The sequence below is a fragment of the Arachis ipaensis genome, chromosome B9 (genome assembly GCF_059453495.1).
Source record: "Arachis ipaensis isolate K30076 ecotype BB chromosome B9, ASM5945349v1, whole genome shotgun sequence".
Lineage (NCBI taxonomy): Eukaryota > Viridiplantae > Streptophyta > Magnoliopsida > Fabales > Fabaceae > Arachis > Arachis ipaensis.
In genome coordinates, this window is record NC_142444.1 from 30,955,878 (window position 1) to 31,027,966 (window position 72,089).

At 34.8% G+C, this 72,089-nt stretch overlaps 2 long non-coding RNA genes and 1 pseudogene across 2 annotated transcripts; 1 reads left to right on the forward strand and 2 right to left on the reverse strand.

The window, feature by feature from the left end:
• Positions 1-6,305: 6,305 nt before the first annotated feature.
• On the forward strand, positions 6,306-7,433 carry LOC107615365 (putative cinnamyl alcohol dehydrogenase 1; annotated as a pseudogene).
• A 12,335-nt stretch (positions 7,434-19,768) lies between these two features.
• Positions 19,769-21,146, reverse strand: LOC107616675 (uncharacterized). The gene is made up of 2 exons (XR_015900164.1): positions 20,819-21,146; positions 19,769-20,412 (listed from the first exon to the last, which is right to left on the reverse strand). It is a non-coding gene; the product is annotated as an uncharacterized LOC107616675 (long non-coding RNA).
• A 6,739-nt stretch (positions 21,147-27,885) lies between these two features.
• Positions 27,886-31,061, reverse strand: LOC148544176 (uncharacterized). The gene is made up of 3 exons (XR_015900163.1): positions 30,461-31,061; positions 30,189-30,369; positions 27,886-28,174 (listed from the first exon to the last, which is right to left on the reverse strand). It is a non-coding gene; the product is annotated as an uncharacterized LOC148544176 (long non-coding RNA).
• Positions 31,062-72,089: the final 41,028 nt, after the last annotated feature.

Below are 72,089 nucleotides of genomic sequence, written 5' to 3' on the forward strand. Positions count from 1 at the left end.
TTTTTCTTTTTGCCATTTTTTCTTTCTTTTTTTGCATGCATAATAATTTTTTCTTTTGAAACATGCTTTTTTCTTTTTCTGTTTACTGCTTTTTCTTGCTTCAAGAATCAATTTTTAGATTTTTCAGATTATCAATAATATTTTTCCTTTTTCCTTATTCTTTTAAGAGCCAACATTCTAAAATTTCAACTTCAAATATGCACTGTTTAATCATACATTCAGAAAACAAAAGCAAATGATACCACATCAACATAATTAAACCATTCTTATTTTAAACTTGAAATTCATGCATCTCTCAATACTTTTCAAATAAAAACTTTATTTTAAGCATGGTGAGAGATATATGGAACATTTTACAACTTTTAAGACATCAATGCAAATGATCATGCAACTAGAACAATAAAACAGACAAAACATAACAAAAAAATAGAAAAATAATAAAGGAAAGGAGATAAAAGAGAACGAATACACCTGAATAATGGTGGCTAGTGCTCCTCCTTGAGGATCCAATCTAGTGCTTGATCTCTTCAATGTCACTCCTTTGTCTTTGTTGAGGCGGCTGCACAGGCTCATGTGCATGCTTTCTAGTTTGCTCCATCCTCTTCTTCCATACTTAAGAGTGGTAGAAGTCAAAAAGCAAAGCCTTTGCAATACCAAACTTAAGAGTTTTGCTCGCCCTCGAGCAAAGTAGGGTAGAAGAAGGTGGGGTAGGTGGAGTTTCTGTGGGACCTACAGGTCCTGAGATGTTAGGAATTCCAGATTCCCTGCTCTCTTGCACTAGCATTTGAATGCCCAGGGACTGCTCCCTGGCTGGCGTTCAACTTCAACACTCCATCTAGAGTGTTCTGTTTTCACTTCTGTAAAATTCTGTCTCTGTTCTAACTGCATATGAACATGACCCTAAAAGAAAAATAAAACAAAATAAAAGGAAATAAATAATTAATTAAGGTTGGGTTGCCTTCTAACAAGCGCTCTTTTATCATCATTAGCTTGACGATTAGCTCCTTAAGGAGGTGAGTAAGGGATCAGATTTTCATCCCTTATAGTGAACTTTCTTCCTGTCCTCTCATGAGTGAGCTCCACATGCTCTAGAGACAGGACACGACTCACTGTATGTGGTAAGGCTGGCTTCTTAGTGAAGACAACTCTCATGCCAGGTGAGAAGCCTTCAGTTGGGACTTTCTTGTCCCTCCAGCCTTTAGGTACTTTCTTTTTAATACCTTTGTGCTTAGAGCTTGTTGAGGGATGCCCAACACCAAACTTATGATTGATGTCTGGGGGCTCTGTAAAGTTCTACATAGAAAAAGAGGGTTGGAACACTAGGTGTTGCACAGTTCTCTTTTTTATCAGAGAAAAAATTGGGATTGGACATCTTGAATAAGATATAGTCCTCTCCTAATTGGAAAATCATTTCTTCCTTAGCTACATTAATTATGGCTTTGCATTAGCTAAGAAAGGTCTCCCAAGGATGACACAGTCATCCTCATCCTCTCCAATATCCAAGACAATGAAGTTTGCAGGGATGTAGTGGCTTTTACCTTTAACTAAGACATCCTCCGTTAAGCCATATGGCTTCTTCATAGTCTTGTCTACCATCTCTAATGAGATGTTTGCAGATTTTACCTCAATGATGCCTAGTTTCTCCATTACAGAGTGTAGCATGAGGTTAATGCTTGACCCTAGGTCACACAGAGCTTTTTCAAAGGTCATGGTGCCTATGGTGCAAGGAATCAGAAAGCGTCCAGGATCTGGAAGCTTCTGACGTAGCTCTTGCTGAACCAAAGCATGGAGTTCTTTGGTAAGCAGTGGAGGTTCTTCCTCTAGAGGTTTTGTACCAAATAACTTGGCATTCAGCTTCACAAGAGCTCCTAAGTACCGAGCAACTTGCTCTTCCCTAGTGTCTTCATCCTCATCAGAGGATGAGTAGTCATCAGAACTCATGTACTGCAGAAGTGCATGCAAAGGAACCTCAATGATCTTTATGGATTTCTTTGGTTCTGGGCTAGAGGGTTCTTGAGTGGGATTTAGGCACTCAAAGGGTGTGCTTTGACTGGCGTTCAATGCCAGCTCTATTAGCTTATGGGGCATTGAACGCCCTTGCTGTCCACCCTGACTGATGCCAGTCCCTTTAGCATTCTGGGCATTGAACGCCCAACAGGGATGTCCTAGCTGGCGTTCAACGCCAGCTTCCCTGGGTTAGTGGGCGTTGAACGCCCAGTGAGGGGTTCTTCATTGGCGTTTAGTGCCAGAATGGCTGCATGGTTAGGAGTTGAACGCCCAGTGAGGGGTTCCTCACTAGCGTTCAACGCCAGAAAGCCTACCTGGTTGGGCGTTGAATGCCCAGTGAGGGGTTCCTCACTAGCGTTCAACGCCCAGCCAGTGCTCCCTGGCTGGCGTTCAACGCCAGCTCTGCTGCCAGGATGGGTGTTGAACACCTAGTGAGGGGTTCCTCACTGGCGTTCAGCACCAGGCATGGTGCCATTGTGGGCGTTGAATGCCCAGTAAAGGCTTCTTCACTGGTGTTCAACACCTTCCCATTCTCCTCTGATTCGGCCATGTCTTCCATGGTTATGGCCTTGCACTCTTCTCTAGGATTAACCTCAGTATTATTGGAAAGAGTTTCAGGAGGAATCTCAGGGATCCTCTTGCTTAGTTGACCAACTTGCACCTCCAAGTTTCTAATGGAGGACCTTGTTTCATTAATGAAACTATGAGTGGTCTTAGAGAGGCTGAAAACCAGAGTCACTAAGTCAGAGGGGCTCTGCTTAAAGGTCTGCATATTCCCTTGAGAAGATGGGAATGGTGGTCTGTTATTGAACCTATTCTGGTTCCTACCACCTTGATTATTGTTGAAACCTTACTGAGGTTTCTGTTGATCCTTCCATGAGAGGTTAGGATGGTTCCTCTATGAAGGATTGTAGGTATTTTCATAGGGTTCTCCCATGTAATTCACCTCCTCCATGGTGGGTTGATCAGGATCATAAGCTTCTTCTTCAAGAGAAGCTTCCTGAGCACTACCAGCTGCAGTTTGCATCCCAGTCAGATGCTGGGAAATCATATTGACTTGCTGAGTCAATATCTTATTCTGAGCCAAGATGGCTTTCAGAGTTTCAACTTCATGAACTCCTTTCTTCTGAGAGATTCCATGGTTAACAGGGTTTCTTTCAGAAGTGTACATGAACTGGTTGTTGGCAACCATCTCAATGAATTCTCTTACTTCTGCAGGTGTTTTCTTCAAGTGGAGGGATCCACCTGCAGAGCTATCAAATGAAATCTTGGATATCTCAGACAGGCCATCATAGAACACGCCTATGATAGACCATTCTGAGAGCATGTCAGGAGGACATCTCCTGATCAATTGCTTGTATCTTTTTCAAGCTTCATAGAGGGATTCACCTTCTCTTTGTTTGAAGGTTTGAACTTCCACTCTAATTTTATTCATCCTTTGAGGAGGAAAGAATTTAGCTAGAAAAGCATTAACCAGCTTTTTCCAAGAGTCAAGACTCTCTCTTGGTTGGGCATCCAACCAAAACTTAGCTTTGTCTCTTACTGCAAAGGGAAAGAGCCACTACAAGATTTATACTTATTTATGGGATTTTTTTTGTGGAAGTTTTAAAAAACCTCCACAACTTATTTTATTTATGGCAAAATATAAAACCCCCATTAATTAATACTAATTGTCTAGTTTAAATTCTTAAGCCCAATTACCCAAACAAATAGCCAGACTCAGCCAGACTCTAACCTACTCTAATTAAACTGAAACAAATTTCACTCTAAACAAAAATTTGTCCAAAAAAAAGTTAAAAGAGAAAAAAGAGGGATCTTAAACCCTATATCTATTTGCTGCCACCACCACATTCATCTCTTCGCCCATTGTCGCCGTCAAGTCGCCGTGGCGTCTAAGATCAGAGGGAGAGTCAGCTCACCGCTGTTGTCATTCATGTCCTCGTCGTTGCCGCATCAAGCTTCTAGGTCAATGTCCTCATCTTTGAGGAGCTTTGAGATCTTGTTTTTGTTAACAAGTGGTTTAGATGTGGGAATCCTTTCGATGCCGTGGGAAGCGTTGATGGTACACCATTACTGAATCAATCGGCGAAGAGTGTGGTTTGGAGTTAGATCGAAGAAATCAGAAGAAGAGAGTTGTTGCTTCGTTACGGAGAAGGTCTTGTTCTTGCCGGAGAAAAGCCATGTCTCGATGCTCTCTCTGTCGTAAGTGATGCCGGTGGAGACGGTTACGGGATCCTTCATGATTTCAAGCGAGATTGGGCAGAGAAAGAACGGAGGAACATCGATCTCATTATCCATACTCTAATGCTCTATGGTTACAGGCTTACATTATTATTATTATTATTTACCTGGTTCAAGGATCTTGTTGCCACAGTGGGCAAACTATCATTCTTGTGCAATGATGGTACTATAACAAATTTGCTTATGATATCAATTAATTTAGCCTGAAATATACTTTGTTTTACAAGTCAATATCATTGCGTTTGTAATCTTAATGGTGTTTTATTGATGTATTAGGTTTCTTATATGCTTTATTTAGTTCATCCACCACTTGTTCTGTTCTAATAATCTTTGACTAACAGAGATCCTGACCTTGCCCAAAAGATTGGAGCTGCAACCGCTCTCGAAGTCAGAGCGACGAGGAATCCTTATGTCTTTTCTCCATGTATTTCAAGAGTCTAATGATAAATTTGTGTAGGAAAAATTCTTGTTAGGCGTAATATGTTCACATTTCTTCCTTTGATAACTTAACTAATTACTTCTGGAACACTATTTATAGGTTTGTAGAGATCCAAGATGGGGTCGGTGTTATGAGAGCTACAGTGAGGATCCTAAAATTGTGGTACATATTTGATATTTCCTAAAATTTTGTCCTTGCCTGGTGGTGAATTATGGTCAATAGTTACATAATTTTCATGTTTAACGCTTATGCATCACTAATGTTGTAATGTAATAATTAACTAATGAGTTTCAAGTTTAAGAAATTAATGTGGTGGATGGAAGTGGCTACAATTGTTGGTACTCTAGTAGCGTTTCTAATAGTGCCTATGCGATCTCTCAGCTCTGATAACTGGAAAATAACTGCTGCTCTCATGGGTAGTTATATTGGTGGATGTAAGTGCTCAAACAATTTGCCTCTAAATTTAAATGCATGGAGGTATTGAGTCTCTAATCAAGCTGGTATTGCTTATCATGGAGGTATTGAGTCTCTAATTGATCTTTTTGGCTCACAGAATGCGTCTATCTAGCACCATGCAGCTTTTGCTCTATATAGCCTTGTGGATAATGAGGTGAAATTGGGTTTATTATTCTTAACTTTGTCAAAATTTTATGTTACTATATTGTTCTTTATGAACTTATCAAATATAAATTGTGTGATAGGACATTATTGGCAGACCTTATTAAGGCTGGTGGTTTTCACAAACTTTAGGATGGAAGTTTCAAAGCTCAAGTATGTCCTTCTTTCCTTTACTCCGTAGTATCATATATTGACTTGTATTTAATTTACTGGTATTGTTCTTTGATGATAATAAAATTGTTTATGTTCATAAGTATAACTTCTATAGTTCTATCTCTATAATTTCATAAGTAGAACTATCTTCATTGACAACAATGGTACAATAAGCTTTTATCTGCTCATTTTAATAATTTTTTCACCTAGTAGTGCTTTGAAGTATTTCCAATCAACTTGCAGCTATATCTTGCAGGATTAGAATTGCTGTTGGAGCTTCTTGGATCTAAAAGTACAAACCTTAAACTAATTGATCTACAGGAAAAAGATTCTATACTCATCGAGTTTGTTTAGTCAAGTCAGATGTATTTCGAGCAAAGTTTGATGGTGGTTACAAGGTAGGCCTTGAGATTTGCAATGCAGAAAAGGGAAGCCAAAGATATAGTGGTTCTAGATATCAAATGGTTTGTATGGTTCACTGAACAAGAGCATAGAAATAATTATAATTAACTATTAGTAATTGGCATTAATAAAAAAAGCTAGTGTGTATATATGTTAATCATTAGTTAATTACCTCTCTTGCCACTGCAGACCATTAGAACTATGTCTGTACATAGATATATGAGGTAGCACTTTAGTCATCATGAGGTATTTGCTTTGGTACTATTAAGCTTCTTAATCCTGTGCTATATAAACACCGTTGATGAATTTGCCTCATAAAAAATTTGTGAATGCTAAGAGAACAAAGAAAACTTATTAACCAGGTTGGTTCTTATTAACTACTTATTACTTGCCTTATAAATCCATTTGTAGGAAGCTTCATGAAAATTGAAAAGTAATTGCGTTTATGGTGAAACAGAAGAAAACAATGAGTTCAGAAGATTGCCTTGGTTGGGCTACAAGAGATGCATCTGGACATCTCTCACCATACAAATTCAATCGCAGGTAATTAATCAACTTTCTTTATAGCATATAAACATATATTAATCGCTAATATCACTTGGACAAGGAATAAACTTGGTGACTACAAGTACCCTGTTGTGCCAGGGTACGTATGTTGCCTTTAATAATTTTTCTCTAATTCTCAGAAACTTGCAAACTGAATTAAGATAATGTATGTATCTGTAATCTGCTTTTTTTTTGTTAGACATGAGATTGCAGGCATTGTGAGCAATGTTGGTTCCAATGTCAAACGCTTCAATGTGGGTGATCATGTTGGAGTGGGGACTTATGTCAACTCATGCCGCAACTGCGAGTATTGCGATGATGGACTAGAACATCAGTGCAGTAAGGGAGCAGTTTTTACCTTTAATGGGATTGATTTTGATGGTACAATCACAAAGGGAGGATACTCCAATTTCATAGTAGTCCATAAAAGGTAATTGGCTACTATAGTTTATATATTTTGAGTTAAAAAGGTTAGAGTAAACTGAATTTGATGTTACATTTTTTTGTTGTATATGTGTAGGTATTATTTCAAGATACCAAAAAGTTATCCATTGGCTTCAGCAGCACCTTTGTTGTGTTCCGGAATCACTGTTTATTCGCCAATGATTCGTTACAAGATGAATGAGCAGCCGGAAAAATCTCTAGGAGTGATTGGCCTTGGTGGATTTGGTCAGATGGCTGTTAAATTTGGAAAGGCTTTTGGTCTGAATGTAACAGTTTTCAGCACCAGCATATCAAAGAATGATGAGGCCCTCAATTTACTTGGTGCAGATAACTTTGTGATTTCATCTGATCGAAAACCAAATGAAAGTAAGCATAGCAAATTAAAAAAGCATCCTCTGTTTCTTATTTATTTCTTTTGTCAAAATTGAATGTTTACAAATATTGCTACATGCAGGGATTAACAAAGACATTAGACTTTATAATTGACACAATAACTAGTGATCATCCTTATGATCCTTACATGGCACTTCTGAAAACATTTGGTATCTTAGTCACAGTTGGGGTTGGTGAGATTTTTATGTAATTAGAATTTAGATGATATTGAAATATTGAAGTTGTTTTATTTTACTTTTTAAAGAAAAATAGTAATAGTTATGTAGAATAATACCATATACAATTATGTTTTATACAATTATGGTTGGAACTATTGACGTTGAGAATTTTTTTATATTTAGAATTGTCTTATATTGAGGAATTTTATTATAAAGATTTAGTTTTTTAATTTTGATAGTAAAAAATAAATTTTTAATTAAGAATATATAAATGAGATGAGATTAATGAATGATTTGAAATTAAAAAGAAATAACTACAAGATTTGTGGAGGTTTGAAAATCTCACAAAATAGTTAATTTGTGTTAAAATGAAAAGTCAATTTGTGGAGGTTTTAAACTGCCACAAAAGTTATTTAAAACTGTCACAAAAGTTCAATATAAAACTCCCACTGAATAGATTGTGGAGGTTTTTAAAAATCCCCACAAAAGACCTCGTGGCACTTCAAATTTTGGGGGTTTTAAACCCCCCCCCCCCACAAACCATGTGGTAGAGGTTATAAACCTCCACAAATAAAAAAAACTGCCACAAATAAACAAAAACCTTGTAGTGAGCATCAGGTTGTAGACTTCAGGATTAACTCCATCAGTCTTTATAGTATCAGAGATCTGTAAGAACTCAGCTAAAAACTGATGTGGATTTTTCATTGGAAGTCCATGGAATTTACAGTTCTGTTGCAGAAGAGAGACTAACTGAGGGTTAAGGTCAAAATTATTAGCTCTAATGGCAGGTATAGAGATGCTTCTGTCATAAAAGTCAGAGGTAGGCATGGTGAAGTCACCAAGGACCTTTATTGGCTCCTCTTGAGGTTCGGCCATGTCCTCTGTTTCTTGTTCAAAATATTTTGAAATGTCTCTTCCAGAGTATTGTGCTCTAGCTTGTTGTAAATGCTTCCTTAGAGTCTTCTCAGGTTCAGGATCAGGAGTCAAGAGGAGTTCTTTATTCCTGTTTCTGGTCATAAACAAGAAAGAAAAAAAAAGAAAAGAAGAAAGCTCTTTGTGCCAATTGGTAAGAAGCTCCTCTTTAAAGTCAGATGTGAAGAAAGAAGAGGGAAAATAGAATAAAAGAAATAAAAGAAGTAGAAGAAGGATACTTTGAAAATAGGGGATAGAAGTAATTAAGAGATAGAAGATGAGAAGGAAGAATAGAGAGAGGGAAGAAGAATGATATGAGTAGAGACGAGAAGAGAAGTATAAATGGAAAAAGTAAATAAGAATTAAAATATTTTTGATTTTATTTTATTTATTTATTATTTTCAAAAATAAGTTAATTAATTTTAAAAAATTTAAAATTTAAATGTTAAATTTTCGAAAATAGAAGAGAGAAGAGGAAGAAGTTTTCGAAAATTAAGAAGAGGTTAGAGTTAGTTAGGAAGTTTTGAAAAAGAGGAGAGAGAAGAAGGAGGTAGTTTTCAAAAATTAAGAAGAAATGAGAGTTAGTTTGGTAGTTTTGAAAAAGAAGAGAGAGAAGATAAGATATTAATTAAGAAAAGATTTGAATTTTAAAATAAGATAGAAGATAAGATAAGAAAAGATTTGAAATTGAAATTTGAAATTAGAAAAAGATAAGATAAGAAATTTAATTTTGAAAAAGATTTGATTTTTAAAATTTGAAATTTGAAAAAGATAAGATAAGAGTTTTAATTTTTGAAATTTGAAATTTGAAATTTGAATTTTTAAAACTTGAAAATTGAAAAAGATAAGATTTTTGAAAAAGATATGATTTTTATTTTTGAAAAGATTTGATATTTGAAATTTTGAAAACTAAGATATGATAAGATAAAAATTTGAAATTGAAATATGAATTTTTATTTAAAAAATTCAAAAATTATGTTAAAAATTAAGTTAGAAAAGATATTTTTTTACTTTTGAATTTAATGATGAAAGAGAAAAACACACAAAAGATACAAGACTTAAAATTTTTAGATCTAGTACCCCTAATTTTCGAAAATTTTGGAGGAAAACACAAGGGGACACCAAACTTAAAAATTTTAAGATCAAACACAAAAGAGACTCAAGAACACTTTGAAGACTAACAAGAACACAAAGAACAAAATTCAAAGACTCAAAGAACACAAGAACATAAAAAGAACACCAAACTTAAAATTTTTAGAAAATCACAAAGAAATTTTCGAAAAACAAAAAGAAAAACACAAGAAAACACCAAACTTAAAGATTTGAAACAAGAGTTAACCAAAGAAACTATTTTTAAAAATTTTTTTGAAAGAAAAACTCAAAGAACACGAAAATTCACCAAAAACAAAAACAAAAAGACTCAAACTTAATTACTTAAGAACAAAGATTAAATAAGGAAAATAAAAATATTTTTGAAAAATTTTTTTATTTTTTTTTGAAAATTGAAGAAGAAAATAAAAGACTTAATAAAAAACACAAAGAAAGACTTAAACAAAGAAAAGACAAATATTTCTTGAAAAAGGTTTAGGAAGAAGTTTTAAAATTTTTGGAATTGAAAAACAGAAAACAAGAACATGCAAGACTCAATACCAAGAACAAAAATTGAACAAAGAAAAGAAAAATAATTTTTGAAAAAGATTTTTAATTTTTCGAAATTTTGAGAAAGAAGAAAATAAAAATAAAAGACTCAATAAAATAAAATAAATTACTTGATCTAGGGAGTAAGACAATCTGTCAGTTTGTCCAAACTCAACAATCCCCGGCAATGGCGCCAAAACTTGGTGCATACGAATCCCCACACTTCCTTACAGCAGTACCAGCAAGTGCATTGGGTTGTCCAAGTAATACCTGAGCGAGTCAAGGTCGATCCCATGAGGATTGTGGCTTGAAGTAAGCTATGGTTATCTTGCAGGTCTTAGTCAGGCAGATCAGAAGGTTGTTGGATTGATGCAAGGGCAACTCGTGAAAGGAATATATTGTATATATTAAAATCAATAATAGGGATAGAGTTGAGGATTAGAGTTGCTTTGTCTTTCTGAATTAACTCTGGTATTACTGCTCTCTTTGCTTGTGAGTGATTTCTTCAATGGCAGGCTGTATGTGATTGACACTGGTTTGAGCAGCTGCCAATACTCCTCCATATCTGAACCCTAGGTTTAGTGCGGATCCATTCTGATTGAGGATGAAGCTCGTATAGTTCATTCTCCTTAATGATCCTACTCAAAACGCCATAAATAAGGTCAGATCTTCCGGATCAGAGAATGCTGCACCTTGGGTTCTAGCCTTTACCACAGAGACCCTAATCTCTCCGAAAATTGGCTAAACTGATGTCTCAAAAAGTCCCCAACGAAGTCGTGTATTAGCCGTCTGAGAGATTTATAAACATAGCTGTTGGTTCGTCCTTGTCCGTTGAAAGACGCATTCTGAACCCAAGTAGACGTGGGTGTTTGTCAGGCACGTTCGTCTTAATGTGATGAACAGAGCTAATTTGTTAGATCATCCTATTCACCACGATGAAGATCGGATATACATCTTAGAATTAATCAAACACAGATCGAAGAGAAAATAGTAATACTTTTATTAATTCATAGGACTCAGCAGGGATCCTCCCCTCAACCTAGGAGATTTAGAAACTCATACTGAAAGTAAAATACAATTAAAATGTGTATGCTGAATGAGATATGAAAAGTGTCTCCAAAAAAAGGTGTGAATTACATAAACATAATCCCTTAAATACTAAATGACTAGTAAGGGTAAAACAGTCTTTTTAGTGCTAAAATTCACTTCTGGGGCCCATTTGGTGAGTGTTTGAGCTGACCTTTGATGAGATCCACGTGCTATGAGGTCTCTTGGGCATGGAATGCCAGCTATGGGGTTCTCTTTGGGCAACCATTTCTTCCACACCCATATTCCTACTTGGTTCTAACCTTTCAACCCTTTTAAGCATGTTACACAATGCATGAAACGCACATCTATCCATTCTTGTATTTTCTATACATGCTAGATCACTAAAATAAATAATTCTATCGATACTAACATCCCTTATTACTTGCCTACTGTAACTATCATTCCATTTTCTTTTCTTTTTTTTTTTTCAATTGCAATCTAATCAAAACATAGCAAATAATCAACAACTTAACTATAAGGTCATTCATTAATTCAAAATGTAAAATCAAACAGGCAATAACTCTTATCTTTTGTTTGGGATCCATTCTGTCAAAAAAAAAATATTTTAGCTAGAAGACTTTACTATTTAGCTATAAAAACATTAAAACATGTATATATCCATGCACCAATTAACAACATTCAAATAGATAGAGATATATATAGCATCACCACCTAATGGCTCGAGTGAGAATTAATAATACATAGACTTATATAATTGCATTCATTCAGTTCAATTATTATGTTTTATTAGATCACCTCCGATCCGATTCTGGGCTATGCAAGGAAAACAGAGATACTGCCAAATAGATGAAGGATGAATCATAATATTAGTCAAACAGCATAGAAATTTAACACAAGGGTTTAAAGCAAATAAAGAAAGCTTACTTACTTCTTCACAGGTAAATCCACTACACCTGAAATACAGTAAGTAGCAACAGTAAATAGATAAGTATTCTTTCACAGCCTTGAATTGTCAAATTTATGCTCCAATATTACAAACCCTTCATTTTAATTATTGCAACGAACAATAAATAAGAGACTAATAACTTTTACTCTTGTCTCTCTTTCTCTCTAAAATGTATTTTGATATCTCTATATAAAACCTTTCATATCTTGTGAGTTGTGGGACAACAACATACAAATTTGGAACTAGGTACCCAATGGAAGGAAGCGCAAGCACAGCAGAGGAAAGCGTTGTGGAAGGAGACTTTTTTTTTAGGGAAAGAAGTGAAGTGATTAGGATTTTATATGATTTTTGGTTTTTACTTTGTAGTAAAATTTGATTTTTTTAGAGTGAATTACATGTTATTTTTATTATTTTCTAGGCTTTTTTGCAACTTAACTAGTAGTTGACTGGTATCCTAGTTGATTACCTAACAAAATTGTTAAAAAATATTAGCATTGTTTTTCAAGCTACATTATTCTTGTCTTGTCCAACAAAAGCTTAAATAACAACACCAAAACATAATCATATTATTCTGTTTTGCGGTAACCAGAGTGCATTAGATATCGTTGCTAACCCGATTTTTCATAAATGGATCAAACATCTGAAGGTTGATTGTCATTTTGTGATGGTGATTGATGATTAAGATGTCAATGAAGTGATTGTAATGTATATGAATAAAAATGGTAATAATTATGATCGGTATTTTAATGGGTAAAAATTTTACAAGATTTTTTTGGGTATTTTTTAAAGTGGTTCATAATGGTATTAATGTGTGTTATTGAGTGGGTAAAAAAGCTGCAGGTTAAATAAGCTGAGGTTTATATTTTTTATTTTTTTAATATAAAAAATATAAAAATTCTAAAAAATGAAAATAAACAAAACAAACACATTTTTAAAATTTAAAAATAAAAAAACGAAAACAAATTTTAAAACTTGAAAATGGAAAATAAAAATTAAAGATATTTTCTTATACCATACCTTAAATATAATTTTTGGTTCTTGTCTATTTGTTTTTTACAAAATAACCTTCTATAATTTAAAAATCTCTAATTGTTCCCAACCATTCAAGTAATTGGTCTAATCGGTGTTCAACCATTTAAGTAATGGTGTAAGTGATTCCAGTAAATGATGATATATAGATGTGTCAAAAATCATTTACACTAATTACTTGAATGGTTGGAGATCGAGTAGAAATTTTTTAATTGCGAAGGACTATTTTGTCTTTCGGATAAATGGTCAAGGATCAGAAACAATATTTAGTCATAAATAAATACCCAAATTAGTCCACAAAGAATTTTACATTGAAAACTACTTTGATTCCTAATAAATTTATATCCTCTATAAGTCCGCGAGAGTTATCTTTATTGGACAAATTGGTCCCTCTGTTCTATTGTTTTTAAGAGAGACTGATTTGTCTTATAGTGATATGTTTTAGGACCTAATTGTTTTATAACCAAAATTTTTAGCGATTTATTTGTCTAATACGTATGTTAAAAATTTGATTAAAAGCGACCAAAGAACCAATTTGTTCGACAGGAATCATTTTTAAAAATTTTTTATAGAATAAAAATTTATAGTAGGTTAAAGTATCCAATATAAAATTTCTTGGGAATTAATTTAAGAGAAGTTGACATTAAATATCCACACTTATGGATATTATGTGGACATTGTAGTTGATGAACATGTTTGGAGTTGCCTATGTTTACAGGTTCAGTTGATGGGACAGCATATCAGACAATACCAGTGCTTTTACAGATCTACTGTACAATGTTTGGGAAATTAATAAGACTAATGAGATGCTAATTATTTTTGGCAAGTTAAGACTAATAAGCAAGTTGTATTATTTTTTTTGTCTACGTGGCTGTGACTGATTTTTGGGCCTAGATCATCATATTTGGTGCAGCTGTGAAGAAACAACTTTCTTTGTGGATAAAAACAAGTCAAAAGTAGCATTAAAAAGAAAATAAACTGATATGTTTTTGGATTTATTTAGGGTAATTGGATTTTTTTTTTATTTTTTAGGGAATGTGACTATGTTTCTCTGATTTTTTTTGTCATGGTGTTGTCGTAAAATGGAAGAGATTTTATATTGTTAAATAGATAAAGAAAACAAGAGGATGCGGTGCATGATTTTGATATTTGACCAAAAAATAAATAAATAAATAAATATGTGATGTATGTTAATAATAATAATGTATAATGTATATCTAGTATTGCTACAGTCAAATTAATAATCCATAAAACTATTTATGAATTATTAATTTGACTGTAGCAATACTAGATATACATTATACATTATTATTATCAACATTATTAAGAGAGTAAAAGCTTTATATTCTTCTTGCTTTCTATGTTCACTGGGTCTCTACCTTTATCTTGAATTATATGTATATTGAATTCGGTGTTCATGTTATAAACACCAAAAAAATATACCAAGTAGTTTGACTCACGTTAAATTGAAAAATCCTCACTTATAATTCATTTCCAAACAACAAAATGGTCAAGAAAACTTAGTTGTCCCCTGAAAACATGAATTAAATATACTGCATTCAAATTTTGTAGAAGAAATTTCGTGATAATTCAATTTTGTTTTGTCACATCCGTGGTTAAAGCTTATTTGCAAATTTTTTAAACTCTAAAATCACCACGACTCAAATTCAGAATAAACCTGAAAAAATGATAATACAATAGAAAGATCACTAGCACAGCCTTCGAAAGTCAAGATTACCTAATATTCGTGTCATGAAAATTTCATTAAAATACAAGGAAATCAATTAGAGAAACTCTTAAAATAATTTCTAGTGTTACCTGTTTCCATTGGAATAAGGCGGATGAAGAATATTGATCACTGAAATTGGTATTTCAAGAACAGAATCAGTAAGTAAAAGGTGAGAGAAGTGGGAAAAATCACCCGGGAGTGGCAAAAACACATCATTTAAAGAGCTTATTAAGAAATAAGAAGTGACATTGTTGATGATGATATGATGAAGATCAAATAATCATTCAATAACCCAACAATTACACCACAGAGCAACAAACATTACAAGAACATTTGAACAAAAATTTTAGAAATTAAAAGGAAGAAGAAAAACCGAGCATTCAACAACCAGATCAAAATTAAAAGGAAGAAGCGGAGGCAAAGAACTGAAAGCAAGGACACTAACCTTCGACGGAGACACGACGGCAACCGGCGAAACGACGGTGAGAGCAGAGACGACGGCAAGCGGTGACCCGACGACGAGCTGCTCCAAGCCACGGACAAAGAAGCCAGCGAGGATGGGGACGACGTGCCGAGATACCTGGGTTCCGGACAGGGGAAAGAGGAAGAAGCAGAAGCGCTGAGGACCTGGGGACGGCGGCAGCAAAGAACCTACGGCTAGGGTTTTGCCGTTTTGGTTTGGGTCTGAGGGCACGAATGATTAGGGGAGATTGAATGAAATTAAGAGCAACTTGAGAAGATGAAGAAAAGAACAATTTTGATTTTTTATTTTTTTGATATATTTTTATTTTGTTGTTTAAATTATTTGAAACCATGAAAGTAGGATTAATTGAATTTCAAAATTTAATTAATTTAAAGGGGTATTTTTGTCTAATCAAATAAAGTAAAGATGTTTAAGACTTTTTATAAAATTAAATAAAAAATATTTTTTTTATTTTTATTTAATTAAAGGGGTATATTAGTAAAAGTGGTGATATAATATATATTTTAAAAAAAATAAATACTGATGTGAAAAATAAATTCCACGTGACTTATTATTACTTGTCCATATTTTAAATGTATCGGTACGTATGAATTTATTATCGTACCGTAGCAAACACATGTACTATTGTCTATTTTTTTTAGGCATTTATACGTATCGATATAATAAAAATGTAGACAAATAATAAAATGACACGTAGATTATATTATCCATGTCAGTATTTAATTTTTTTTTAAAAATATATACAATATCAATACTTTTACTAAAATATCCTTATATTTTAGTAAAAATAAAAAAATATATTTTTATTTAATTTTATAAAAAGATATAAATATTTTTTTTTTATTATTAGACCAAACTATCCATTTAAATTAATCAAAGTTTAAAATTCAACTAATTTTAATTTTAAATTTTAAACAATTTAAAAAATAAAACAAAAACACATTTAATTATTCATACACACAAAAACAATTGCTTCAATCTTATTAATGTTCCCGTAAACCCTAATCTCTCATAATCATTTATACAAAATAAAAATCTAAAAAACTAAAAAAATTTAAAGAACTTTTTCATCTTCTGGTATTCTCACCAACCGTTCACCCTCTCAAGGAATGTCTTTCGCTCTCAATTCTAAGACTCAAACTCTCTTCTTTTTCACTGCCAGTAGCCCACTATAGTCTCACTCGACTCTCGTCTCCTTCACACTCGCCAGCGTCTCGTCGTTTGTCTCGTCTCGTCGCTGGCGTTTCAACGTCTCCCGGCCTTCCTAGGGATCCTTGTCGCCAATGACAAAAGCAACTCGTCGAGTAATACTCTTGTACTTTGTAGTTTGGAGTTGAAAAAAAAGGAGTCTAAGTACTTTGGAGTTGATAAATTTTTCCATCAATCTTTGACTTTGTACTTGCGGTAATACTCTTGTAGATTGAAAAGATCTTTGGCCCTGAAATATTTCACAGTTGCAAAAACGATACTTCAAGTAAGCATTAAAGAAACCATTAAATCTCTGAATCTGCATCTGCTATTGTGTTTCATACTTTCAATCATGGAGCTTTTTTCTTCTCTCGTTTAATTTCAAAATCTTCTACAAAATACTGAAGCCATGGTTTCAATTGACATGTTAGCTGGTCCATCTGAAGTTTTAGTCATTGCAGATAAGCATGCAATTCCTTCTCATGTTGCTGCTGATTTGCTTTTCCAGATTCAATGAGTTTTTAATATGCTCTTATTTTCAGATCTCTTGCGCTTTCTTTCTACATTACTCATATCATATGCACATAATTTATGATTTCCAAGCTGAGCATGGACCTGATAGTCAAGTTGTTCTTGTAACAGCTGACCACATAATTTTTAGTTTTTGTTTCTTTCCCTTTCTCTAAACATTTTAGTTCATGATGAACCTTATTTTCAAATCCTGGATCACAATTCAGAAATTATAGGTGTAACTAATGACTCTGATTTGCCTCTGTAGATTCCGTGTTTTTAGGGGCCATGGATGCCTGAGAATGTTGGTGATTATGCAAGCGGGAGTGCGGGACAAACCATGTCCTTTCGACTTATGGATATGCTCGGATGTATGGTGGCGTGTCACTGGACTCCTTCCTTAAATACATAACAGTGCAGTCTCTCACAGAGAAAGGTTGTAGAGACTTGGACCATATGTGGCAACCATGGCTGAAGTTGAAGGTCTTGAAGCTCACAAGATAGCAGTTCCTGATGAGCGGATAATTTATACCCTTTTTGGCATTGTTTTTACATAGTCTTTAGTATGTTTTAGTTACTTTTTATTATATTTTTATTAGTTTTCATGAAAAAATCACATTTTTGGACTTTATTATGAGTTCGTGTGTTTTTCTGTAATTTCAGGTATTTTCTGGCTGAAATTGAGGGACCTGAGCAAAAATCTGATTCAGAGGCTGAGAAAGGACTGCAGATGCTGTTGGATTCTGACCCTCCTGCACTCGAAGTAGATTTTCTGGAGCTAAAGAAGCCCCATTGGCGTGCTCTCAATTGTGTTGGAAAGTAGACATCTTGGGCTTTCCAGAAATATATAATAGTCTATACTTTGTCCGAGATTTGATGGCCCAAACTAGCGTTCAAACGCCCACCTAAGACCCTTTTCTGGAGTAAAACACCAGAACTAGCACCAGAACTGGAGTTAAACGCCCAAACTGGCACCCAAGCTGGCATTTAACTCCAAGAATGGCCTATGCACGTGAAAGCTTCAATGCTCAGCCCAATCACACAATAAGTGGGCCCCGGAAGTGGATTTTTGCACTATCTGCACTTAGTTACTTATTTTCTGTAATCCCTAGTAACTAGTTTAGTATAAATAGCACTTTTTACTATTGTAATTACGATAATATTTTTGGATTGGGAGGCTGGCCATTCGGCCATGCCTAGACCTTTTTCTCTTATGTATTTTCTACGGTGGAGTTTCTACACCTCATAGATTAAGGTGCGGAGCTCTACTGTTCTTCATGAATTAATGCAAGTACTATTGTTTCTCTTTCAATTCACGCTTACTTCTTCTCCAAGATATACTCTCGTACTTAATTTAGTTAAGTCAGAATGAAGGAGTGACCCGTGATAATCACCCACTATCTTCGTTACTCGCTTAGCCAAGATCCGCGTGCCTGACAACCACAAGCGGTCTACATGATGTTCAACGTAGTCATTGGATGACAGCCGGAGTATATTCTCTTGGGTCTCTAATCCACGGACCGAGTCTAAGAGATTAGAACCTTTGTGGTATAGGCTAGAACTAATTGGCAGCATTCCTGAGATTCGAAAAGTCTAAACCTTGTCTGTGGTATTCCGAGTAGGATCTAGGAAGGGATGACTGTGACGAGCTTCAAACTCGCGAATGTTGGACACAGTAACAGTGTGCAAAAGGATAAAGAGATCTTGTTCCGACGCTAGTGAGAACCGACAGATGATTAGCCGTGCGGTAGCTGTACCTAGTATTTTTCATCCGAGACGAGAAATCTGACAGTTGATTAGCCGTGCAGAAACCGTACTTGGTATGTTTCATTCGAGAGGATCATACAGCTTGCCATGGAAAGGAGCACGCTTGGTTGGAAGAAGACAATAGGAAAGCAGAGGTTCAGAAGCAATAAAGTATCTCCAAACGCTTATCTGAAATTCCCACCAATAAATTACATAAGTATCTTTATTTTATTTTATATTTTATTTATCTTTTAATTATCAAAACTCATAACCAATTGAATCCACCTGACTAATATTTATTAGATGACCATAGTTTGCTTCAAGCCGACAATTTCCATGGGATCAATCCTTACTCACGTAAAGTATTATTTGGACGACCCAGTGCACTTGCTGGTTAGTTGTGCGGAGTTGTGAAAAGTGTGATCACAATTCCGTGCACCATTACCCTAAGACTTCAGGACATAGAAACCATATGTACATTGCAATTTTTTTTTTTCACTCTTCATTGAAAATCAATCTTCAACTAGTAGAATGGTCCCAATTTCCCAAAGAGTCAGGCTTGACTATCTATACATTTTCATCCTAAACATTAATAGTTTAGAATGCGTGAACTCTAAAGAAGGATTTTGTTAATAAATATCCTGAAAATTTTGATTTTCAATATAAAAAGGGTGTTCTAAATACGCTTATTAATCCATAAATAAAATATAAGTTGATATTATGTTGTATATCTTAAATTTATAAGTAATACAACACTTTGTGTAATGAGAACAAACCCTTTCTTCATATCAGGCAGACAAAAGTATAAGTAGTTGTGAGCTATATTCACCTCAACCAATTCATGCCAGAAGCTAGCTAGCTGGTTTATGCATGGCTGTCAAAGATAAATAAAAAAGTGAAAGGAAAATTTGCAAAAATTATTACTAGTTTATCTAGCAAAAAGAGCAATGGATCATCACTAATGTATAAGACTCCACTTAAAAACTAATATTCACTTGAAATATAATATTTGGGGATACGCAATCTTTTGGCAAAATAATTTAGTATAGTCATAAAATTAAACATGAGAACAAAAACATCTATATCAAGACTCGATGAATATCTTAATGGAAACCTAATAATTCAGGCCGTCTTTAGCAAAAGGTAACAATAGCTTCAATTATGAATATTTCACATCCAAGATCCACCTTCTCATTACTATCAATGTTAAAACAGTGGTCAACCTCATTATAATTATGAATTAGTCAAATAACCACAAAAAAGATGGCAGTACTTGACAGTTAAATTCATCTTTTAAAATGCTAAATTACAAATTCAAATTTAATCTTTAAGGAACACAAGTGACTATAAAAGTGCTTTTATACACAAAACAACACCCGAAGTCAGTGAAGCAAGTATGATCGAGGCTCCATTCTTCGACAGTGAAAACTGAGTCCATGTCAAGGGTTTTGACACTTCAACTAGAACCTTCTGAAATTGTTCATTCAAGTGATCCAATGTTATCTGTCACCATATCTGCTTTATTCCTCTTCAAATCAAGTGTCATTTGAGCATTGATCCTATTCCTAGCATTCTCCTCATTTGATTTGTCTCTCCCCATGAGTCTCTTTTTCTGTGTTTCAGGATCAATCCACACAACTATAATCGGCTTTGTGAACTTGTCCATCTTGGCCTCAAACAACAAGAGGACATCTATCAAGAACAATAACCTTGTATCCCTTTAGCCACAGCTTCACAACTTCTCAAAAGATTCCAGAGGATATATGGGGAGCCAATAATCTAAAACATGATCACAACCGAAATTCAACACAAATTCAACAAACTAATCCCAAAAATGATGCATTTTAGGAATGATTGAATTGAAAATACTAGCTATGGGTTAAGAATTATAAAGTCTTCAACCTTAGCCTACTCTAACCTTAGACAGCGAAATGACCAAAAATCTAGAATCAGGGCACGTAAAATAAATAATACTAAAAGAAGTAGCTTTGAGCAATCCACATATGCAAAATTGTTAAGAAATTTCATGTAAATTGATAATCCTACTTTATTCATGATTTACAACAACATTTAGATCAGCAACTAGACAAATTAATTGATTAGCAATTTAACATCATCTCAAAATACAGGGAGAAGGGAAATCTGGAAAAGACAGAACAGAGAAAGCGATGATGCAGGGACTCACTAACAATCCACTGCGACTAGGTGAATGTGAGGATCCAACACCAGAAGACGACGAGCGACGACCCCACGATGGTCCACAATCCTCGATGACGGCGGGGACCCAAAAACAGAAGATGACGAGCGCCGACGAGGAGCCCTGGGAAGGCCGGGAGACGTTTAAATGCCGGCGACAAGACGAGACGCCGACAAGTGTGAAGGAGACGAGAGTCGAGTGAGAATCTAGAGTGAAAGACATTCCTTGAGAAGGTGAACGGTTGGTGAGAAAATCCAGAAGATGAAGAAGTTTTTTAATTTTTTTTTTAGTTTTTTAGATTTTTATTTTGTATAAATGACTATGAGAGATTAGGGTTTGTTGAGAGCATTAATAAGATTCAAACAATTGTTTTTAGTGGGAATAATTAAATGTATTTTTGTTTTATTTTTTAAATTGTTTTAAATTTAAAATTATAAGATTAAAATTAGTTGAATTTTAAATTTTGATTAATTTAAATAGATAGTTTGGTCTAATATAAAAAAAGATATTTATGTTTTTTTATAAAATTAAATAAAAATATATTTTTATTTTTATTAAATTATAATGGTATTTTAGTAAAAGTATTGATATTGTATATATTTTAAAAAAAAAATTAAATACTGACGTGAATAATATAATTCACGTGTCATTTTGTTATTTATCTATAATTTTATTATATCGATACGTATAAATTTATCATTATATCAAAACAAATACTATTTTTTATAAGGATTTTCTTTGGTTTATAAATATCATTTAATTATTACTTCTCAGTTTGATTTAATGGAAAAAATATTTATTTTATTGCACAATCTCCCTTTTTTTTTGTTTCAAATGGGGAGGTTTTCTTTTTATATGGGAGTCACTCAGATAAAAACGTTTAAAACGTCTTTTTTTAAAGATGTTTTTTAGTAATTAAAATTTAATATATATAATCAATTAAATCATGTTATTTTTGTCAAAATTAGACCAAACAAATTAATTTGACAAAAAAATAGTGAATCAAATCTTGAACCGAATTAAATTAAGATTATTTTTTATAAAAAATTATTACAATATCCTTATTATAAAAAATAACTAAAATACTCCTTATTATAAAAAATAATCATTTTCTATAATAAGGATATTATAGTCATTGCCAATGAGTTATAGCTCAAATGACATAGTCTTCCATACTCAATTAAGAGGTTGCGGGTTCGAGTCTCCTATCTTTGGTAATAAAAAAAAGGATATTATAGTCATTTTTTATAAAAAAAAATAATATTAATTTAGATTAATTCAAGATTTGATTCATTATTTTTCGATCAAATTAATTTGTTTGACCTAATTTTAACAAAAATAACACAATTTAATTAATTATATGTATTAAATTTTAATTATTAAAAACATCTTATAAAAAAGACGCTTTTGACGTCTTTATCTGAGTGACTCCCTCTTTACATTTATGAACTGTGATCACATATTTTTTTCAAATATGATATCTTCCCGGATTTTTTTGTACAGTAAATATATTGATTTTGGATTAAGTACGATTTTGGTTCTTAAGGTAGGGGCTAAAAATTTTTTTCGTTCTCGACCTTTTTTTGCTACAAAATGATTCTAAAGATTTTTTCGCTACAAAATTTTTTTCGTTCTCGACCTTTTAATTTAAAATTAATATTAATTTTATTTTGGCATACATACTCATTAATTAACTTTTTCACATAGAAAAGCAGTGTATGTTTTACTTGCCTTTTCTATATTAATTTTAATAATATATATAATCTAATAATTCCATTGTTTATTGATTTAATTAAGATAACTTTAAAATATGGTATCTAAAAAAAATAGTTTCACCATATCTAAATACTAATATATTTTCCTCTCTAAATAATTATCTGCATAATGAAAGTAATATATTCTTAAAATAAATGTATTTTAATATAATTATGTCCAAATATATTGACTTAATTAATAACAAATCAAATTTATCAAGTGAAAGCTTATTTATTAATATTTGATTAATTTGAGTTGAGAAATTTGTGACTATCAGTTTAGAATCTAGTTTTTACAAAACTCGAAATTCAATATCATTAAAAAATGAATAAATTTGTCTGTCACTTGATTAAATGATTTGTTATCTATTCATTTTTTAAAATCATACTAAAAGCATACATTTTTATAGTACAAATTATAAACTTAATTCTAAAGTACTATCAGTATAAACAGTTTTAAATATTTATTTAATTAAATAATAATATGTCAACAAAAACAATTACTTTTTTTATTTTAATTGATGATTAACGCATTAAAATTAAATTCAAAAATTAAATATTAAATTTTAAGTAATATAAAATTATTTAGTATTATATTTTTTTTTTCGCCATAACAAATACTTCTTGTACCCTTAGAAGCTTTAATAATAAACAATTTATAGTAGCCTTTAACTCATACGATAATGTATAGCCAAATTTTTTTTTTCAAACAACAAAAGTAAACTAAAATATTGAATGACCACACAAGTTATCCGATAAAATATATTTTCTCGATCAAATTTGCTACATAGATCATTTTCTATTAGCAATAGATATGGACTTAATTATAATTAGTTTATTATTTTAGTATATGTCAATTAGAATAAAAATTAGTTTAATTTATTAGTTATTTAATGTATTCCTTTACAATTAATTGTAGTCATGTATTAAATAACTGACAACCTAAACTAATTTTTATTTTAATTGACATATGCTAATGTGACTAATTAATTATAATTGAATCTATATTTATTATTAATAAAAAAATTTAGATAACAACTATTGATAAGTCCATAAGAATTTACTAATATTTTTTTAATAGAAAATACATAAATTGTTCATTGACGAATTACATGTTATTAACATATCTATAGAGAGAGGAGATGAGGAGGAATTATTGACTCCAAGAGTGATCAATAGCAACTACATTCAGTAGAATGATGGGTGAAGATTAGGAATATATTTATTTTTAAAGTCACCGTCAATAAATTTTTTCACGTATATATATTTATAATTTACTAACGATAATAATATAATAAAAGAATACGAAATAATATATATGAAATAGTAGAAATAACAATAATTTTAAGAAAAAACTGCTTCTATGATAGTAGAAATAATGATAACTGCATGGATTATTTTGGGCTGCTCTAATAAAAAAAATAATTGGACACCAAATTTTTATATTTCTTTTAATTTTTCAGGTAACTAATAAAATAAAATATTATAATTTATAGTATAAATTAAATTAAAAAGTATTTAATCTGTGACATTATAGTAGGGGAAATTAGTTATTATGACAAAAATTAAAATTATCAACCGTATAATAGTACTATTTCAATTTAATTATGTAAAAAAAAATTCGAATATAAATTTATTAGGTATTAAATAAAATAAAATAAAATATCATTTGCACTATAAATTAAATAAAAAAATATCAATACTTTTAAAATTAAAAAAATAGATTTTTAAAAATAAATAAATAAATATTTTATAAAATAGCTACTGTTGTAAGTGAGAGTAATTGCACATAGTTTATAGAGTATGACTTTTTCAAAATTTTGGTATCTAAATTACATCCATTAGTTATCCTGCGAGTAAATACCCATAGTCATCCCTGAGATTCACGCAAATACCCATAATAATCCCTAAGATCTCGATTTTCCTATTGTAGTCTTTTAGATAGAGCTTCGAGCACTCAAACTGGTCCCTGGCCATATTTCAGGTGATGACTCATCACCGGAGCGCTGACGTGGACTCGAATTGCCACGTGGGAGGAGTCCAAAACGTCGTCGTTTTGGGTTTGGCGCCCTAGAAAGCCAAAAACGACGCCGTACACAAATACTTCACTTCACTCGTCTCTTCTTCTTCCACCATCTGACTTCTTCTTCATCTCCCCATCAATGGCGTAGCCATAGGGTTGTATTCGCTGGGTTTAGGAAAATTTGAGAGAAGAAGTAATCTGACCAGAAGTTGTTATCGTTCTTCCCCTCCTTCACCATAAGCACAAGGTTCTGACTTTGTGATCGGACTCAAGGTAACCTTCCTTTTTTTTTACTTTACATTTTTAATACAGTGTTGGTTGATGATATGCAAGTTGTTAGTATAGTTGAGGTTCTGGAGTTTTGGTGCCATTGTAGTGCCTAGGGTTTGAAGACTGGCTGGGGTTTGTGGGGTTACTCTATTTAACCCGAATGAAATAGGGATGAAACAGGAGTTCTATGCAGGATTGGAAAAAATGTTTTGTTTTCTTGTGGTGATTTTTTTAATGCATTAGTAGGCTTTCAAATTCTGCCCGTATTATGTGAAAATTTAAAATTTCTTGCAGATGGAAGGGAAGTTGGACATCATGTTTCATCATGGGGTGATTTCAAAAAAAATGAAGAAAGGATTATGGTATATCCTCCGACAACAAAGCTTGTTTAGGTGATCTAGACCCATCGGCATAACACTGAAAAGAAACTAAAATCATAATCCAATCCCCAAGAGATTTCAGTGCAGGGAGGCACTTAAAGGTGCAAGCATTCTGTTGCAGCCAAGGGCACTAAAGAGTAGCACAAAATGCACGTTATCTCAGGATTTTGCTCCTTCATTTTACCAAAACCTCTATGCACACTCAATGAAAACTGCTTTAGGTTCACCTAGTGCTTTTCAAATACACCATAAAGTTGTTCCATAGAGAAGTATATGTCTTGTCATGCAGGCAATTGCCACTGTGATTTCTGGTGGATCTGGCTGCATTCTTGTATGCCAGCTTAACTGAATTGTAGTTTTATGTTTTATTTTTATTTTTTGGTGGAAAGTGCTAAGAGGATGACATTTTTGCCACACATGCAGATAGCCTTGTTTGTCTCTTCCTTTGATGTTGTGAGGTCAGGTTGGCTTCTAAATTTTTTGAAAGACATTAGTGCTACTCGTATAAAAAAAATGCAACAAAATCTTTCCAAGGTTTGTGTTCTGGGTTATGTACAGTCTTTTGCTGCTGAAACCTTGCAAAAAATTTCTAATGAAACCAATGCCAATGGCAAGTTTAAGCATAATTTATGCCCTGTGCAATATAACCACTAATCACCCTACATATTTGTTATTTTTCTAAAATTGATATTTAGTTCATTGTCTAGCTTTCCTATTTGGCATTAATTGCTTTTATTTTGTTTTCCAGTACTCAAGGCATTTCTTGTATTCTAGTCCAGCTCAACCATTAGGTCCTGAAGACTTGGTTTGGAGAATGGTTTGTACTTTCTGTTTTGTCATTTTTCGATATGCTTGACCTTTAGTATTCTTAGACTGCTTTTTTTTAGGAATTGAATGGCATTTTTCTCCTTTAACTATGGCATTGTTCTGTTTATGATGATGCTACAGATGGCTGGGAAGGTGGTGAACATCAAACTTCATTCCCGAATATCACAACGTGTAGTTCAAGGGTCTAGAAATGTTTGCACTTGTGAATGTAGACCTGGCAACGTCACTAATACCATTCCAATTGTCTCCTAATTCATTTTCTTTTCTCTTTACATGTGTAACACCTAAGCTTTTGCTTAATTTTTTTTTCGTGATTTTTTTCTACAATTTTTTAGGCTATTTGTACTTACAACTTTTACTGCAAAAGAAGAATTTTTAATTGACTGAAACACTGAAACAAGATGTATTACGGCTAACTTTGGTTTGAACTAAAACAGCTTATAAAGATTGTAATTGCCCATCATCAACCAAGTTCATCGTGGTGGAAACATTAGTGGTAAAGATTTGAACAGAGCTTCCACCTGCAGCGCTACCACCACCCATCATCGGCATGAGTAGCGGCCCAAACGAAAGAGTATGAACAGCAAGTAGTATATGAAAAAGAAGAAGAAGAGATGAAGACGAAGAAGAGATGAACGGTATGAAAATTTGGGAATTTAGGGTTACATATAATACTAGGGACCAACATGGGTACAAATTAGAAATTAGCCAGCTCAGCTAGCCATTGGACCCCTCCAGTGTGGCAATCCGAGGCCACGTCAGCGCTCCGATGATGAGTCATCACCTGAAATATGACCAGGGACCAGTTTGAGTGCTCGGAGCTCTATCTGGAGGAATACAATGGAAAAATCAGGATCTTAGGGATTATTATAGGTATTTGCGTGAATCTCAGGGACAACTATAAGTATTTACTCGTTATCCTGCATAAAGAAACCACACCCACGGTGAAGGACAACTCATATTCTCTATTTTATTTTCACTTGTATTTCAGTAACAGTTATAAAAAAAAATCATGTTTAACCTCTTCTTTAATTCTTTATTCTATTAGTTTACCTTTTAATTTGTTTTTTTTTTCAATTTTTTATTCTATTTCTAATTCAGGATACACTTTTCTGTATGAAACAATTATTATTAGAATAAAAAAATAGTTATTATAACAGAAATAAAAAGATAGTAAATAAAGTAAAAAAAAATAGTTATTATGATAGAAGTTAAAGTTGTCTATCATATAATGGGACTATTTCAATTCAATCATGTCGAAAAGAATAAAAGAAAATCCGAATATAAATGTATTAGATATTAAATAAAATAAAATTACATAAATTGTTATTTTTTACCGTATAAATTAAATAAAAAATTATCAATATTTTTAAATAAATATTTTATAAAACAACTGCTATACAAAACCCACTGAATAGTAAAAAAGAGTTGAACATCAAACTCCTATATCCCTTTGTATATTGTTATTTTGTTATAGTATAAATAATAGTTTTGAAATTATCTAAATATTTTATATAAATTATTTAATATTGTCCGAGCTAAAAAATGAAGAAATAAAATTAATATTTTTTCTAAGAATAATTATTTTTACAATTATAAATACACAATAAAAAATTAGTGTACATTAAAATAGTACCATAATAAAAGATAAAATTAACAAACTAATGGAATATATATACACAACTAACTAATGTTATCATCATTCAGTATATTATTTATGTAACCCCCTAACTATCAAAATGTCACGTTTCCAATTGCGCCACTCTTGATAGATCGGGTGGTACGACGACTTTTAAAACATTTAATACTAAAATATGAGTCTGTTTAAAATTTAAAACCGAATATTCAAAACTTCTATCCATACGTTACAGTACTGATTACAATACTTACAAATAATACATAAATATATATACATCATACCAATATACAAACTTCACATATCAAAACAACTATCCCTCTTGCAAAAATTGCTAGAAATAAAGGCGAGGAAAAAATAAAAACTAAGATAATACAAAATAACATCGAATAAACAGAAAATGAATATAATTCTTTTGAAGCTCTGTCGCCCATATCCTGAAAAGGGAAAAATCTGTAGGAAAGTGAGAACATCGTCCTCGAAAGGGTTCTCATTATAGGGTTACAGAATTGCTATAATAAGATACGAGAATAAAACCGGTTTTAAAGTACAGTGATTAATAACCGCCTTATGCTTCTTTTCACAACCAAAGATTTAATATTCAAAATCCGAAATCCTTTCTAAAAGGGAAAGCTGTTAATTTCTCAGAAATCTAAAAGCTTTTTTAAAAGTTTTTCCTAGACAGCATGAATGACCAAACTGTTCCAAGCATAGGTTCATTAAGTCTATGCTGAACCAGTTTAGTTTTTCATACTTTTCTAAACCTAAAGCACAAACCAAACACAGCTTTCAGTCCATCTCATAATCAACCACGGCCCTAGGCCCAAGCAACTCAATCAACAACCAATTCATCACAATCCAACCAATTTTCAGTCACAAACACAATTAAGAAGGTTCAAACACAATCAAGCAGTTATATCAAGTAGAACAATTAGCAATTAAACATAACTATTCACATAGGCAAACCAATTACAATATGCACACCCGATGCATGCCTGTCCTACTGGCCATGAACTCACGCGTCGGTTATGTTGCCAGACCCGACTCGGATAAGCGGGATTAAACCACCATCCTTATCCGTAGGTTCCACAAGCAAGTGGGACTAAACCATCATCCTTGCCCGGAACACGCAAGGGGGATTAAATCACCGTCCTTGCCAAATAATTTATCAATGTATGAGCGGGACAAAACCACCATCCTCACTGCAGGCGGGACAAAACCACCATCCCTGTATAACGGTTTACGCACTAAGCAAGCAGGACTATACCACCATCCTTGCCAGGCCAGAAACCCTCATCATATTCTCAGTAACACCCACAGTCAATCAGACTCAAAATCTTATTTCAAAATTCATTCTTGGCCCACTTTCAAATCACAAACGTATTCAGTTCACATCTTGCCAAGAACCACTTTTCTTAAGTAAATTTTCTTTTCAAAACTTTCAAACAACTTCATAACCAAGCCAAATTCAAAATCTCTTCTAAAAGACTCAAATCACTCATTTTCAAATCATTCGCTCCACCACTTTGAAATCAAAAGTTATTAATTAACAACCTTGGCAAAGACTCAAGATTTTAGAGAAGAATAACCTGCCTCATTTCTTAAATTCCTTAGAAATCCTCGGAATCATAGTTACTTAAGTTGAAATCAATTAAAATGAAGCTTTAAAATCAAAATCAAAGCATGTAAGTCAAAAGTTCCGAACCAGTTTCAAAACCAAAATTATTTAAGCCCAAAGACCAATTTCTTTTCGTTCTTAAATCGGAAACTTTCCCAAAGGCTCGGATTTGTTTAGTTAAAATTTAAAGAATACTTCAAAAGCAATGCGAAATTAAGTAATCAAAGTTCAATTTCCTTCAAAATCCGCTAAAACTCCTCCAAAGGTACTTCTTTGTCCAAACTTTAAAACATAAGTCCCTCATGTTTAAATCAAACTTAAAACATAAACTTTCCTTAAAAGATTAAACTTGAATCACCTATTTCTTAATAAATCAAGAACCAAACAATAGAACCTCTTGAATCCAATCCTTTTCTAAATCGTATTTTAAAAAAAATCTGGAATTTCATAAAAAAATTGGCAGCATCTCTCCTAAAACTTGGACTTTGCCACCCGTTTCGGGTCCCAACCAAACCATTACGCAACCCCCTCCACGGGTTCAAAACCAAATTAATTTAAAATCAGACTAATTTCGAAAATTCATATCCTTTTCATAATTCAAGAAATCAGATCCAAACTCAATTCATTTTCAATGAACCAAACTCGTTTCCGAAATTGTAAGGAAATATTTCAGCAACCAACCATATAACCAAATCAAACCACAATCCAATCAAACCACAAACACGTTCATTCCAAAATAGCTCAGCAAAACATAAGGCTTATACAACCACTAAAAGTACATTTATCACATTAATATCCATTTATAACAACTCCAAATCATAAAATTAAGTTCTTTGAAAAAGCCCCTACCTCACTAAACGTAGCTTCTCCGTTAGTAGTTTCCAGCACCTGTTTCCATGGCAGCAACAGTGACGAGGTTAAACGGCCTCCTCTCCTTTCCGATTTGGGATTCCAGTAGCAGCAGCAATCTCCAAACAGAGCCAGCAATTACCTCCGGTAACGGCATCGGCAACGTAACTTACTATAACCACTTTATTCAATACGAATAGTTTCAGCAACAAGTTTCAAGATAGAAACGAATTGGTAGAACAAGGAAGAATCAGAAACAAGGTAAGGCTTACCAAAACAGTAGCGGTTCTAACGGTTCAAAACGGAGCCAGAGCAACAGCAACAGCAACTCCAGCAGCGGCAGTGGAGTTCTTGTCAGATTTTAGAAACCAGAAGCAGAACTGGCTAGCCTCTCTTCCTCACCAGCAACGGCGGCTCCGACTAAACCAGCGACGGGGGCTCCGACCACACCAGCGACGATGGTGGCGGCGACGCATGAAACTCCTCCAGCAGCGGCAACGTGGGGATTGACGACGACAAACCTTAGTAGCAGCGGCGGCAGAAGTGGCTTCGACAGCAGCACCAAGGCGCGGCAACGGCGCGGTGGCGACGCAGTAGAGGCTCCCTCCTCCACTGACTCTCGGGCGGCTCTTACTTCTTCCCTGAGCGGCGTCGACGAACAGAGGTGGCGGCTCCTTGGACGACAGCTGCGGCGCGACCCTCTCCCTATCTTGTCTGTGCGACATGACGGCACGGCGGCAGTGACGCCCGCTGGCGCCGCCCTCACTCTCCCCTCCCCTTCCTCCGCGGATCCCTCTCTTCTCTTCCCTTTCTATTTCGGCTGAAGCTGCATGTGTTGGTGTGTGTATGTGTTGTTTCTTTTTCTTTGTTTACTGGTGGGGGGAAAGGCGGCTTAGGGTTTCATTAGGGATAGGGGGAAAATGTGGTTTAATTAGGGTTAGGGTTTGTGTATGGAATTGAGAATTTTAGATTTAATTTGAATCATATAATTTTAATAAAATTGGAGCATAGAGTATTAATTTAAAAAATTAATTTAATCTCTAAAGTTATTTTAAAATATTATTTGTGGTATAAAAATACTAATTGATTCTCAATAAATTACTTTAATTAAAAATACATAGTAATATAATTAATTTTTTTTATTTTTAAACTTAAAGTATTAAATGATATAAATATAAATTATCTAAAATCAAATCATATAAAATTTTTATTATTTCATAACTACCAACTTTATAATTTATATATAGGAAATAATTCAATAATTATAAAATTAGACAAAGTTCTAATTTAAATAACCAAACCTCATTATTTTCAAATTTCTAAAACTTTAAATCATAAATAGAAAAATAATCTATAGGTATAGAGTTTGGATAAAAATCTTAATTTATTTTAAATCCAATTAATTGTCTTTAATTATTTTTAAATAAAATAATTTCTAAAATTAAAACTATAAATAAATATATGATTTGAGATTGATTCAAAATAGTACTTTTCAAAAGTCTTGGATTTTACAATTTAGACCAATTTTAATATTTGAATATCTAAAAAACAGATTATTAACCTATAAATAATATTTTTTTAATTATCTAAATCTTTTAATATAAATGATTTAATATTGTCTGGACCAAAAAAATTAAGAAATAAGATTAGTATTTCTTCTAAGAATAACTTTCATCAAAATTATAAATACATAATAAAAATCTAGAGTACATTAAAATAGAACCAAAATAAAAAAAATTTAAATATTAAATTAATAGTATAAATTTTTTAAAGGGGTAAGTACGATTTTGGTCCCTAAAGTTTTGTGCCAGAATCGAAATCGTCCCTCTTGTAATTTTGGATTTAAAATCGTCCTTTACGTTTTTTTCGTATTAAAATCGTCCTTTTTATTTTTTTTGGACAAAAATACCCTCACCACTACCAACATAATTACTTCCTCCTCCACCACCACCACCACCACCAATACCAACACCAACACCACTGCCACAACCTCCACCAACACCACCACCAGCACCACCACCAACGCCGCCGCCGTCCCCCTCCCCCTCCCTCTCCCTGCCTCCCCTCCCCCCACCCCCCACGCCCACCCCGCGTCCCATCCCCCTCCCCCTCCTCGTTTTCCCTTCCCCGCGTCACCCCACCCCCACCCCGCGTCACCCCTCCTCCCCTTCCCGTTTTTCCTTCCCCGCACCCCCCACCCCCACTCCCACCCCGCGTCACCCCCCCTCCCCGTCTTCCCTTTCCAGCACCCCCACAAGCAAAAACAGAAAGAAGTAGAAACAGAAAGCACAAAGAAGCAACAAATCAACAAAGCCAACAAATCAACAAATCCAACACAAAGTCAAATCAACAAATTCAAGCACAAAGAAGCAGATGCAGAAGGTGAATGGCGGCGGCAGCTGGATGGTTCCTTTCCCCCACCCTAACGCAGTGGCAGGAGCATGCATGAACGGCGACGTCTTCCTCTGGTCGTGGTTTTGGCGGCGGCGTTTCCTTTCTCCCCCCACTCCCAACGCGTTTCCTTTCTCCCCCCACCCCCAACGCGTTTCCTTTGCCCCCTCCCCCAAAACGTGTTTTTTTTATTTTGTTTTCAATTTTATTTTTTATTAAAATAGGGGTAGTTTAGGAATTAAATTAAAAATTTTATTAAAAAGGACGATTTTAATACAAAAAAAATGTTAATGACGATTTTAATTCGAAAATTACAAGAGAAACGATTTCGATTCTGGACCAAAACGTTAGGGACCAAAATCGTACTTACCCCTTTTTTTAAATGAACAATTATCAATCATAATACACTATATGTATTATAGATATATGTAACATATTATATATTAGAAATAATTGAAAGTTTACTAATTATAAATTAAAACTTAAAAAAAAAGAATAATTTATAAGCACTAATTTTGACCGTTCCATCTATTACTTAGATTTAGTCCAATTCTACTGTTATTTTGAATATCTGAATGTTTAAAAAGTAAATATAATATTGATATGAGATTAATGTATTTTTAAATTCTACCAAAAATGAAGTAATTTCTTATATAAATCATAGCTACTAAGAGTAAAAAAAATATATAATAGTAATAATCAAAACATAGATCTAAACGAAAAAATTATTTATAATTTATAATAATTAATTTAGATAGAGTATCTCAAGTAAAATATTGACTGTCAATAATTCTGGACAAGTGTCTATTTTTGTTTGTGATATCTTTTAAAAAAAATAAATTGGATTAAAAGCAAATAAAATAAAAAAATTTCTATCTGTATTCAATAATACAGATAGAATTGAAAGGATAATATTAAAATGAGAAGAGAGAAACAGATAAGAGGTAAAAGATAATAGAAAGAATAATATTGAAAAAAATCTTAGACACCAAACTCATGTATTACCGTTATATATTGTTATAGATTTTATATTTTTATCTATAAACTTATTTATTTATTATTTTATTAATAACAAACTTAAAAATTAATTATATTTATAAATTTTATTTTAATATAAATATTATTATTAAACTTTTATATTAAATTTTGTGTCTCTCCAAAATTTTGTTTCAAGCATTCAAACTATTATGTATTAAAATCTACTTTCCTTTCTTTCTTTTTATTTTATATTTTTTTGTCTGGGGAATGGTTTTCTAGGTTGGATTGTACATTGATATAAATTATAAGTAATGAAGAATGCGACAAAAATAAATTTATGTGTTGGCTTTCCTAATAAGCTAATATCTTTGCCTTTCTTAGATAGTATTTGGTGGAAAGATAGAGACGTAAAGACTGAGATTGAAAGATAAAGATTGAAATAAATTTTAATATTCTGTTTGGTGCAAAATAGAAGATAAAAATTAAAATAAGAACGAAATACTATTTTAATTTACACAAAGGGTAAAATTAAAATTAATTAATTGAAATGAGGGTATTTTAGGTATAAAATGTTATTAAAGTTTCAGTCTCCATCTCTAAAAATTTTAGTCCTCTGTGTCCTCACTTTTTGGAGGTACTAAAATATTGAAATTTTGGAGACAGAGACAGAAATTTTAATACCAGTATTTGAACCAACAAACATGATACTGAGTCTCAATCTCTTCGACTCTGTTTCAGTATCTCAAATCAAACGCTAGCTTAAAATTCTTTTAATATTTCTAAATGGAAGTTAAAAATAAAAATCAAAGATAGAATACCATGATAGAAAAATTAGATCTCCAAAGTGCAAACCCCAAAACATAATTAAATAGAAATCCAAGTAAAAATCAAATCTAAGTTTCAAATTATTAAGTATTCATATTTAACAAAACCATGTTAAATTACAGCTCAAACTAGAGCAAAAAAATGTTCAAATTTGCTTTTTTTTTTTTAATATTTACAATTAATAAATATTAAATAAAATAAATTTAGATTGTTTTTACTATTTTTTTTGTGTGTCTCAAACATTATTGCTCGTTCAAATTAATATTAAATTTTCAACTAGCATAAATGAGAAACAAAAGAAATCTATATTTTGGTTAAAGATTTTTCTTTTAACACTAAATTTTAAAATATCCAAAATCCAATCCATATTATTATTCAGTTCTCAACGAATTTCACATTAATAGAAAAATGAAAATAAACAACAATACACATTAATCTGTAAAAATAATTAGCTTTAAAATAAATAAAGCAATGGTTGAGAATTGATTGGTTTAAGCTTTCAAACACCAACATCTTGCTAAGCAAATCATACAGTTTTGATAATTTTTTTTTATCAAACAGAAACTGTATCATGTAAAGATATTCTGATAATAGCTTTTTTTTTTCTCAAATGAAAAGAGTAAGATAAATAAGAAAAATTAAAAAGTTTGCAGAATAAGAGAATGTACTTTTATAGTTTTATGTCAATGTATCTAAATATTTTACTATAAATATTCCAAACGTCGCAGAAAAATCAGAATCCAAACCCATATTTAATTCCAAGTTCCAACTAACAAGAATAAATTAAACTAAACTACCTCCAATACTAACTATAAAGAATTATCAGAATTAATTACTCTCTTCATGTTTCATTCCTTGCTCTTTCACTATCACGCTATTAAGACCTCTTCTAGTCAACGCAGTCAACAAAACTTAAAAGAAAGAGGAAAGATGAGAGTGAGTTCTAAATAATATATTCCATCAACTTATTCATTTGTATATTTTTTGACATGTAGTTGAACTAAAATTAATCGAATAATCTAATTCAATTTTAAAAACTAACTTAATAAAGAATATCAAAATTATATTTAACAAATATATCATATTTTCTAAAACATCTAGAACTGAATATTTAAAATTGAAATATGCGATATACATGTGACCCAACAAATATAAAATAGAATATGATACCATATTATAATTGAACAATTTAAAAGATAGCTTAAAGAATAGTAAAGATTGAACATAATTTGCATATCAATACACCTCAACGGGTATAACTATTATAAAAATACATACATATTCTAAAAACCCATAAACAACTAGTACGAGAAACTAACATATACCTTTAATCTAAAGATAGGGTGATATGTATTTGATTGTAACATTAATTTGAATGTATAAACAATAACTGTGATTTGTGAAGCTAGTTTGTAAAATTGGATTGTGAAACCAATAAATAAAGCTAACGTTGTTCATTCATCAAATTGTTATATATATAAAAAAAAAACAAAACGAAAAAAATCAGTCTTTTATCATACCTTATGGATTATTAGGTTTATTCGAATCAGATTAATTAGATCCCGATAGATAATAACAATGACTCCCAAAATACTCTGGATATTGATAATAATCATTAATAAAATAAAAAAGGTTAATGATTGCACTAATAATAAAGCATTATAAAAGAGAAAAAAAGAGAACTGGTTTGAATTGAATTGAATTAAGAGTTTTACCTCTCTAACGAAAAACGACGACCCAGGTTGAAATTGATGGTAGCTTTTTCTTCCTTGTTGGTTTGAAGAACTTGAATAAGAATTGGAATTCGAACTCCAAGGAGTAAGAAAAGATGTCAGACGAGGAGCAATGTCCACTGCCTTTGCCATCGCAGTTGCACCACCACGACCAACAGTTGTTCTTTCTTCCACAGAGTAACCACCTTGTTGTTCTTGGTTCTTCTTGTTCTTAGTTTCTTGCTCTTGCTCCTCTATTATTTTCTTTATCAATAGTTGATGCTCGTAATTCTTCATCTGTTTCTCTTCATTATAACATATGCCAATTAGAATAAAAATTAGTTTAGTTTGCTAGTTATTTAATGTATTCCTCTAGAATTAATTATAATTTTGCATTAAATAACTAACGACTTAAACTAATTTTTATTTTAAACTAATGCTGAAGTTAAATTTTGGAATTGAAGGAACAACGTGAAGAACCCTAGCCCCCAATCCCGCAGCCCGTAGCACCGCGTCGTCGCCTAGCTCTCCTCTGTTCGCTGATATCACCATCTCCTCTGTTGTCGCGATCATTCTCCTTCCTCCTCCCCGCCGGTAAGCACTGTGCTTGGATTTTGATAATACTTAGATTTTGAAACTGAAACTGAAGCCCAGTCCACTCCCACCCCTCTCATCTCTGAAACCGAAGAAAATTTGAAATTCAAAGAACAAAGAACCCTAGCCACCCATAGAGAATTTAAAATTTGAAATTGATTAGCTGGGTTGTGAGTATTATAATGATCATCCCGTCTGTCTTTCTGCTTGAAAGCTTTGAACTAGGTCTTGGAACGAACATAGGGCGCGCAAACGCTTTCAAAACTATAATAGCGACTAGCTCACTAGCCGATAGAGATGCTACCTAAGAAGAGAAGCAGCCTAATACTAAAGTAAAGGATGAAAAGCAAGAATCGATTTTTCCAAGTTCTAACTACATGAAAGAGGAAAGCCTCGTAGGAGAGAGTGATTCAGCTAGGGGTGTCCATGGATCGGATCGGATCGGATCCGATCTGCACCCTTTGCGGATCGGATCGCGGATATCTGCTCTACATCGCGGATCCGTAGATCCGCACTATAATAATTAAAAAATAAATAAATATATATATGTTTGGTATTATATTTACTTGTTTGTATGTTTTAGTTAGTAATTATTATTCATATATTGTATTATTTTATTTTTGTTATTTAGAGAGAGTTTGATTAAAAATATTTTAGGAATAAATAAGTTTAAAATTATGAAAGAAATATTTTTATTGAATTTTTTTACATAGAAATATGATTAAAAAGAGAAGGTTTAATTATGCGGATATATCCGATCCGCAAATGTACAGATCGGATTGGATCGGATACGGCACTAAAGAGTGCGGATATCATATCCGATCCGATCCGATAGAAATTGTGCGGATCGGATCGAATTTTCGGCCATATCCGATCCAATCCGATCCGCGGACACCCCTAGATTCAGCGGTATTCCATTCATAACAAGGCAGATACAATAGTTTAGTAAAGGACAAAAAAAACTTATATCAATATGTAAACAATAATTGTTCAAAAGTTATAGCATATAAAGGAATATTATTTAAATATTTAAGACATCTAATAATAGGTACATGCCATGATGAAGAGAAAAAACTAGATTTTTTGATGGATTACTGGATAATTATTTTCGCTGTTGTTTGAAATTATTTTTGCTATTTAGAAGTATTCTATTTAATATTTAATTAAATTGATTAAACTACAATTTAACCAATAAACTATTGAACCAGTAATTTTATCGATTTATTGACTGGTTCGAATCTCTCGTAACCTTAAAAGAGTGGGGAGAATTATTGACTTAAAGAGTAATAAATACTAAATAGTAACTAAATTCAGTAAAATAATTGGTGAAGATTAGAAATACATTTATTTTTCGAGTCACCATCAATACTTAATAAATTTTTTCACGTATATATATTTATAATTTACATATAAATACTTAAAAGAGCTTTAGTTACCTTCTTGAAAAAACTCCTTCAATTCAACAAAGTTGCTATGTATATCCAAGAGTCGCACACACCAGTTCTTTACTATCAACTGTTGAAGCGTTAATGCTGTGTTGTTGTAATCATATATATAGGCATAAATTTTTTTTTAATTTGTTACTATCTTATCAAATAAAAAAGATTATTTGGATGAATTTTTAAAAAAATATCTTTTTAAGTTATCTTTTTTAAAAGATTTTACAAAAAATTAAAAATAATTTTATGTTAGAATATTTTATATAAAATTTTTTTATTTATTAGTTATGTTTAGATATAGCTATATAAAAATATTTATTTATTTATTTATTACTTAAAAATATATTTTTTAAAAATTAAAAAAAAATGTAAATTATAACTTTAAAAAAAGATTTTTTTTTCTACCTCTATACAGTTGTGAATTTTTTTAGAAATAAAATAAAAAAATTCATATTTTTTCAAGCACAATTTTTGAACTTTAATTCTCCAAATACAATTTTTTTTACTATATACAAATTATAGAGTCCGCCTTACCCCGGCGAACTCCCTTTAAGTTTTTTGAAATTTGCATTTTTAATCCATTTTAATCCATTATTATCATCTCCAAATAGTATATAGATCTATAAACAGTATATAGGAATACACAAAAATACACAACAAGCATAGCTTCTTCAAGAATTTTTTTAATTATAAATTAAAAAAAATAAGCCATATTTAACAATGACAACTGTTCCGAGGGTTACCTGAAACTGTAGGTCGATCTCGGACGAGATCTTCTGTGTTGATCGGAGATGACGTGTCCGGCTTTGGGTGGAGGCCGGAGCTATCGTATCCGACTTGTTGAGCTTGGCTGCACTGCTGATCCTTCGTCACCGGAGGGTGGGGGGTACTTGCAAGGGACTCCGATGCTTAAGTTAGCAAGGGTATTAAGCAGGTTTTTAGTAGAATCAAAGTATGAGTTATAACTGGGTGCTCCAGTGTATTTATAGTAGTGTGGAGTGACCTTTTTAGATAAGATAAGTTAGTTATCTTATCTTATCTTATGGGTGAGGTCATCTTATCTTCAAGGGAACCGCCCTTATCTCTGTAGGCTTAGGCTGCCTTTGGATTTGGGTCGTGTTCCTCTATCTGCGCCCTTTATTGGGCTTTTCTGGCGATTTGGCCGAACTCTTTGAGAAGAGGTCGGATAGTCTGACTTGAAGAGGTCGGTCGCCTTGTCACTAAACATCCCGGGTCGGATAGCTCGACTCAGGGTATGAACAACAACTATTCCAGAAATACACAGGTACACCAGAATAAGCCATATTTAATAAGGATTTTTTTAATTATAAGTCGTATTTTATTTTGAAAAAAATTATTTATATTTTTAAAAAAATTTTTCAAAATAAAATACGATTTATAATTAAAAAAATTCTTGTTAAATATGGCTTATTCCGATGTACCTGCGTATTTTTGGAGAAGATGATAATGGTTGCCATGGTTAAATATGGCTTATTTTTTTAATTTATAATTAAAAAAATGTGTTTGCTACGGTACGATGATAAATTCATACATACTGATATAATAAAAATGTAGACAAATTAAAACATGACATGTGGATTATATTTTCCGTGTCAATAATTAATTTTTCTTTTTGTAAATATAAATTATATCAATGCTTTTACTAAATCACCCTTATACTTTAATAAAATAAAAAATAAATTTTATTTAATTTTAATAAAAAGACTTAAATATCTTTTTCTTTTCTATTGGACAAAAATCACCCCAATCCTTTTAATTTAATCAAAATTCAATTAACTTTAGTTTATAATTTTATATCTGAATCAATTTAAAAATCAAAACTAAAATACATTTTATTATTCATATACACTGCAAAATTACTTTGTTTGTGATGAACCCTAATCTAATTTCTCCTTCCCTATTCATACCCAGAAAAAAAAATCTAAAGAGTAACCTCACCCCTAATTCTCTACCGGACAGCCGCATTCTATCACCATCCTCTCCCTTTCTCGTAGCCGCGCCTCCTCTCCGTCGGTCTTCACGCATAGTAGCACACACCAGTAGCCGCTAGCCGTTCTCCGTCTTTCTTCTCTCCTTATGGACAAAGAAGAAGAAGAACCCAATTCCTCCAACAAAGACTTTTTCTGACGGCACCGTCGGTTCCGTCACCGCTGCAGCTCACGGCACCGCTCTCGTTGTGTACTTGCATTTCTTTGCTAACATCATCCAGGATCCTCAGCAAAGACTTTTTCCCTGTTAATTTATCAAATAATTTCTCACATTATTCATGCAGCCTCTGCAAAATATTGAATTGCAAGATAATTTCTCATTCTCATGTTAACAACGACATTATTAATACTAATATCAGTATATGGTGCCAGCTCAAACACCCCCTATTATGTTTTCTATGCACCACTTGTGTTTGTAAAAATGGGATAGTAAAAATCATTCCCATTTGAAGCTTGTGTTTTGGGGGCATGTTTGGTTTGGTGGGGTGAAGCTTATGTGAAGTTTTTTTTTAAGGTTGTTTATGAAGGAGTAGAAAAAGAGGTTCTTTTTTTGGGTGATTTATGTTTAAAAACGTAGAGAGTGGTGTAGCATTAATGGCTTCCTTAGAAGAAAAGGTTAAAACTTGTGGTGTTGGTGTTGTTGCGGGGTCAAACTCTAGTTGCTGAGATGAAGCACCTCAAGGAAATGCAAGAGCACTCTGTTTTGTAATCTTTGTTTTATCTTTCCACTTAATCTTTTCGTATTAATTAATCATGGATGGTTAATTATATGTTTTCATCGTTCATCAAGCTCAATATTTCACCCTTAATCTTTTTTGCCTTCTTTTTATGATGATGGTAATTTCAGGGGTGAGAAAGACTTTGAATTCAGAACTGTGGCATGTGTAACACCCTACCACACAGAGTCTTATGCTTAAGTCATAAAATAGAGGTGGTGAGGTATTACGACCTCTAAAAGAAAAAATTAGTACGTATAGTAGTGTAAAAAGATTTATAACTAGGAGCCTTCGAAGAAAAATGGGTAAATCAAAACCGTTTAAATCAAAACGCGCAACACTCCGATCGATAGCGTAAACGAACAGATAAAGAGTAAACTGACGCTAAGAGATATACAAAAGAGTGCCAAAATACATATATCAAGACCCGGGACTCAGCTTATGAAGATAACCGGTCCGAGCATATAAGTATATATACGTATATATAAGAAAATTACCCGAACAACCCTAAAGACAAAATACAAAACCTGCTTCTCCAAAATGACCTCTAAGAGGAGTAAATACAAAGTACATATACAGTGGAGAATATAGTATCTAAACAGGTATATAATAACCAAAATAAAATCCCCAAAAGTTAAGGATCTCTGCCAAAAGGAAGTCTCCAGCATGCCTCAGCGAGGAGCCTCACGTCCTGCATCTGAAAACTACAAAATCCGCATGGGTGAGAACCAGAGGTTCTCAGCATGGTAAAAGTGCCCAAATATTTAACATGTAATGTCCTAGGAAAGCTGAAAAGATGAACTTTTGCGTGGTCTAGAATTCAGAATAAATTCCCGTTGCAAGTATAGTTTCTAAACCAAGCAAGCATCCTTTCTTACAAACATTTTGGTTGTCACAAGTAACAAACCCCTTTGAAATTGATAACCGAAGTATTTAACCTCGGGTCGTCTTCTCAAGGAATTGCAGGGAGGTGTTCTTATTATTGGTTATGAGTCTTGTAAATTGGGGGTTTTGAAAGTAAGGAACATGTAATTTAAATGACAAGTAAAATAAATTAACAATAATAAAATCTCTTGGCAAGGTATGAAAATTCGGAAGTCCTATCCTAGTTACTCTTATGAGAATAGAGTTTAACCCCACTTAGTTAACCTTTACAAAAGCAAGGGAAAGTCAAGTGGACTAATTAGTTAGATTCTCAAGTCCTAGCCAACTCCTAAGGAAAGACTAGAGTTAGTGGAATTTCAGTCAATTAGAGGAATTAATTAACAATCATGATAAGTTTGATAACTCAAGAGCCTCCAGTTAATCAATTAAAGCCAAGAATATAAAAAAGCTAAATAGGAATCATAAACTCAAATACCTCAAATTATTAATTAAGAAAATCCTAACATGAAGGGTTCATAAGTCAGTTGGGCAACATAAGTCAAATACAAATAAAAAGTATTAGAGTATATAAAAGTAAAAGAGAAACATAAATTAAAGGAACATTGAACCTGTGATGAAGAAGAAATAATCCTAAATCCTAAAACTAAATCCTAAGAGAGAGGAGAGAGCCTCTCTCTCTCTAAAACTACATCTAAATTATGAAAAGTGAATTATGAGCTGATTATCATGAATGAATAGATTCTCCCACTTTATAGCCTCTGATCTGTGTTTTCTGGGCCGAAAACTGGGTCGAAAACAGCCCAAAAATCGCTAGAGAAGAAATCTGCCACGCGGATTTTTGTCACTGCGATGCGTCTGCGTGGAGCGCGTGTTCGCGTTGCCTAGCGTCAGGGCAACTATGGCATATTATATATCAAATCAAAGCTCCGAACGTTAGTTTTCCAACGCAACTAGTACCGCATCGTTTGGACCTCTGTAGCTCAAGTTATGACCGTTTTAGTGCGAGAGGGTCAGGCTGACAGCTTTGCAGTTCCTTCAACTTCTTGTATTCCTTCCACTTTTGCATGCTTCCTTTCCATCCTCCAAGCTATTCCTGCCCTGTAAATCCTGAAATCACTTAACGCACATATCAAGGCATCTAATGGTAATGAGAGAGGATTAATATTAGCAAATATAATGCCAAAGAAGCATGTTTTCAATCATAGCACAAAATCAGGAAGAAAAAAGTAAAACCATGCAAATAGTATGAATAAGTGGGTAAAGAGTTGATAAAAACCACTCAATTGAGCATAAGATAAACCATGAAATAGGGGTTTATCAACCTCCCCACACTTAAACATTAGCATGTCCTCATGCTAAGCTCAAGAGAAACTATAAAGGGGTGAACAGGAATAGTAAAATGTATGAAATGCAACCTATGTATATGAATGCAACTACATGCAAAATGTTTCTACCTACTTGGTTAAAAGTAAATAAGTCCTCCAAGACAAAAATAATTCAGATTTCACTAATTCAAATTATACAATAAAAGACAAGTAAACTTGTAAGAAGATAGCTCATGAAAGCAGGGAACATAGAATCAAGCATTGAACCCTTACTGGAAGTGTATGCACTCTAATCTCTCAAGTGTATAGGGTAATCACTCTACTCTTCTCTAATAATGCTTTCTAAACTTTGTTCTTCATCCAACCAATCAACAAATATTTAGCATACCAATGCAAACATCATGAGGTCTTTTCAGGGTTGTAATGGGGCTAAGGTAAGGGTGAGGGTATATGTATGGCTAAGTGAGCTATAAATTGAATCTTTGACTAACCTAAGCTCTCACCTATACACACACTCTATAAACTTTTAAATTCATCCCTAGCTACCCAAAATTCCCACTTTTGCATTACATACTCATGCATCAACTTTTCTTTTAATTTGTGTCACATATGCATTGATCTTTTATTAACTTAACATTGGGGTAATTTTGTCCCCTTATTTATTTATTTATATTATATATTTTTTTCTCTTTTTCTTCTTTTTTTTATAGAGACATAAAAACTAAAATAACATATCAATGCATATGAAATTTTTAATTTTCTGTTTTGCATGAGTAGGTACCCAAATTTCCCAATATTCAAAATTAGAAACATGATGCATTCTCTTATTAACCCATGTTCCCACAGTTTCCCCACACTTAGTTGATGCACAACCTCTATCTTAAGCTAACCAAAGATTCAATTGGGATATTTAATTTGTTTTTCTGCTTAAGGCTAGTGATGTGGTTAAATATTAAACAAATGGGATAAAAAGGCTCAAAATGGCTAACAAAGGTAATTTAAAGGGTAGGCTTATTTGGGATAAGTGAGCTAAAATCACATAATGGCCTCAATCATATGCATGCATGTAAATACACTAAATAATGGACATATAGACTGGAACAAAATAAAGATCACAGTTATAGAGAAGTAAACACACAAGAATGAAATATTTATGGTTAAATAATGTAACCATGCAATTAGGCTCAAAGTCTCACAGGTTGTGTGTTCTTTAGCTCAAAAACCATGTTCCAATTTACAATCTTCAAACAAATTTATCATAAATTTTTTTCAATTTAAATTAGTGAAATACTATAAAAATTTCTTGAAAAAAAAATATTACTTCAACCAAGTAGTAACTAAATGCATAAAATCAAACAAATATGCAATCAAATATGCAAATGCAACAATGAACAAACAAAGAAAATAGAGTATTGGTGTTGAAAAGAAGGTAACTAACCCCTGAAAGTCGGTATCGACCTCCCACACTTAAAGATTGCACCGTCCTCGGTGCATGCTGAGATGTGCAGGTGGACGGGTTGCTCCAACTGATGCTTTTCTTCAAGGATTGTGCAGATGGACTTGTTTGTCTCCCCTTTTAGAAGTGTCTCCCTTTTTCCGTCTTCGGTGGCCAGCCTGAAAGAAGAGAAAAAGAAGAACAGTAACCCAGAAATAAAGATAAAAAAACAAATAAAATATGGTTGGATTAATGCCAAATAATGAGGGTCTCAATTACATGGTATCTACAACATGCAAGTGAGAAAATAGTAAAAGTACATGGCAAATCAAGAGTGCAAAAATTTACAACAATAGGGAAGAGAGTGTGGGTAAGGAGAGATAATATAAATTCATGTCAATGCAAAAGTAATACAGGTATAAAAGATGGGCATTGATTTAAATAATATTACCTAACCAGCATAAAACAAGTCACTAAGCACCCAAAATAATTCAAGAGAAGACAGTTAAAATAAGAAAATTTTAACACCAAAGGAAAAATAATTAATTTAAAAAAGAAAATAAAAATATGCACAAAATTAAGATGCAATGAATGAAATATGCAAATGAATTAAGTAAAATAAAATGAAAGATAAGAAGAATGAGAAGGGAAAGAAGAGAAGAAGAAGTAAGTAAGAAAGGAGGGAGGAAAAATTAGGATTGGAGAAGAAAAGATAAGATAATTGGCACTGATCTGGATAGGTTGTGCAACGCTAGCGACGCGGACGCGCGGGGTATGCGTTCGCGCGAATTGCGCTTATAGGAATCGACGCGGACGCGTGACTCGTTCTGTGCTACTGGCGCGAGGGCAGCCTCGCACCCGCACAACTCTCTGTTCAAAGCTCGTTGCTGCCAATTTTCGAGGTCACGCGTTTGCATGGTGGACGCGATCGCGTGAATGGCCAAGATTGGAGGATGACGCGGATGCGTGGGGCACGCGTTTGCGTGGTAAGGCTTGTGCGTCTAGCGCCAGTCTAACCTTACTCCAGCACAACTTTCGGCCATGCACCCCTTTTACGTCGATTTGTTGGAGCACGCATTCGCGTGGGAGGCTATTTTTCCAAATGACGCGGCCGCGTGGGTCACGCGGACGCGTGGGCATGTTTGTGCCTAAATCACGCCTCCAGCCACGCTTTCACGTGACTCTCTATTTACCTTCTTTTCTTCACAACGCACTGGTGACGCGGACGCGTCAGTGACGCTGCCGCATCGCGTGCGTGTTTTTTTTTTTAATAATGCAGTATGCAGAATGCAATGCTAATATGAATGTTATGCAAAACTCCAGGTTCAATACAATAAAATAAAATAAAACTCGAAAACAAATAAAACTAAATAAAAAATGAAAAAAGAACGATCATACCATGGTGGGTTGTCTCCCACCTAGCACTTTTAGTTATTGTCCTTAAGTTAGACATTTGGAGAGTTCTTTGTTATGGTGGCTTGTGCTTGAACTCATCTAGGAATCTCCACCAATGTTTGTGATTCCAATGGCCTCCGGGGTCCCAAACTAGGCGCAGAAAGCCTTCAAGTAAGTTAAAGCAAGTGACAAGGCCCCAAGAGTGTTGATTGTCAGAATGAATTCCGGGGTCCCAAATCTTGCTTTTGCACCCGCCTTCTTGTTGATCATTATGATTCCATCCGGGTAGCAAGCAATCTGAATTCTCACTAAAGCGGCCAAACAACTTCCTAGACCCATTCAGTTGAGCTTTACACCAACCTTTGCATTTAAACTTAAAGATTCCAACCATAATGAACCTTGCAGGACAATTCTTACCACTGACCATCTTCCTCTTACTCTTAATGCCACAAAGAGCTCTAAGCTGACCATCTGTCTCAAGCAAAGCATATTCAAGTGAGCTAATTAAGCTTAGAGATGAGAGATTTACCCACTTGAATGAAGGAATGGATGGTGATGGCTTTGGAAGAGAGGTTTCCAACAGCTTTGGCAATGTGATTTCCAGCTCCATTCCCTTGGGCTCTTCTTTGACAACTTCCACCTCTTTGTAAGCGTCTTCAATATCAACCTCTTCCTTTTGGTAGCTTTCTTCCAATTCGATCTCTTCTTCATTGTTCACCAAGGGCATGGGAGGTTGTGCTTTTTCTTCTTTAATATCCATGTTAAGTCCAATGGGAGAGGATTCAAATATAGATAAGAATTCATCAATGATTGAATCCATCTCTTGATCATCCCCTTCAAAGTCTTCAACCATGATATGCATTGGAGGTTGTACACCCTCCTCAACATCAATTTCAAACATCTTTGAAGGAGGCTTTATAACTTGACTTTCCCATGGGGTTCAGCATCTCCTAAGTCTTCAACCACTTCTTTTTCTTCAATAATTTCAGCTTCCTCCACTTGTTCCAGTACAAAATCATGTTCCTTACTGTTCGGTGGGGTTTCTAGTATCTCCTTCATGCTGCGTTCTTCATTAGATTGCCCACATGAAGCCATGGGGTTCCTTGAGTGTCCGAATGTCGGGAAGGTAGTCTATTTATCGCTTGATTCAATTGGTGAAGTGTGGCATGAAATTTTTCAAATGTTTCCTCGAGTTGCTCCCTTGATTCTTGTTGCGCTTGTAAAATGGAAAATTGTGGTGGTTTTATGTATGGTTCATATGGCTCATAAGGTGGTTGGTATGGTGGATAAGGGTCAGAATCATGTGATGATGTTTGGTAGTAGGGGGCTTGTGAGTATGGTGGTCCAGAGTTGTGTTGAGGAGGTGGTTCATAAGCATATGGCGGGTCTTGTCAGTAACTACAAGGGGGTCCACCATAGTCATCATCTTGGTACGCATCACAGAATGGTTGTTGGTTATAGTGCATTGGAGGGGGGTTATTGCCAAGAGGGTTGATCAAATCCATGTGGCTCCTCCCATCTTTGATTGTTCCAACCTTGATGCCTGTTCTCATTGTATTCTCCTCTTTCTGCAACATAATTGTAACCAGACTCATAGCCAAAGGGGTGAGAGTTCATAGTGACAAATAAAAATTAAAAACAAAAATAAAAACAATTTTAAATTAAAAGGTTATTGAAATTTAAATTTTGAAATTTGAATTTTGTAAAAGTCAACAATGTAAGATAAAGTTTTGAAAAAGATTTAAATTTTGAAAAGGTTTGATTTTTAAAATTTTAAATTTGAATTTTGAAATTTGATTTTGAAATAAGATAAGATAAGATTTTGAAAAAGATATGAATTTTGAAAAAGATTTGAATTTTGAAATTTAAAACTAAGATAAGATAAGATAAAAAAAATTTTAAAATAAAAATATGAATTTTTAAAAGGAAAATTCGAAAATCCAATTAAAATAAAGAGAAAAGATATTTTTGAATTTAATGTGGAAAGAGAAAAACAATAAAATGATACCAAACTTAAAATTTTTAGATCAAAACGAACAAAACAACTAAGAACAACTTGAGGGTCAAGATGAACACGAAGAACAGATTTTTGAAAAAAAAATTTTTAATAACTAAATAAAAACCAATAACCTCTTAATTTACGAAAAAGCAAAAATAAAAACAAAAATAAAAAACAAATAAACAAGCAAAAAGCAAATATTTACAATAACCAATAATAAGACACACATTTGCAATTCCCCGGCAACGGCGCCATTTTTGAAGAGATGAACTTTTGTGTGGTCTAGAATTCAGAATAAATTTCCGTTGCAAGTATAGTTTCTAAACCAAGCAATCATCCTTTCTTACAAATATTTTGGTTGTCACAAGTAACAAACCCCTTTGAAATTGATAACCGAAGTATTTAACCTCGGGTCGTCTTCTCAAGGAATTGCAGGGAGGTGTTCTTATTATTGGTTATGAGTCTTGTAAATTGGGGATTTTGAAAGTAAGGAACATGTAATTTAAATGACAAGTAAAATAAATTAACAATAATAAAATCTCTTGGCAAGGTATGAAAATTCGGAAGTCCTATCCTAGTTACTCTTATGAGAATAGAGTTTAACCCCACTTAGTTAACCTCTACAAAAGCAAGGGAAAGTCAAGCGGACTAATTAGTTAGATTCCCAAGTCCTAGCCAACTCCTAAGGAAAGACTAGAGTTAGTGGAATTTCAGTCAATTAGAGGAATTAATTAACAATCATGATAAGTTTGATAACTCAAGAGCCTCCAGTTAATCAATTAAAGCCAAGAATATAAAAAAGCTAAATAGGAATCATAAACTCAAATACCTCAAATTATTAATTAAGAAAATCCTAACATGAAGGGTTCATAAGCCAGTTGGGCAACATAAGTCAAATACAAATAAAAAGCATTAGAGTATATAAAATTAAAAGAGAAACATAAATTAAAGGAACATTGAACCTGTGATGAAGAAGAAATAATCATAAATCCTAAAACTAAATCCTAAGAGAGAGGAGAGAGCCTCTCTCTCTCTAAAACTACATCTAAATTATGAAAAGTGAATTATGAGCTGATTATCATGAATGAATGGATTCCTCCACTTTATAGCCTCTGATTTGTATTTTCTGGGCCGAAAACTGGGTCAAAAACAGCCCATAAATCGCTGGAGAAGAAATCTGCCACGCGGATTTCCGTCACTGCGACGCGTCCACGTGGAGCGCGCGTTCGCATCGCCTAGCTTCAGGGAAACTATGGCATATTATATATCAAATCGAAGCCCTAGACGTTAGCTTTTCAACACAACTGGAATCTCATTGTTTAGACCTCTGTAGCTCAAGTTATGACCGTTTTAGTGCGAGAGGGTCAGGCTGACAGCTTTGCAGTTCCTTCAACTTCTTGTATTCCTTCCACTTTTGCATGCTTCCTTTCCATCCTCCAAGCTATTCTTGCCCTGTAAATCCTGAAATAACTTAACACACATATCAAGGTATCTAATGGTAATGAGAGATGATTAATATTAGCAAATATAAGGCCAAAGAAGCATGTTTTCAATCATAGCACAAAATCAGGAAGGAAAAAGTAAAATCATGCAAATAGTATGAATAAGTGGGTAAAGAGTTGATAAAAACCACTCAATTGAGCATAAGATAAACCATGAAATAGGGGTTTATCAAAAGTCGAAGGCAATCCTAGAACTTCCAGATTATAATCAAAGCGCATAAACATGCTAAACCATAAGAGATGTAAATAGGCGGTTAACTTAAGGGTCTTCAGACTAACTAAACATCCCCTTTCCGATTCTTGCAAACCTCCCAACTGTCAACAGTAACAGATGCAAACACAAGTATATCAAACAAAGAAATGCACAAGTAGGAAACAGATAAGACAATTAAGCAATTAGCAAGTAATGATGCAATCAATTAGGCAATCCAGACAATTCACATATAATGCATATGATGCATGCCTGTCCTAGTGGCTGATGAGTCTCATCTATCGGTTATAAAGCCAACCCGACAAGTCCTGGTAGCTAACCCTTGGACTGTCCCTCTGTCGTGCATTCCCAACTCGAGTTATACTCAACAATAAATCATAATTTCATATATATCCAACACCCTCACTGGTGTATATTTACGGGGTCGAGCTCATCCGGGACTTTCACAATGCCCGGCCACACTTACGACATAGGATCAGCAGAGTATCGAGTCTCCACCTGGAGCACGTGGTGGCTAGCCACTGCTTTCATCCAGAAAAACTCGTATCTTAGATAGGTGGAGTGCATTCAATCATAATGCCGAAAATTCAATTCAGTATATATATGCATTCATATCACAACCATACATTAATATTCATCTCAGCTATCCGGCTTTAAACTCATAATTCATAATCAGCTTTAATCACCATCACATACAGCCATTCGGCCCATGTCATACTCAGCCATTCGACTATCATCATATACAGTACTCCACCATTCTCTTCAACAACTCTTATCATCATCTTTCATCATAATTCATCATAACATCCTCTTTCTTCACCCACAAGTTACCCTCTCCCCTATCTTACTCTCATTCTCTAGGCATTCTATATCAATTCAATATTTAAAGAATGAAATTGGGGGTTTATAAGTGTGAAATTACATCTAGGAAGGTTACGAGCTTGTTGGGAATGTGAAGAGCTTGAAAGCAAAACTTTAGAAAAGAACTGGGTTGCGTGCGTATGCACAGGGGTGTGCGTGCGCATGCCCAGGAGTATTTTTAAACGTGTGCGCACGCACAGAAAGCAAAATCTTCAGGGTGAGGCATGCGCACAATGTGTGCTAGCGCCGCGACCAGTGTGCCATTCCCAACGTGTGCGTGCGCACAGGCCTGTGCGTACGCACAGCTCGAAATCCTTCGTTAGTTGTGTGTGCGCACAAGGCATGCTACTGCTGCAACCAGCAGCCCTGTCTCCACGTGTGCGTACGCACAAGGCTGTGCGTGCGCACAGGACCGAATTCTCGCGGAGTGTGCGTGCACACACAAACCAGAAATCACAAATTCTGCAGAAGTTACAGAATTCATAATTTTAACCCAAAATTCCAACGATCTTATCTCTTTCCACAAAATTTAGATTTTATCCAAATTTAAATAATTTTAAAGCTTATGAAATTATCTTTCAATTGAGACAAAAATCATCAAATTTCGAAAATAATTGCTCAAGATATGATCCGTTGAAGTTCACCAAAATTTCACTTTTACCAAAACTCATAAACTCCCCATTTTCAAAACATACATTTACCAATCCATACAAAATCAACCAAAACTCAACCATTCCAACATCCACCATTTCCAAACCCCTTTTTAATCATCAACCCACCAATTCCACCATATTTAGCTAAGTCTCACATCATAATCAACATCCCATAACTCAATTCGATATTCACTCTTTTCTCTTCCAATTTCCAAAACAACAATCAAGTTCATCAATCACCATATATTTTCACATATCAATATCATATTCCAAAAACATGCTCATCAACAAGAGCTTTAACCTTTTCATCAATTAAACACATCAATCCATATATCCATACAACATCACATGCTTTACCAACCATTATCACCATTTACTCATATATTACACTTAATTCAAATCATCCAAACAATTACATCAACATTTCATAATCCACCAAAATACATACATAATAATACAACTCACAACATTCATTAATCATATCAATATTTCCAAATCTTATCCTAGGGTCACTAGCCTACGTTTTCACACCACATTACATTTTAGATACAGGAAACCGAAACCATACCTTGGCCGATTTCCGTTCCACCCGGAACACACTTAAATTCAACTTCCAAGGTTTCCAACTCCACCAATCAGATTTTCAAGCTTAGTGCTCCACCCCAAAGCTTTCCAAAATTATCAATCAAGCTCCAAAACACGCATATATAAGGCATAAGCCACAATATCACACCAAAACACAATAACTCAAATCCAATACCATAAATTTCAGAATTTTCCACTAGGGTTTGAGGTACTTACAAATCCAAGGATTAAGGGAGCAAGAACAAGCCTTCCCCTCAAGCTAATTTGATCCTATAACACAAGGAGCTCATAAATTTCAACATTTTTGCCCAATAAACTCGAAATCAAGGGCTGGGAATTCGAAGGTAAATCTGTGACTTACCTCAAGATTGCTTGTATGGATTTTTTAGAGCTCGACGCCATGGTCGTGTGGCCACAAACAGTGCGTCAATCGGAGCTCGGAGCGAAAAGTTATGTCACCTTGAATCAAACCAAGGGTTTGCTTTTCCTTTCTCCTTCCATGGCTGTGTTTCAGCGTGTGTGCTTGTTTTTGGGAGGGAGAGAGCTGAGCTCTCATTAATTAATGACGCTTGGCTGGGCCCTTGGTCCCATTTGGGTCCGGTTGGCCTGGTTTGGCTTATTCGGACCAATCTTGGGCCGATTTCTTTAAAATTGGTGTCGAAATTCTCGTTTAAAATTTCTCTACCACATTAAATCATGAAAACTTTATTTCTCACTTTCTAGAATATATTTTAATTTATGAGTTAATTAATCATTAATTAACTAGATTTTACAGTATGCTTGTGCTGGCCCTCTTGTCTCTTTGCCTCAAGTGAAAATTCTTGTTCATTACTTACCCCAGGGACATAGTGAGGAGGTACATCTCTTCTTTTGATAGCAAATGTGTGAATATTTTTTTCTATAGCAAATGCGTATCCATTTTAAACATGGGCTAGGGTTGAGTATAATGAGTCTAGTACTATGATTAAGTCATTAACATAATAGAGTTTAGAATGGTAAATCACATTAAGCTTTTGCTTTTAAGTAATTTACACAATTTACACGTGTGTTCATATTAAAATGACTTGATATTATCTCCTCCTGTTATAGTGTTAGGCTGTATTTTTCTATAACTTGAAGTAATTTATGGATGAGACCTTTCTATGGAGATTTTGTTTTAGCACATAGCTGAATTTTTCTCAAGTATATCACTATTTTAATCCTCGAAAGATTAGTCTGCTAAGAAAAATAATCCTACAAATATTAATAATTATCCTATGATACAAAAATTGATTAATAAAAAAAGTAATAAGTTCTCATCCATGATTAACAATGATGTAAACAAATTGTTTTTACAGTTTCTCATCCATGTTTTTTCTTAAAATTACTTTTTTATTAATCACCCATGTACAGATTATATATATATATTTGATATGATGTATAGCTTATATACTGACCATAGATACGCTTTTGTAATTTATATTGTTTTGGTCGTTTACTAGAGTATGCTTCATCAACTTATCATTTTGTTTCTGCAGTTCTCATCCATGTTTTTTCTTGGTAAATTCCTAGCTTCATCCATGCACATATTGTTAATGATGTAAACTTGTTCCTAGTTTAGAATACATTTTGTGACTATATAGCATGCACTACTATATTATTTTAAGAAGATATACGTGCTTTTTCTAAAAAAACAAAAAAAAAAGAGGGTGTTATGTACATATACCCAGCCATGACATGATGCTTCCCTTTTAGTAGTAGTTTTAATTTTGTGCTATGCGTGTGGATGTGAGAGTTGTAGAATTAAATCTGAATCGGAATAGCTTGATTCTTTAACCTTCACTTTATTTTTATTTATTTATTTATTTTCCTTGTCATCAATTGCTTGTCTCTTGTACCAAAATTAAAGGCAACCAATTAACACTTTTTGCCTCATTTTCTTTTTAAGTCACATTCTCACTTAATTCCCACATATCATTTCTCATTGCAATTTGCAACCACCACTGCATAGATTGAAATAATAATAAGACCAAGGAGTTTATTTGACTTTTGAAGATGTAGTAAAACATGTCTTAACCTGTTGATGTCACGCATTAAGCTGCTGCAAAACAAGAGAGATGTGCAACTGAAGCAAATGCTTCCCAATTTTTGTAGGCTGACCAAGAGGCAATTGCTAGAATTCGGGTAATTGTTCAGTGTTTCATAACGCTTGTTAATTTTATTTCTATCTTAGCTCACTCTGCATTTTCTTTGCTGTTTGTTTGATTGCATTGATTTAAATAAGTGGAGCATATCATTCGAGATCAAAATATATGGGAGGCATATGAAATTTTAGAGTTATTCTGTGAATTTATTCTTGCTTGTGTACGTATAATTGAGAGCCAGAAGTAAGTCTATACAAATATAAGTATTTGTACTTATTGGATGGTATGTTTTCTTTTTAATTAGCTTACATGAAGTTAGTTTAAACTATAATTATACATGAAGATAAGTGATCGTGGATATTTTTTCTTTGTTGTCCGTTTTTTTGCAGGTGCTAGAGCAACTTGAAGGCAACCACCTCTCCTCCGCAGCAATCCTCAGCCAAGATGGCAGTGTTTGGGTTCAGCTCTAATTTCCCTCAGGTTATCTTCAATACTTCTCACTTTCTCTCTCCAAAACTCTCCTTCTTTCTTAGTGCTTTGTTTTCCATAATCATCTCGTTCTTTTTTTTTTCTGTTAATTTTTCTCCGATTTATCAGATTTGATTTGCATGTGATATATCCTATGGTTTTGGTGTTAATTCGATACATTCGTACTTTAACCATAGCTATTTAGTTTTATCAACTGTAGCTAATTGATTAATTTTTTAGATTCTTAATGTTTTACTTGTTAAGTGTAATTTATGCTGTAAATTAAGGCTTGGAGAGAGTAATTAGGAATGACCTGGAGTTTGGACTGTGTGATTATCTGATATGAGATGCATTGCATTCCTTTTTATTAGTATGTAAGAACATAAGATCAATCATACACTCGTTATTGTTATATATGAAATTGTGTATTCACATCACTTGTGCAAGTAACATGTGGCTGGGAATTTCAAGTGTTTGGTTCATAGAACAAGTCAAGTGATCTTTGCAGATCTGAAATGGTTTTAGTTGTTCTGTTCTTGGTTGGTTTTATGTAGTGCAGTTCAAGCATGAGGAAATTACTGCTATATACAACTATTCATGTAATTCCAGTATTATATAATTCACATTCTACTATTCACTATTTACTATTATATAATTTAACTATTTAAATTAGAAAATTACTACTATCATGAAATTACCTTGTTTTCAATTTGGCTCATTTTCTTTTGAATTTGTGCACTTTTGCAATTCTGAATTTGTGCGCTATGTATAAGAAATGCTTGATTACAAGTAAAGCAAGTTGATTCTGTCTAGTTGGTGAAAAACATGCATCTTTTTTACCCCCATCAAGAGCTTCTTTTGGGTATTTCATTAGGGGAAGGGGAGCAGTGACAAATCTGGAGTGAGTGCTATCTAAAGAGACTGTGACATCACTGGGTAAAGGAAAAGATTACCCGTTCAATGCCTCAAACTAATGTTTTTTTCACAGTGATCAACAAATAAAACCCACTCTCTAGTTTTATTATGATCTTGTGCTATTCTCATTTTCATTGCATCATGTTGTTGTCTTCAACTTGCGAAATTCCATTGTATAATAGGTATATCTTTCACTCTATATTTCCTTATGTTAGTGTGGCTTTGTATCTTTTTCTTTTATAGAGATCACAAGCCTCAATTTTCCAGCATTCCAAACTTACTTTTGCTCTCCAGGTATATATATAGATAATATCTGCTCAAGTCCTTATCTAAAGCTGCTGAAACTTTTTGTATCTGTTCTTAGATTGTGTATTTGTTTTTGGTCATGATTATTGTTATATTATATGTCTTAAGATAGAAAATACAGAGGCATGAAACTGAGACCAGAGAAAATATTTATGTCACTGTCTCAATTCCCTGGTCCCCAACCTTTGGATGGATACCAAATTGGGCGTATTTTGTCTTAGGACAGTGACATTATGCCTGTTCTATTGTGAATGTTATTGAAAGCTTGGATAATGCAAATGCGATTTAAGAAGGGTTTAACGTTCATGCCATTTTGGTTAAGAACAATTATTTTGATGCTAATTTATATATTAAGGTCTGTTTGATAGAATGTATTTTAGGTGTGGGAAAATTGAGCTTGCGTGGAGGGTGTTTGATGAAAGTTCTAAGAGAGACCATGTAGGTTCAGTTCATTTTGACTCTGCTGCTCAAGGAACCTACTCATGAGTTCTAGCAATTGTGCTGCCTTCTTTTTTCCTCTGTTTGTGCCATTTTGAGCCAAATCCAACAAATGATCCATCATGCCAAGCTCTCAGGCCTGAGCCAGATATTGTTGATCTCAAGAAGAAAGATGAATCAAGACAGCAGCCTGATAAACCACTATTTTATGGTTTATCTTGTGCTAATTTGAGTGGTTTCTATCAAGCCTTTGCACACTTATTCATACAATTTGCATGATTTTACAATTCCTTTCCAATTTTGTTTTATGGTTGAAAACTTGCTTCCTAAGCCTTTAAATTATGTATTTTAATTACCCTTTATACCCATTCGATACAGTGATCTGTGTGTTAAGTGTTATCAGGATATATAGGGCAGGAATGGCTTAGAGGATGGAGAAGAAGCTTGCAAAAAAATAGAAGGGGCACAAGAAATAAAGGAGATAACCAGCAAGGAGTGACGCGCACGCATGGCTCACGCATGCGCGTGATTTGAAGATCTGCATAGCGACGCATGCGCGTACCTGACACGTACGCGTGACATGCGCCATGTGCAGAAAATGCAGAAGACGCTGGGGGCGATTTTGGGCTGAGTTTGGACCTAGTTTTCAGCCCAGAAACACAGACTAGAGCCAGAGGACAAGCAGAGACTCAACACACATTCTCATTCGCATAGTTTTTAGTTTTAGTTTTGAATCTTAGAGAGAAATAAGTACTTCCTCTAGGTTTCCCTCATATTCATAGTTTTAGAGTTTATGCTTTGGATTTGGATATTGAGAAGAGTCACTACCTCCGTTGAAGTTGCCATTATTCTAGTTTGTTTCCTTATTCTCTTACTCTTTTAATCACTCATTAACCCTGTTCAGATATGGATATTTATGGTTTTGGAATTTATTAATGCAAAGAACTATTTTTACCTTCAATGATTTTCAGTTATTATTTTATTTAGTTTATCATGTCTTTTTTTCTTCCCCTTTTATCGTTTATAAAAATTGTATTCATGTCAATGGAGTAGACTCCCAACTTGACTTGGGAGTTGATTAAAAGGAGACCCTTGAGTTGGAATACTAAAGAATAATTGGAAACTGGAAGTTGTTGGCTGGCTCTCTAGTCACTAACGCTAATTCTTCTATAGGAGAGGATTAGGACTTGTGAATTGGAGCTGGTTCAGTTGCTTGACTTTTCTTCATTCGGTAAGGGATGACTAAGTAGAAACAACAACCTATTACCATTACACTTGGAGAATTCAACAAGGATAGAACTTCCAATTAATTTTCTCCCAGTCAAGTCTTTTTATTTTAAACACATAAAACCCCTTGTTAATTTCTAGTGCTTTAATTTACAATTATTTGAATTTCCCGTTCTCCAACAAAAAAAATTTCTCAAAAAAATTCCTAATCAATGAAATAGCACTCTTTTGTCAACTCGTTGGGAGACGACCTGGGACTTCTACTCCCAGTATTTTTATTCTAAATTTGTGACAACCCTTTTAAATTGATAAGCGGAATTTTCGTCGGTTAAGAACTGTACTTGCAACACTGTTCTTATTATAATTTCTTAATCGGCATATTTCTGCACGTCAATTTTTGGCGCCGTTGCCGGGAAGTTGCAATAGTGTGCTAAATTATTGGTTGGTGTAAATATTTTTTATTTTTCATATTTGCATATTTTATTTTATTTTATTACCATGAGCTATATGTTTCTTTCATTGAATGACGCGTTCACTACCTGACTCGAGCTTAGCCGCGTTTGATCTTGAAATTGAAAGAACTATTTCACGTATTAGGCGAGCTCGGCGTCGGTTAGCCTCTAAGGGGGGTGAAGTGGTTACTACCAATTCACCAGTCTTATCTGAGAGCAAAACTGAAGCGCCATTTGAGGAAGAAACAAGCTCCTCTTCTATCGATTCTGTTGATTTATGTGCAGGTAATATGGCGGAGCCCAGAATGATTACTCTCCAGGAAGCAGGAGCTCCAGACTTTACACTGCAATTGTACCAAGCACGTCACCCAAATCTGGCTGCAGATTTTGAACTGAAGACTCCGCTAATCAACTTACTACCCAAGTTTCATGGCTTACCTGGTTAAGAGCCTATCAAGCACCTCAGAGATTTTCAGACAGCCTGCTCAACTACTAGGCGTCATGGTACAGATGAGACTACCATTTGGCTATATGCCTTCCCGTTCTCTCTTGAGGGAAAGGTAAGGGAGTGGTTCTACACTCAACCTGAAGCAGTTGTTACTAATTGGAATCTGCTCAGAAGGGAATTCCTGGAAAAATACTTCCCAGCTGAAGTTACAGACAGACTGAGGAAAGAAATTTCCTGCATTATCGAAGGCAAATCAGAGACTCTTTATGAGAATTGGGAACGCTTCAGGAATCTCCTAGACTCATGTCCCCACCACAAGATTGACCAGTTGGTGTTGATTAGCTACTTCACACAAGGCATGAAGCCTCAGGATAAGACTACATTAGATGCTGCGAGTAATGGCTCTCTGAAGAAGTACAAGATGGCGACAGAAGCTTGGCAACTGATCACCGATCTAGTTGAGTCTACCCAGAATGTCAGGCATAGGAACAACCATCCCAAGGCTATTGCGGAGGTTTCCTCTAGTAGTGAGACTGCTGCTCTCACTCAGACTCTAGGAGAGATGACTAACATAGTGAAGCAGCTACAGCTGAATCAACAACCTCAGCCTCCCCTACAACAACAGTGTCAACAATTGGTTCCTCAGAGAGTGTGCAGAATATGTGCCTGTTATACTCATTACACTGATGAGTGTCTGCAGCTCCAATAGGAAGACAACACCTTGGTAGCTACTCATAATTTCTATGACCGCCCGAATCAAGGATACTATCAACAAGGTGGCAATTATAACCAAGGTGGAAGCTACAATTAAGGTTGGCAAGATAACTCCAACCAAGGCTGGAGAGACAATTCCAACCAGGGGTGGAGAGATAATTCCAACCAAGGATGGAGGGACAACTACAACCGAGAAGGCAGAGACAACAGTGGGAATCAGAGGTGGAACAACAACAACAACAGACAGCAGAATCCTCCTTACCAGCATTAGAACCAAAACCAGTCTTATAGAGCACCTCACCAAAGGCAGTCCCAAGCGCCTTAGAACAACCAACAGCAGGTCCCTCAAATCACTTACCCCCCTTCTTCTTCTAATGACGAGATGCTTCGCTATCTTGCGCAAGGACAACAAGACATTCAGAATACACTTACCTCTACCATAAACGGTCTGAACGCTACCTTGCAAGCGCTCATCTCTTGGATGGAATCATTATCTACCCCCAACAATCAACCTTCAAGTTCCAGTGCAATTCCTTTTCAATCTTTATCCAACCCCAAGGGTGGAATCAATGCCATCACTTTGAGGTCTGGAACCACACTGCAAGAGAGGAGTCATGAGGAGCCAAGCTCAAAGGAAGACATTCAAGTTGAGGACATTGTTGAGGTAGAGGATGTTGAGGAAGAGGAGGAAGTACAGGACATGGTTGAAGAAGAAGCAGCTCAACCAGGGAATGGAGCACCAAAGGAAGATGAAGTTACAAGAGAAGCCATTCGCATTCTATTTCCACACCTTGCTAGGAAATCCAGGAAACAGATGGAGCTAGACCCCAAGATGGTGGAGATCTTCAAAAAGGTTGAGGTAACCATTCCCCTTTTTGATGCCATTCGCCAGGTACCTAAGTATGCTAAGTTTCTAAAATATTTTTGCATGAATAAAGATAAAATACAGGATTTAGAAACTATTCCTCTAGGTAGCTATATTTATGCTTTAATGGGTGATATACCGGAAAATTGTAGTGATCCAGGTCCATGCATGGTTACTATTACTATAGAGGGTATAAAATTTTCTGACTGCATGTGTGATTTAGGTGTGTGTGTGTGTGAGTATTATGCCATTATCTGTATATGATGCTTTGAGGCTCCCTCCCTTAAAAAGGTCAGCAGCACATTTTGTTTTGGCAGATAAAAGTATAATCTCAGTGGTAGGAATTGCTAAGGACGTGCTAGTGAGCATTAAGGGGCTCACATTCCCAATTGACTTCTACATCTTGGAGATGCCCCCTAATGACTCAGGAAGACCATTATCCATCCTACTTGGAAGACCATTTTTGAAGACCTCAAAGTTCAAATTGGATGCTTTCTCAGTAACTTACTCTTTCGAGATAGATGGCAGAGCAGTGAGCTTCAACTTGGATGAAGCTATGAAGCACCCTTTGGAAGATCATTCCGTCTTCCAGTGCGACATCATTGATGAAACTATAGCTGCAGACTAAGAAGAAATAGAAGAGATGCACATGGACTAAGGTGCAAGTGTGGGAAAACCCTCTAAACAAGATGAAGACACCTTGCCACCATCACTAGCTCCAGATGATCAAGTTTCCATCCATGAGCAGAAAATGGAATTGAAGCCCCTTCCACCCCACCTCAAGTATGCTTACCTTGAGGATAATTAGAAGCTCCCAATTATTTTTTCAAGGGAACTCACTTCCCAACAGGAGGAGCAACTGCTTAGTATGCTGAGAAGACACAAGAAAGCAATTGGATGGAGCTTGGCGGATATAGTAGGCATCAGCTCTCAAGTTTGTGAGCACCGAATATTTTTAGAAGATGGAGCAAGGCCTGTTCGTCAACCTTAAAGGCGGCTGAACCCCACCATCTTAGAAGTTGTCAAGAAGGAAGTGACCAGGTTGCTTGAAGCTGACATCATCTATCCAATCTCGGATAGTGAATGGGTCAGCCCAGTACAAGTGGTGCCCAAGAAGTCTGGAGTCACAACAGTGAAGAATGAGCATGGAGAGCTCCTGACAACTAGAGTGCAGAACTCCTGGAGGGTGTGCATTGATTACAGGCGCCTCAACCAAGCTACTCGCAAGGATCACTATCCCCTGCCATTCATTGATCAGATGCTTGATCGCTTGTCAGGTAAATCACACTACTACTTTTTAGATGGTTACACTGGCTATTTTCAAATTCATATAGCTTCTGAAGATCAGGAGAAAACTACTTTTACATGTCCCTTTGGAACGTATGCATACAAGAGGATGCCTTTTGGCTTATGTAATGCACCTGCTACTTTTCAAAGATGCATGATGAGTATTTTCTTAGATCTTATTGAGAACTGTATGGAAGTTTTCATGGATGACTTTAGTGTGTATGGTGATTCATTTAACCTTTGCTTGGATAGTTTAGCTAGAGTATTAGACAGGTGTGTTAGTTCAAACTTTGTATTAAATTTTGAAAAATGTCATTTTATGGTAAAACAAGGTATTATTCTAGGACATGTTGTTTCTAATACTGGTATTTCTGTAGATCCAGCAAAGGTAGATGTGATTTCTAGTTTACCTTACCCCTCCTCCATGAGGGAAGTCCGTTCGTTCCTTGGTCATGCAGGTTTCTACTGGAGATTTATCAAGGACTTCAGTAAGGTAGCATTGCCTTTATCCAGACTGCTGCAGAAAGATGTTGAATTCGAGCTGAGTGAGGACTACATGGACGCGTTTGATAAGCTGAAGATCGCCTTGACTCAAGTTCCAATTGTGAGAGAATCAGACTGGAGCCAGCCTGTTGAGATTATATGTGATGCCTCCAACCATGCAGTAGGAGCGGCGCTGGCTCAGCGTGAAGGTAAGGACCCTTTCATAATTGCTTATGCTTCTAAGACCTTAGACGCTTCTTAGTCTAATTATACTACCACTGAGAAAGAGCTTCTGGCTATTGTTTTTGCTCTGGATAAATTTCGAGCCTATTTACTTGGTACTAAAGTGGTAGTGTACTCAGACCATGTAGCTCTAAAATATTTGTTAGCTAAAAAAGAGTCCAAACCAAGGTTAATACGTTAGATATTGTTGCTACAAGAATTTGATTTAGAAATTAAAGATAGGAGTGGTTCCCAGAATTTAGTGGTGGACCACTTGAGTCGCCTAGAGCACATTAAGAATGACTCCGCTCCTATCAATGATGCTTTTCTATTTGATAGCTTGCACGCAATACTGAAGTAGTTCCTTGGTATGCACCTATAGCTAATTATCTAGTTAGTCATACCTTCCCTCCCAATTTTACTAAGCACCAAAGGGACAAGTTGAAAGCGAGTCCAAATATTATATATGAGATGACCCATATTTATGGAGGTATGGTGCTGACCAGATAATTAGAAGGTGTGTGCCTAAATCAGAATTTCAGTCAATTTTAGAGGCCTGCCACTCCTCTGAGAGTGGTGGACATTTTGGCCCTCAAAGAACAGCTAGAAAAATTTTAGACTGTGGATTCTGGTGGCCTACTCTTTTTAAGGATGCTACTGCCTTCTATGAATCTTGTTCCCCATGCCAAAGGTTTGGAAATATATCCAAGAGGGATGAGATGCCCCAACAGCTTATGCTATTCTGTGAAATTTTTTATGTTTGGGGCATTGACTTCATGGGACCATTTCTAAACTCTAGTAGTTTCTTATACATATTGTTAGCTGTAGATTATGTTTCTAAATAGGTGGAAGTAATTCCTACCCGTACTAATGATGCTAACGTTGTTGTCTCTTTTGTTAGAAATCATATTATATGTCACTTTAGACCACCACGAGCAATCGTGAGTGATCAAGGCACTCACTTTTGTAACAGGAGATTAACAGGTCTACTGAAGAAATATGGCATTGTGCACAAGATCGCAACAGCTTATCATCCTCAGACTAATGGACAAGCAAATGTGTCTAACAGAGAGATAAAGTGCATCCTGGAGAAGATTGTCTAGCCTCATAGGAAGGATTGGAGCACCAGACTTGTAGATGCGCTCTGGGCTTATCGGACAGCATACAAGACACCCATAGGAATGAGTCCCTTTTGCCTAGTATACGAAAAGGCTTGTCACCTCCCAGTGGAGGTAGAACACAAGGCTTTCTGGGCTGTAAGGGAATGCAACATGGGATTTGAGAAGGCTGGTGCTGAAAGAAAGCTGCAACTAGCAGAACTGGAGACCCTTCGACTCGAAGCATATGACAACTCCAGACTATACAAAGAGAAGGTGAAGGCTATGCATGACAGGCATATCAAGAGAAGAGAGTTCAGACCTGGGAAGTTAGTTCTCCTTTACAACTCAAGGCTGAGGCTCATGCTAGGCAAGCTGCGTTGCAGATGGGAAGGCCCCTATAGAGTAGAGAAGGCAGAGCTATACGGAGTCTTCCACCTGAGTCATCCCACAAACTCCAATTTCATCAAGGTCAATGGACATCGCTTGAAGCTGTATTTTGATGAGAAGATGAAGCACAACAAGGAGCTGGAGATCTTCCTTTTGGAGGATCCACTAACAGCAGAAGATTAAGCTTATGGACCGTCCAGCTTAAGGACGTAAAAGCAAAGTGCTAGGTAGGAGACAACCCACCATGGTATGATCGTCCCTTTTTTATTCCTAGTTTTATTTTATTTTATTTTTCACAGTACTCTTCATAATTTCTGCATAATCATCTCTATTCTGCATTCTGCATTCTGCATAAAAAAGGGGGTTCGACGCGCAAGCGTCTATGACGCATACGCGTCAAGCGGGATTTCCCAACACCAGGGACTTGGCCCAAGAGTTGGGCAGGCGTGGCGCTGGAAGCGTGCCTTGCACATAAACAAGCCCATGCGTACACGACCCTGACGCGTGCACACCGCTTGCAATTTCAACAGCCCACGCGTAAGCGTCCTTGACGCGTACGCGTGACCCTGAAAATCGGCGTAAATGGGTTTTGGCCAGAGAGTTGTGTTGGTGTGGGGCTGGAACTATGCTGGAAATACAAACCCCACCATGCGTACGCATCCCTGACGCGTGCGCGTGCTTAACGCACACGTGTCGCATGCGATTTTGGCCCCCAGCCCAGAACGAACAGAGAGTTGCGCTTGCGCGTAGCTGCCTTCGCACGATTCGCACAATCAAAGGCACGCGTACGCATGCCCGACGCTTACGCGTCACTATCAAATTTGCACAACCCACGCGTACGCGTGCCGTACGCGTATGCGTCGCATGCAACGCACAATTAATGCAGTACGCCGCCTGATTTCTACTCTTCCCTCCCCCAATCCTAATTCTTTTTCATTCCTAATTCTTCCTTCTTTCTTCTTTATTCCTTCTTACTATCTATCACTTTCTTCTTCCCTTTTTCATCTTCTACATCAAGTTCTTTTCTTTTCTCCTCTACTCTTTTATTCTTCTTTCAGTTATTGCATTTATTTATTTTTCTTTCTTCTAAATTTCACTTTCATGCTTAGTTATTTATGGTTTCTTTTTCATTCTTTTCTTTTTCCATGCATTTTTATGTTGGTATTGGAGTTTTATTTGGGTAGTACCTTATTATCATTAAGCTTGTGGATATTATGAGGAGTGATTTGACAATTGACATTTATTGTTGGCTCTCATATACATTTGGATACATTATTTTCATTCCTATTTTAACTTGCATACCAAGTGTTTGTGAACAAGCTCTTATGGCTTTTTGAATCTTATTTTCTTTTACTCTTTTACTTGAATGCCTCTTTTTCACAACATTTGTAATCCACATGTAATTGGGATTATCATTCACAATTGTCATCATAACAAGTTCTCTTTAATTTGGCACATTTAATAATTGATGCTTGAGTTATGCCTCTCATGCCTCTTTCTGCATGCCATAAACCCTCTTGCATCTAATTATTCTGAATTGCCTTCTTGATCTTAATTACTGTCTTACCTACATGTTGTAGCTACCATGTATTTAAGATACTATCTTTTCTTTGGCATTCATTATCACTTGGAATTTTCTCCCTCCTATTTTTAGTTATATATATATATATATATATATCTTTCACAGTCTTCCTCTTTCTTTCTTCCTTAGGCATGGGTACCAAGAAAGGCAAAGAGAAAGCCACTGACAAGCCACCGGCAAGGAGAGGAACCAAGAGAGCACCGGCTAAGGCGCTTCCATCTACAAGCGTCAAGCCGTCAACAAAGCGGGTGAAGAGGCTCATTAAAATTGATGAATCAGAGAAAGTCTTTCCCGCACGGGACTCCACACGGTTCACTAACCGTTATTGCGAACAGATATTTCCCATCCTAGCCGAGAGGAACTACAACAATGAGCATCTACTCATTATTCCAACACACTTTGTTGATTTTGTGAAGCCCCACACCGAGAGGAGACAGTGGGGATTTTTGAGGAGGCAGCCGCGAGAGGCCAACTTATCATGGGTAGTTGAATTCTACTCTAACTTCTACTCGCCTACCCTGCAGACTGTCTATGTTTATCACCGACAAGTCCCTGTCTCCGAGAGTGCCATACAACGAGCACTAGATTTGCCACCTAGTCCAGACGGATTGGATGCATATCAAGAAGCATCTCTTAAGTGCCAGATGTACCAGTTCGACTGGGATAGCGTCCTTAGAGTTATAGCCCAACCTGGCGATACCTGGATCTATGGGCCGCATTGGTCGAAACCCAAGAGCATCTCAGCCCAGTCACTTACCTTGGAGGCTCGCGTGTGGGCACAGATTATGTCCCACTATATCTTTCCAAGCACTCACGAGTCGACCTTCACAGCAGACATAGTTGTTCTCCTCTGGTGCATCCTGACAGAGCAACCCCTCAACCTGCCCCGACACATCCGGCTAGCCATGGGACACGTACAGATTGCGGGTAACCTACCTTTTCCCACCTTAGTTTCAGATTTAGTCTCTGCAGCATGTGTGTCTTATCGGGCAGGAGACACGATGGTCATGATCCCTAAGGCCGACCAGTATGTCCCGAATGGGAAATACATCAGGCCACCAGTTCCCTCTGCGAGCCAGCCTGTAGGGCCATCTTTGGATACTCCTCATTCTTCTACTCCACCATCACCCACACCACAAGCACCATCCACCCATCAGATGTTCCTTCAGATCCTTGAGAGGTTCAACTGGAAGGACCGGCAGATGGAGCAAATGGAGCACCGTAACAGGCGCCGATACAACTACCTGAAGGACCTCATAGTTGGTACTCACCCACCTCCGGAACAGAAGGACAACCCAGACTCTCCTTCATCCAGTAGCATAAGGAGCCATGGCGAACCAGACAGCAGAGGCGATGCTTCCAGCCCTACCTTGTTCCTTACTGATGGCACGGAGGACCGTGCCAACCCTTAAGTGTGGGGAGGTCAGTCCTTGACTTCCAGATGTAATTTTTCTCTCTTAACACCAACATTTTAGTTTTTCCTTTGTTAGATAGGATAGATTGCATGATAATAGTTGTTTGTATATATGTTCTGCTTGGTTAAAGTAATGAGTTTCTCTTCTAGACCCTATTTTATAATGTTTCGCTAATTTAAATTGAAAATTTTTGTTAAACTTATTTTGAAGACTGTAATTCGGAACATGAATTATAGCTAAGAACACACAACCCGTGAGTTTTTTTAGCTTAATTGAATGGTTACATTATTTAACCATGATTTTTATTCTTGTGTATTTTCTTCACTATGACTATAATCTTTGGTTTGTCCCATTCTATATGTCCATTATTTAGTGTATTTGCATGCATACATATGATTGAGGCCATCATTTGTTATTAGCTCACTTATCCCAAACAGCCTACCATTTCAATTACCTTTGCTTGCCACTTTGAGCCTTTTTAATCCCCATTTGTTCTTTATATTACCACATCACTAGCCTTAAGCGGAAAAACAATTAATTACCTGATTTGAATCTTTGATTATCTTAAGATAATGTGTTAACTGTGTGGAGAATTGTGGGAAACCTGGGTTAATAGGAATGTGTTGTGTTTCTACTTCATTTAAATATTGGGAATTTGGGTGCCTACTCATGTGAAACTAGAAAAACCATATGCATTTTTTTTTGGTGACAGAAAAACCATATGCATTGAAATGTTATGTTTGCTTTCATGTTCATAAAAAAAATAATAAATAATAAATTTAATTAGCATAAATAAATAAATAAATAGGGGATAAAATCACCCCAATGTTAAGTTTAATAAAAGATTAATGCATATGTGGAGAAATTAAAGAAAATTTGATACATGAGTATGTGAAATGTACAAAAGTGGGAATTCTGAGTAGCTAGCCATGATTTTAGAGTTATATAGAGTGTGTGTTAGGTGAGAGCTTAGGTTAGTCAAGGATTCATATTATAGCTCACTTGGCTATACATATATCCTCATCCTTACCTTAGCCCCATTACAACCTTGAAAAGACCTTATGATGTTTGTATTGGTATACTAAATATTTGTTGATTAGTTAGATGAAGAACAAAGTTTTAGAAAGCATGACTAGAGAAGAGTAGAGTGATTAACCATAGACGCTTGAGTGACTAGAGTGCATATACACTACCAGTGAGGATTCAATGCTTGATTCTATGTTCCCTGCTTTCATGAGCTGTCTTCTTACAAGTTTACTCGTCTTTTATTGTGTGATTTGAATTAGTGGAATTTGATTTATTTTTGCCTTGGAGAAATTGTTTAGTTTTTTTCCAAGTAGATAGGAACATTTTAGCATAAAGTTACATTCACATGCATAGGTTGCATCTCATGAGTCTTACTTTCCCCCATTCATTCTTTTGTCTCCTTGAGCTTAGCATGAGGACATGCTAATGTCTAAGTGTGGGGAGATTGACAAACCACTATTTTATGATTTATCTTGTGCTAATTTGAGTGGTTTCTATTAAGCCTTTGCACACTTATTCATACAATTTGCATGATTTTACAATTCCTTCCCAATTTTGTTCTACGGTTGAAAACTTGCTTCCTAAGCCTTTAAATTGTGAATTTTAATTCCCCTTTATACCATTCGATGCTGTGATCTGTGTGTTAAGTGTTTTCAGGCTATATAGGGCAGGAATGGCTTAGAGGATGGAGAGAAAGCTTGCAAAAAAATGGAAGGAGCACAAGAAATAAAGGAGATAACTAGCGAGGAGTGACGCGCACGCATGGCTCACGCGTGCACGTGATTTGAAGATCTGCATAGCAACGCGTGTGCGTACCTGACGCGTACGCGTGACATGCGCCACATGCAGAAAACACAGAAGACGTTGGGGGCAATTTTGGGCTGAGTTTGGATTCAGTTTTCGGCCCAGAAACATAGACTAGAGCCAAGAGACAAGCAAAGACTCAACACACATTCTCATTCGCATAGTTTTTAGTTTTAGTTTTGAATCTTAGAGAGAAATCACTACTTCCTCTAGGTTTCCCTCACATTCATAGTTTTAGAGTTTATGCTTTGGATTTGGATATTGAGAAGAGTCACTACCTCAGTTGAAGTTGCCATTATTCTAGTTTGTTTTCTTATTCTCTTACTCTTTTAATCACTCATTAACCCTATTCAGATATGGATGTTTATGGTTTTGGAATTTATTAATGCAAAGAACTATTTTTACCTTCAATTGATTTTCAGTTATTATTTTATTTAGTTTATCATGTCTTCTTTTCTTCCCCTTTTATCGTTTATGAAAATTGTATTCATGTTAATGGAGTAGACTCCCAACTTGACTTGGGAGTTGATTAGAAGGAGACCCTTGAGTTGGAATACTCAAGAGTAATTGGGAACTGGAAGTTGTTGGCTGGCTCTCTAGTCCCTAACGCTAATCCTTCCATAGGAGAGGATTAGGACTTGTGAATTGGAGGTGGTTCAGTTGCTTGACTTTCTTTCATTCGGTAAGGGATGACTAAGTAGAAACAACAACTTATTAACATTACACTTAGGAGAATTCAACAAGGATAGAACTTCCAATTAATCTTCTCCTAGTCAAGGCTTTTTATTTTAAACACATAAAACCCCTTGTTAATTTCTAGTGCTTTAATTTATAATTATTTTAATTTCCCGTTCTCAACCAAAAAAAAATTTCTTGGAAAAATTCCTGATCAATAAAATAGCACTCTTTTGTCAACTCGTTGGGAGACGACCTGGGATTTCTATTCCCAGTATTTTTATTCTAAATTTGTGACAACTCTTTTAAAATGATAAACGAAATTTTCGTCGGTTAAGAACTGTACTTACAACGCTGTTCTTATTATAATTTCTCAATCGGCATATTTTTCGCACGTCATAGCCGATTTTGGTTAGAATTAGGTGCTTTCATATTGCTTTCAAGAATTAGGAGGAATATTATTCTTTACTTTAGTATAGGTTTTATAGTTCATACCATGCATAGAACCATTTGAGTTCTTACTTTAGGTATAGCTTTAGGATTTGAGAGAGTATATTGTTGGATGAGGTTGTATATTATTTTTGTAACTTGTTAAATGTGGGATAGATATGGGCGATGTCATAAAAGTTTACTTTGATAAAAGATACCAAATTAAATATTTTCTTCGATTGATATAATATTGTGTAATATATATTTTCTGCATAATTCTCCAGCCATTGAAGTGCCTAATCTATTTGTTTAGAGCATGTGCGGAGAATGAGATTCATATATCTGTATTTAAGAAACAAAAATGCTTCATAAATGCAGCACTATGATACTTTGTTTCACCAGTCTGCTATTTAGAACCTTCCATATGATGTAAAATACTCAACAACTTTACAACAATAACTGATTTGAGCATGCTCTATTGTAATTAGAACATACCAAGTGAGACCAGTCAACTATCATCATGCATAGAGATTTTGTTTACTCTTTGAATCAATAATCTCATAATACATTTTCTACATTTTATAGTTAAAACTAACAACGTTTTACAAAATCTACAATACAATTTACATTGAACTGTTGTAGTGAATGGAGATTATCAGATTTAGATGGCTCCAACCAGAATTTCCATTCACAAGCCGAAAAAAAGGGTTCATATTCTCTTCTAAATGCCTTGACTTGACTAGGATAGGAATCTTTGGATAAGCAGTTCTAAGTAGTTCATTAGAAAGAAACTGAATCTGTGAAATTTTCAAATGGAGTTGGTCATGGCATGATCATCCCCTAGCAATGACAATCTTCTCTTAGCTACCTTAGACCTGTAGCACCGTACTTCAAATGCCTCAGTTAGGTCCGGATACCAAATACACTCATTTTCCAACTATTCAGTTAAAACCTCTGCCTAATCTGCAGACGACAACACAAGAATAATGGAAATAAAACAAGACTCTAGAGATTGTCATAGCTCTCCATCCATCATAATCACCATGCCATCTTCACCATCTGCACTTTCTCTTGAGAACTGTAAGCCTAATATTCAGATTTCTTAAAGCTTCTACAATTGGCACATCAAAATACTTGACCAAATCTGGTAAAGCAATTTTTGCTATGTGATTGCTTTGAGCCCTCCTTTTCTTTCCTCCAAAACCTGCAACCATTCATCTAATCAAATGAGATGATTAACTCTACCATTTGAATCTTCAGAAACGAGACGGAGGATTTAGCATAGGCTGGGCAAGCAGAGATCATCTAGCTAACATATCTACTGCACTATAACTTTTATCCATATCGAGTGAACTGTGCTAGACAATTATGCCTATCACTATTGGATTAAGGAAGACTAACTCTGAACCTAGTAAGCTTTCAACATTTGTCTTCTTGTTGATCAACTCAGTTGTGTTTTCATCCAAAGGATGGCAATTTAAATCCTAATTAAATACTGGCAAGACTTCCTGTGATGATTGGTGACCATCGCTATTTCCCTGTGATTCTTCCTTTGAAGAATCTAACAGATCATCTTTGACTTCTGCTTTCAATTCCATCTTGTATATAATCTGGAGATCATTAAGCAAGTTCGGAATTGCCTTGAGTTTTGAGTTTCTAAAAGGATAAATAAAATTAAGTTATGATAATAGAGAGTTAAAATATGATATAAGATTACTAGACCTGCTCACATTTTCATATAACATGAAAAATATGTTACTTCAACCAAATGTGTTCAGTTTGAGTGGCCATTACTTATTTCCCAGGATCATCAATAAATCAAGAAACATATTCAGGTCTAAGAAAATAAAATAATATAAATAAAGGGATATACACCTACTCCACTTTTAGTCCACTATACTACAGTGTACAGTTATCCACTGCAATAAACTAGACTGGACAAACAAATGTGGATCAGCTGGTAGATATTGCTGTTAAAAAGATAGAAAATAAAAATAGTTTATAAGGGTCAACCAGTTTCATATTGAAACATTGTTTCACTCTCATAAAAGAACTCTATTTTCTCAAAGGAAAAAAACAGGGGAGATCCACATCCAATTACAACTTGCAAAGTACAACCAAAAGCTTTGTTAAACATTTATGCAGCATTCACCCTGATTCAATTTTCCAATGTTACAACAATTGGCTTCTCTAAATGACCTTTTTCTACAAACACTAGGTTGGTCCATTTGATTCTCATTGCAATGTGCATGTTGCAGCTGAACACGTGAACCAGCTTCATCAATAGGATCTATAGCATTGTCTGGAAAAAATCGATCACTGCAATACACAATTATTTGAGAGAGGAAATATGGCAAATACATATAGCAATTGTATTATACAATTGCAATTGCTGATGCTAAATAGATGAACCGGATTTACTAGTGTTAGTATTAATAATGTTGTTGTTAACATGAGAATGAAAAATTATCTTGTAATTCAATATTTTGCAGAGGTTGCACAAAGAATGTGAGAAATTATTTGATAAATTAATAGGGAAAAAGTTTTTGCTGAGGAACCTGGATGATGTTGGTAAAGAAATGCAAGTACACGACGAGAGCGGTGTCGTGAGCTGCAGCGGCGATAGAGCCGACGGTGCGGTCAGAAAAAGTCTTTGCTGGAGGAACTGGGTTCTTCTTCTTCTTTGTCCAGAAGGAGAGGAGAAAGACGGAGAACGGCTATCGGCTGCTCGTGCGTGCTGCTATGCGTGAAGACCGACGGAGAGGAGGCGCGGCTACGAGAAAGGGAGAGGATGATGATAGAATGCGGCTGTCCGGTAGGAAATTAGGGGTGAGGTTACTCTTTAGATTTTTATTTTTTTTTCTGGGTATGAATAGGGAAGGAGAAATTAGATTAGGGTTCATCACAAACAAAGTAATTTTGCAGTGTATATGAATAATGAAATGTATTTTGGTTTTAATTTTTAAATTGATTCAGATATAAAATTATAAACTAAAGTTAATTGAATTTTGATTAAATTA